The sequence below is a fragment of the Pezoporus wallicus genome, unplaced genomic scaffold, assembly GCF_028554395.1.
Source record: "Pezoporus wallicus isolate ANWC-B61680 ecotype Strahan unplaced genomic scaffold, APGP_CSIRO_Pwel_v1 contig_5552, whole genome shotgun sequence".
Lineage (NCBI taxonomy): Eukaryota > Metazoa > Chordata > Aves > Psittaciformes > Psittacidae > Pezoporus > Pezoporus wallicus.
Genome location: NW_026640754.1, coordinates 495,286 through 567,374, shown reverse-complemented (window position 1 = coordinate 567,374; position 72,089 = coordinate 495,286).

The following is a 72,089-nucleotide window of genomic DNA, read 5'->3' as shown; positions in this document are numbered from 1 at the left end:
CATTCTCTAAAAAAACTGCTTGAAGAGGATATTAAAATCTCCTTCTACTAAGAGATCATATTGTCTTATGTTAGAAAGAGAACCTATTCAAATGGAGAAACGTTTTGTGTCTCTTGCCTGCTGTTTAAGGCCAGAAGATATTGAAGAGCATTCTTGTGAAGTTTAAAAATGCAGCCTCATTCTCAGGTTAAGCTTTATACATATGTATCTGTCTATCTGTCTGTTCTGTTTGGTAGATTGTCATAAGGGTGGGACTGAGAAATTCAGTTATCTGCACTTTTATGATTTTGTTTCAGTCATCTCGAGATCTAGGTTACTGCTTTGGTTCAGTTCAACTCCAGTAACTTCAGAGGGAAGGGGGCCTGTAAGTGTATGAATCATTTAAACCATTTGTGGTAGTGTTGACCATGCCTCTTCTTTATTTGATCTTTGTGGACAGGGTTCAGGTTTTAATTCTTCACAAGGTAATCCTGCTGTTTGCCTTTGGATTCTTTGTGATTTTGGGGTGGGTTGTTTTGGGTTTTTTTGTCAGTACTGATGTGCAGTAACCTTTTATGGTGCTCAGTACTTACTCGTGAGAGTAAATACTGGGAGGCGGCACTCTCAAAATATTTGTCCTTCACTCCTTGACTGGAAATTGCTTTTAGATGAGTTTATCAGGCATATCTGGCATGGCCTGGGCAGCAGGGCTGCAAGATGCCCAATGTGAGAAGAGGCTGCGTCTTACCTGCGACTGGTCATAGCTCTAAATGGAGCCTGGGAAGTGCCAGGTCAGGGACACCCTTGGGACTGCATGTGAACCCAGGTGGGGCAAGGACATTGCAAATCATGGTGCAGTGGAGGAAAAGCAGCAAGAAACATGGTGGAGAAGCAGAAAGAAACCAATGCACACACAACCCCAACCTCCTGCACCACCACTCACCTCACTGGAGGGACTAGGCAAAGCAGAGATAGCACTTAAAATATGCTTGACCTAAGCCTGGAGAAGAGGGAGGAAGTAGGCTTACTTATGTGTTTGTTTAATTACTTATGTTCTCTTTTTGCCAATACCTGAATCAGTGCTTAAAGGTGTTTGTGTTGTTTGGTTGTCTTTGTTTACCTGGGGGAGGTTTTTTGTTGGGGTTTGTTTTTTTCTTCCTTTTTTTTGTTTGTTTGATGTTGGGATGTTGGTTGTTTTGTTTTGGTTTTCTGTGGGTTCATCTGGCAGGAGGGGAGGTTGTGGTTTTTGTTTTTTGTTGTTTTTAATTGGCAATAATTAAATATATTCCAGGTAAGGCCAATTTTTCCTGTGATAATAAGTGAAGAACTTTTTATTTCACATTAGTGTACATTGCTGAGACATCCGTGTCACTTTTTTCCTCATCTTGTTTCTTTCAACAGATTCTTACTTGAATCCATATAGATGTAAGCTTTCCCTCAGTTTGTTTTCAGATGTTTCCCCTTTTTCAGGGGACATGCTCTATGTAAAAATGCTCAGTGTGCAATTTTATTAGCTGCTGCTTATGTGGAGATAAATTATCAAGCCAGTAGTTTTATGATTAAAATTATAATACAAAAATAGATATGTTATAAATTTGAGTATGCTATCTGAAATTATTTACACAGAAAAAGACTGTTCATAGGTTAGAGATTTTAAATATAAGTTACTTCAAGTAGCAAATCTGACAGTAGTTTTCTAAATTCTGTTACATTTTCTTCTGAGCCATTTCCAATAGCGCTGTGGATTGTGATACTAAAATGTAAAAAAAACAGTTAAGCCAGAAATCTCACAAGCACTTCGGCTGTCTTCTCTTATAATATTAAACTATAGCAGCTGAAGAAACTTTAACTGTCTAAGTATTAGGAAATTCCGTATTTTTAATAAAGAAATCCCCTCATATGGAAAACCTGCAGCTTTATTTCCTTATCAAGTCCTTTTCTATTTCAGCAAAAGGGTTTCTCGCTGTCGTGGTTTAAACCCAGTCAGGTAACTTGACTTGTTCACTCACTTCCCCCCCCCCCCCCTTCTTTCTCTCCCCCTACTCCCGGAGGGATGGAGAGGAGAATCAAAAGAATGCAACTCCCACGGGTTGAGATAAGAACAGTTTAGTAACTAAGGTATAACACAAATCACTACTGCTACTATCAATAATAACAATGATAAAGGAAATAACAAGGGAAGAGAATACATCACCTCACCACCAGCTGACCGATAACTCCCCCCCCCCCCCCGACCAAGCACCGACCCATACCTCCTCCAACCCTCCTGTCTCCCAGCCCTTCCGGATAACTCTCAGTTACATCCTGGGCATGACGTGCTGTGGTATGGAATACCTCTTTGGTCCGTTTGGGTCAGGTGTCCTGTCTGCTTCCTCCCGGATTCCCCTCCTCCGTGGCAGAGCAGGAGCCTCACAAAGTCCTTGGTCAAACCAAAACATCACTATCAGCTCTGTTCCCAGGCTGAAAGTCAAAACACTGCACTGCACCAGCTACCAAGAAGGAGAGACATGACTGCTACTGCTGAACCCAGGACATTACCCACCCCTTATTCCATACCATTCACGTCATGCTCAGATCCCACATTTTCAATATACCATCACTCTTATCTAAGTGCATGGACCAGTAGCTATAAAGCTGCTGCGTCCATCTGGTCCATGATGCCAGGCTCCATCTCTTGTAAGGGTCTTTCAGAGCAGGAGAGACTGTGTGCAGTGTTCACACTTGTGAATAACCTGGGCAATAGTGTCCATTGCTAAGTCCACCCCTCGATCATGAGTCCATCTCTATGTTGCATCTCTGCTCTGATGGCCTGAAGTGCCATGGGCCCACCAGGCTCAAAATAATTCACTGTCCCCTTCAGCAGTTTCTGCAGCTTGTTGCTGGGGACTCCATACAGCTGCCTTCCATCTCCGACACTTCCAAAGCACTGGAGGGGCCCAGTGGACTAGATACTTGCCCATACTGTCCCACACACCCTGCCACTCATGACTCTCCAGCCTTGGGGAAAATCTCTTGGTCCCCCTGCATCGTCGTCTAACCCCAGACAAGACCCAAACCTGACTCTGCTTAACTTTTGAGATCAGACAAAATGGTGGTGGGTAAAACACAGTCTGTGTGTGTGCCAACATGCTGATCCTCATCACAATCAGCAGGCAGGTCCCAAGGATACCCAAAGGCCATTCAAAACCTCCAGAACTCTCAGTTGATGCTGCTGTACTTGTCACTGGGGCTGGTGTAGCTGCTGTGCTTGCCGGCTCTCCCACCGCCAGCTTCTCTTTTCCGGAGTCCAGCTCTTCCTCCTCTGCCTTTCTGGGAAATGCTGCGTGGTCTCCTGCATCCTCCTGGGGCTCGGCGGGCGGCTTCCGGGGAATGCTCTCGGCCGTCGCGGGGCTGGGCTCAGCCGCGGGGCTGGGCTCCTCCACGGGGCTCGGCTCTTCCGCGGGGCTCGGCTCCTCCGCCGCCTTCTCCCGCTGCTCGGCAGCCGCTTCCTTCCTCTCCTCGACCGCCCCGGCCTCCTCCACCGGCAGCCGTCCCCTCGCGGCTTCTGGCCCCTCTCCCGCCGCCGCTTGGTCCTCGGGGCCGCTCTCCCGGGCCGCTTCAGCAGCCGCCGGCTCCCGGGGCCGCTCCCCCTCGGCTCCCCGCGGCCTCACCAAGGCGGAGGCGAGGGCGAGGGCCAGGACGGCGAAGAGCAGCCGGACGGCCAGGTACAAGTCCACGGCCACGTCCGTCCCGCCCTGCTGCTGGAGCCCACGAGCATTACAAGTCATTGACATAAAGTACAGTGAGACAAGAACCTTAGCCCAAGCCCCACACTTGATAAACACCAACACAGCAAATACCGGCTGTAAGTAAGTTACAACATTCTGAAACTGTAAGATCAAGAGGAACAACTCTGAGAGGCAATAAATCAGCATTGTGAGGAGTGACTGTTAATACGGTCAGATCTGTCGTTATCTCAACCCTTCATGCCCCACATTGGGTGCCAAAAAGACTCGTTAACATACTTCCTCCCCCCCTTTCTTTCCCTCCCCCTACTCCCGAAGGGATGGAGAGGATAACCGAAAAGAATGCAACTCCCAGGGGTTGAGATAAGAACAGTTTAGTAATTAAGGTATAACACAAATCACTACTGCTACCATCAATGATAATAATGATAAAGGAAATAACAAGGGAAGAGAATACAACACCTCACCACCAGCCAACTGATAACTCACCCCCCCCCCAGCCCGACCAAGCACCGACCCATACCTCCTCCAACCCCGCAGTCTCCCAGCCCTCCCAGATAACTCTCAGTTACATCCTGGGCATGACGTGCTGTGGTATGGAATACCTCTTTGGCTAGCTTGGGTCAGGTGTCCTGTCTCTGCTTCCTCCTGGCTTCCCCTCCTCCCTGGCAGAGCATGAGGCTCACAAAGTCCTTGGCCAAACCAAAACATCACTGTTATCAGCTCTGTTCCCGAGCTGAAAGTCAAAACACTGCACTGCACCAGCTACCAAGAAGGAGAAAAATGACTGCTACTGCTGAACCCAGGATACTCGCTCAGTTCATAGTTTCACAGGATCCTACTTTAGGGATTTGCATTTAATTATTATGAGAGCAAGTTTTGTTCTTGAAAATAATAGACCACGTTGCTTTTTAGAACTTCTTTTACGATTTTTTTCCAAAGGACTTTCTTTTTTCTAGCTGTTAAGGTTTTTTTGTGGTGAACTTCTAACACTTGATTATACTGTGAGCAAGGTCTGAACACTTCTTACCTAATGAAGGACTCAGGCTGGCATCTATGTCATGAGAAGCATAAAAAGTACATCTGATTTGCATGAAATAGCTGATTGTTTCTGCCCTAATATTTAATACTGAGGTATTATTCATATAAATTACAAGTGGGAACATATACTGGTTTGATGTCAGTGCCAATCTATTTAAATCAATCAGAAGCCTCTTTTTGCTAGAACTTCTTGTTTTAAACCGTTACAGATTAAGTAGGGCATGCAGTGAAATGATAGACATAAAGGAGGATTGACCTGGAAGAATGCAACTTCATTGATTTTGTGGAGATAAAAGGGCTCTATTTACTTAATATTTCTCACATACAAGAGTGAAGAAGGCTCGATGTTGCTTTACAGCCTCCCACTACATAATCAGTACCCTGGGCAAGCTTCCCTTTAGTCTAATCCCCAGAGCTTTCTCTGGGGAAGTTCTCGTGAACTTGTTTTCCATCCTCACTGTGGGGAGGGCAGCATGCTGTCAGAAGCAAGCTGAGCAAGTGAAGCACTACCAGCTGCATCACCAAGGCAATTACCTTGCAGGGATGGCACACTTATCTCCACTGCGCTTCAGCTAAAAGCTGCCAGGAGTTTGCAACTTCTTCCTAGCACTGAGATTCCTGATTTTACTACTTTTATCTATGCCTCAGCAGTAATATGAGAAAATGAACATCTGACCTTACTCCAACACGCATTCTAAATAGCTGAAATTATTTGACAGTGAGTTGCAGTACTGCTGTTTCTGGAGATGTGCATGTGATATTTATCACATGAAAAATCTAAACATCCTGATTTTGTAATTGCTATATAAGCGGGATGAATTTGTTTAAAAATTGAATATGTTAGAGCAAGTAGTAAAACCTAGGTATGACAGAGAAATAACATAGTCCCTTAGATTACAGCACATATGAGTTAGAGTGTGTCTGAGCACTGCTAAACTAACCATAGCACCTAATACTGATTGAGGATATGGGTAGATGATAATTTGAACAAGAATCTTTACCCTAATATTAATGCAGTGGACACAGAAGAGCTCCTTGGGGCTGTACCAGTCAGTAGCAGAGCTGATGACCTCTCCTTAGGAAGCACCCATTTCTTCCCTCCTCTTCCTCCATCTCTGATTCCTAATATATGCATGATCTGACAAGTGGACCTCAGTCCTGTCCCTCTCATCCTCAGACGCAGCCATGCATCCCAACTCATATGAAGGTAACTTTTTTTTCAGGAGCTAAATTCCAATCTATGATCAATAAAATGTATCTTCTCTCAATGTTACCATTTTTCTTCATGCTTTCTGTTTCATCAATTAAAATCTAGAGTACCCTGTGTACTGTAAGTCTGTACCGCATGATTGTCCCTCACAGACTGTCATTTTGGGGACTAAGATCCTTCCAGTTAGCTGTTACACATTAAGTTTTCTGGATTAATTTTTCTGGGCCTGGGGAAGGAGACTTTATTCTATGTTGCCTTACTAGAGAAGAGGTAACATGCTCATTATCATATATCAGCTATGTGTTAGATTTTCTGTCTTAAAATATAGAAATAAGGTAATTTAAAGTCTGCTTAAAAGGAAATGGTTGCATGACTTGGAAAACTACCAACTTCTTTGATTGGTCTGACTTCTGACAGAGCTTGTATAGTCTTCTGGGGATGGTAATTTACAGTCAGGAACTGTTCATTCACAGGTATTAAAATTAATTTTAATTACAGGAGTTTTCTGTCCAATTCCACTCCTTTCATTTTTTTAAAAAAGGTCTTCTCCTTGCCCTTGTTATCCTTCACCAGCTAGATATTTCTTTTTGTCACACAAATTTTGTTATGTAGAAAACTCTGTGAAAGTCCCTGTTGTTATGCACATACCAAAGCCTGACAAAATGTAAGGCAGTAAAATATTAAATAAGCGTAAAAGATACCTTTATCTTAGTCCCAATTATTTTGCACCAATAACATGCTTCAATTTTAATACTTCCCTGGAGAAGTAAGCCTGCACTATCCCTTGTAATCAAGTCCAAATTCATTAGACATTTTCAATAAATGTTTTGTGTGGGATCCCTTGCATACAAATGGTTGCTGTGGCAACAACCATAGTTTGCCCATTCAGGTTATTTTCCCAAAGCACATAACAAAATTCTCTCTTTTGCCTCCAAAATTCCACAATATGTTCAGCTGTGTTCTAGCACGGTCCATTAATCCCCCTACCACTCCAGGGCTAGGGACCCTTTCCTGTATGGGATTCCCCAGAGCTTTTCCGACAGAGCTGGCAGGAGAGGACAACTCTCTCTATCCTCTTGTCACTTCCAATTGCACATAGCTGCACGCTGCCTTTCTCTTCAGCTTCTCCTGCTTGCTCCCCTCACAGCTTCCTTTCTCTTGGATCTATATGAGCAGAATACCTGTGACAGCTGTTTGGTGTAATCTGGATTGGCTTGGGTTTAGTTCAGTGTTGTCCCTTAAGTCTAGTTCAAGAGTAGCATTATTAGCAGGGGGCTGGATGAGTCCGCTGAGGTAGAAATAAATGAACAGATGCTACTGAAAGTAGGACCATTTCAAACAAAGTGCCAATCCTTACACAGCTGTACAGAGAAAGCCTCGTATAAAACACTTCTCATGTTGTTTTTATTCTTGCCTTTGAGCAATCCAAAGGCGTGCCATGCAGAAATTATTTTTATATTGCATAATAAATATCTTAACTTTGATATTTCCAGATTGATATGACTTATTTTGAAAGGTCATCTTTATAAAATAATGTCAAATGATTATAAACCTTCTGCTAATGTTCTGTATATAGACTGCAGTAACAAAACTTTTTTCTAAAAACTTTACCACCTTTGTGCATGTGCAATCATCCCTTCTTGTTGGCGTGGAAATGCATTTTTTTTCCTCTGAATGTGATTCAGAGCTTTTGATGTAAAACCTCTCTTAATAGTCATCTATATATTTTCATGTGCTTTAGAAATGCGGCCTCCTTATTTGCGGTTGCGCTAGGTGATCTTTAAAGGACCCTTCCAACCCAAAGCATTGTACAGTTTATTCTTATTACTTCATTTATTTTCACATTAGATAAGCTACTAAGAGTTTCTGTTTGCTTCTAACATCAGGTCTCTATCCTGGAACATCTTTATCCTTATTAGAAAGTTATTTTGCATTCTTCCATCACCTTGTACCTCACAATAGTCTTTCATTTTCTTTCTAGTTAGTAAAAGTCAGCTGTTAACTACTACAACGTGTCTGACTTCTCTGCTCTAATACCTAGAAGACCTTCCATCTAAACGTAACCCTTTTCCTATTTCCTATTTTCTCAAGGTTCATTTTTTTATCTTTATGAATTACAACATTTAACATATTTTCTCGCTGAATTAGAGGTATTACACTGTAAAGCTCCCAGTCTGGCAATTGTTAGAGATTTTGCATCAAATCCTGCTGTAGTTACTAGGGCTGCAATACTACTATTGTGTATCTCTTGCTCTTAGGAGGTATGTTGAGAAAACATGGTCAAGGGTTTTCAGCATTTGTTAATAAATAGATAAAAAGCATTTTTCAAACATGCAAGCTTATCCAGATACATATGAGGTACAGTATGTATTAGAATTCACATGTATGCTGTATATTGTAAATTGCACACATCGGGAGCTATGGTTTAAGCTCATTGTCACATAAGAAAACAAAATTGAAAAAAATCAGCTGACAAACAGCTATTTGCTAATTGCTATATAGTTAAACTACAAAGAGCTGGAGTCCCTTGCTGGAGCTCTTTTCAAAAGTGGGCATTCTGCTAGTTTGAAACCACTCAACTATCCCCTAATGAGCAATCCCTTGCAGATGAGTTCTTCCCCAGCTGGATTCCCAAATAATCAGAGTTATGTTTTGTTGCCCCAGACTTCTGCTTTCTGTTTCTTTCTTCTCACTCTATTGACAAATAAGTTGAAAGGACTCCCAGAATATTTTGATCTTTTAGATCTTTTAGATTTTCAGGTTGGTAAAATTTGTCATTCATTTTTAAATGATAATGTATCATTCAGCTTTTTTGCTTACATGTGCCACACATGCTTCTCCAGAAACCAGGAACTTTGCAAAGGGAACAGATGAAACAGCTCTTTCTTCAAGAAGCTGACGTCTTGAAACAAGAGATAGTAGAAAACATGAATGTGTATTCTAAATATAATAAATGCAAAATGTAGTTAGTTATCTTGATGCATTAGCCATATTATCGTGCAATCATGTCCCCAACTTTTATTGGTTACAGGCTATACTCACTTCAAAGTCCAAGACAAGAAGAAGAGATTAGTAGACAAGTTAGGCACATAGTATGGGAAGCCTACTCTGGAATCCCAAAATTATGTCCTAGAAAATGAAATGGCTAAACCTGTCAAACTTTTTGAAACCTACAGGACCCTCTTAAGTCAGCATCAATAAGTGAATTCAACCTTGAATTTATTTCTGCTGCAGTGTGTGTGACTGGACTAGCTTAAGGCTAGACTCTTCCAAATTTAAGGCTAGGCTCTTCCAAATACCCTACTTATCAAATTATTTTCTTCTAATTTTTCGCTGCTGCACACTTCAATTGAAATGACTGATTAACCTCCCCAGTACTCAGCTGTCAGGTCACAAATCATAATAATTAAAAACCAGTTTCTCTACAGAATTCAATTATATAGTTTATAAGTGCTTGAAAATTAGCCTACTTGTAGCTGTGCAAACACCACAAACCACTTTTCGCTAGATTTGCAATATTATACAGCTAATAGTTGATAATTTTTTTTAAATAAATGCAATGTATTTTATAAATACCGTTAGCATTCTCTGAATTTAGAGAGCCTGAACGTCTAGTTATATCTTAGATAAAATTACTATAAGGCTGTAGTTCTGACCCTGATCGGACATGTTATATGATAGTATTCTAAATAGTGAAGCTATTAATGTACTCAAATATGTGCATTAATGGATCTGTTTAGTTGATCATACAATGTTTTTCAGTTGATATTTAGTCTAATTTATGTAGATGTCATCTGAAGGGATTGTGATGTTCCCTAGAAATTTATTTTTTTTTTTTGCCTTTCTGTGCATGTAGACAGACATATTCTAATTCCTACTTCATTTCCAAGACCATTGTTTTTGCTATAGATTTGGAATTTCATTCCATACGGTGTGGTAATTATTTATATATAAGGTTGATTGATTGATTCTTCCCCCCCAAAGCAAAATCTTAATGAAAGGTACCAACTTTCTAGAGAAACTTTAAACCTGTCCTTTTTCAGTCAAAAAGCAAAACCTTGAAATACTAGGAGTTACTGGCATGTTATCTTACAAAAATTATAGTCACACTAACCTGAGATAAAAGAAGGCATTTATTTATTTTTTTTCAAATGACAGGCAACCCATTCCTTTTTCTAATGTAAGAAAATAATTATAAATACAGTAACACATTTTTAGGAAGAAGCAATTTCCAGTATAAAATTGAGGATGTAGGTGGCATATATTGACATGGTTTTATATACTTTTGTTCTTTTAAAACAAAACCAACAAACCAACCAAAGTTATGCGTCTGACCAGTTAACATGTCTGTATTCAGGATGCAGGTATCTGTTTATCAACAATGTATGCACACAAAACCCCAACTCTATACTGACTAAAGTCCAGAGTGAGTTTCCATTGTCATGGGTTTCATGGTTCAGATCTGGGAGACTAGTTTCTTTTTATAGATATTCATGTCATTCCAAGTGGTGGGACAGAGTTAAGCTTAAACAAATGCAATTGATGTACAACTATGGTGCAGTTTGACTAATTATGAAGTCCCTTGAACATATTTTAAAGTAAGCTGAAAGACAATAACTTGACCAATATTACTGTATTGCAAAATTTTATGTAGTTCTGACCAGTGTCTGATGGGTGAAAAATAGAGTTAGAGCATAGGGGAATTACACTGATCAAGGGTGGATTTTATATATATAGTCTTACTTCAATTTATACTAAACAGATGGATGAAGGACGTGTACATATTAGACGGGACACAGTAATTCTGGAGAAGACCGGTATCTGGGGACAGGATAGGTATGGTCTTTTGTCCCTGACCATCAGACTCTCCCAAGCATGAGTTAGAAACCTAAAACAGAGTGCTGTGTCTTGCCTGGGATGGTAAACACTAGTTTGTATATGGTAACATGAAAAGTTTTACTGGAGTATAGATCAACAAGTGGAACTTTCACACTGATTTCAGGAGTTATGTGATTGACAATTGCACCTGTGTTTTTCTGGTGAAAGTCTGCCAGATTTTCTTGTAAATTCTCAGCTTCTTTCCTTTAGGTTATTTTTAAAATCTAGTCTTGAAATATTCTTGCTTATTGTATAAACAATCTGACCGACCATGATCACATTAAGTACACAGTTTTAACCTCTTTTTGTAGCATTTAAATATTTGCCAAAAATATTTTGAATTATAGGAGATTCTACTGACCAGATTTCTCAGGAACTAAAAAATTAGTATGAAATGTCACACTTCCCTGGCTATTGTTGGCTCTGCAATGTAATTTGACAGGAAAGGCAAGTGAATGGTCTCCTCTGAGATTTGTGCCACTACATAAGGCAGCCTAGCTGAAAAGAAATGTGAAAAAAAAAAAAAAAAGATAACGAAACCGATTGTTTTTAAGACTATTAAAGTTGTGTGAAACTTGGTGAGTTGGTTTAAAAGTGAGTAAATAGAAACTTTTTGTTTCTGTTTAGAACACTTCAGGCTACTATCAAGGTTTAGGAAAATCCCATAATTAAGGGACGTAGTTATTCTCCATAGAATCACCTGGAACATTTAAAAAACAAAATAAACAAACAAAATGCAGTGACTTCCACAGACCTACAAGAGGGAAAAGGATTACATCAAGAATTTTCAGCTATGGTATAGTAGTGAAATTACAGGATCAAGACAACCTGAAGGAGTTTAGATAGTTTCCAGTCTCCCTAGAGGATTTTGCAGCCACTCAGTTGCTGTAAATAATGAACTGTGCTTTTTGGGAGGTTGATCTTTATGGGAGGCCACTCAGAGAATTCATTAAATATTTGATTCCTTTTCCTGCTGTTCAGATCCTCTTCCTTCCTGGCCAAGTAAATTACCCTTTGCTACAGCATTGAATCTCTTGTGAGCAGTTTGCTAAGGAAGGAATTGTGACTGCTTTTGTTTGCCAATTAGAGAACAGATAAGAGTACACATAGAAACTGGAATGGTCCAGAACCAAATCTGTTCCACTGATCTAACTTAATTTGCCTGTAAAAAATAAAATATAGACTCATAAAATCATAGAATGGGTCGGGTTGGAAAAGACCTTAAGATCACCTAGTTCCAACCCCCCTGCCACGGGCAGGGATGACTCACATTAGACAATGTCACCCAAGGCTCTATCCAACTGGCTTGAAATTTGGGAAGAATATATCTTTAAGCTAGGTTACTGAATTGTTTTCCCAGTGTATTTTGTCACACTTTAAATGTCTAGATATGAAAGTAAAAATTAGTTAATTAGCTTATATTAAGAAACATTTATTTTTGGTAATGTTAAAAAGGCAGAATGGTAAATTTAAGAACTACAAACTCCACGAACTCTTCAAATTTTGGAAAGATACTTATATTTGTATCAATTTTCCTATGCAACTGTTTATATGGCTTTGCCAATGGACATTTTATCCTTGTTTAAAAAAAAAAAACCGAGATCTTTTAAATGAAAATGTTAGAAACTATTAAAAACTAATGGCTGCAAATCACTTGAAATGGAAACATTTAGCATTTCAGAAAAGTCATGTGCGTGTATGTCAGGCAGATATTTCTCTTGTCTGTCTACCAACCTACCTGCCAATCTATTTTAAGCCATCAATGAAATGACAATTCTTTATTTAATGCAATGATTACCTTGTAGAGATATTTGACTAAAAGGAAGCTTTCAGTTACAGGAGGTAACTGAATATATAGAAGACCAGATCTGGATTTAAAATTAAAACCCACAAACATTTCCTGAAGTACTGTCTACCTGAGGAAACAAGCTCAAAAGAAACTTCAAATTTGAAATAAATCATAAAGTCTCCCTATTCTTATGCAACATACCCTATATGATTCTACCTGCAGTTGGAGTCAAGTTAGGATAGTGTCTTTGTGATGAAAGAAGATGTAATTTTGGGGCAAATTTCAAGACAAGGGTATTTTTTCAGGCCCTTTGATTCAGAATTTGAGATGAGAAAAACTAAATTGGATTTCACAAATTCCTTCTTTGTAGCCTATCAAGGTCAAAGAAGTTAGGTGAAAAAAAAATTCAAAGGATTACAGTGAGGCTTCAAACCATAGCTCTTGTATTTTAGAGCATGAGTGACTCTTGGCACAACCTCACTGCATCCTTCAGGGCTGACTTGTGCCTCGGAAAAAAAAAAATAAAAAAAAACAACAAAAAAAATAATATGTAGTACATGAGCTATGACCAACCCACAGGTCTCTTCATGGCAAAGTTACCTGCACAGTACAGTCATGAGGAGCTGGGATTTTTGACCTCTGATTCTTGGAAACTTACAATTTAAGACAGTGAAGGAGAAAACCTCTGCTATTCAAATATATATGTGCCATATGGGAAGAACTGCAATATATAGCTATATTACCTTCTCTCTCAAAGGCAAAATCCATTTGGCTTCATTTTTATCTAAACCCAGACCAAAAAATATCTCAGGCTACTAATCATAGAATCATGGAATAGTTAGGGTTGGAACTGACCTTAAGTTCATCAAGTTCCAACCCCCCTTCAACTGTGTATTTTTTTTTTTTTTTTAAAAAGGCGCAGTACTTTCATAGGAATAGAAAAATATTTATACATACAACAAATATAAAAATCAGAATAGCACTGGTTTACCTATACAGAAAATCTTGCCCCCCTCGCTCTTTTTCCCTTTCTCGTTATCTGGCAATATCATTTCTGCAAGAGTTTCCATAAAATGTGTAATTCACACACAAATTTCCAAGCAAACTTTTCATGTCTTATGTATTGTTAGAGTAGAATTTCTTTTTCCTCAAAAAGGAAATAAATAATAGATAAATGGTACCACACAGGGAGAAAACCATAGCATAAACCAGATCTACAGCAGCAGCTTCTGTCTGGTATCAACCTGCTAACAAGCTGGAAAATGAAGAAGAGGCCTAGAGGTCACATCTATGTTCAGCTTTTAACTCATCAGCGAATGGTCCTGTGAGAACCCACTGGATCTCAAAGGACAGCTAATGGTTCAGGGTGTCAGGTTAAAAATTACTAGAAATATGAAAACTGGAGAAAAGGTCTCAGATTCTGCCAGAGATGTTGCAGTTGCACAGACATGATACCGGAAAAAAGACAAGTCTTTGAGATTCCAAATACAAAGTAAACCTGAGACCAAACAGAACTGGAGAAATTCAAGGTAGTCACTAATTTTACCTGTAACAATGATATTTTTCACCAAAAAATAATATTGTTTATACTATGGAACTGCATTTTGTGCAGTAATTTTTCCAGTGTAAGGCTGCATACTCTATGGGATAAATTATCTAGATTTATAGATATTTTGTGATGAGTGAATTGAGGCAGGCATTTCTAAGACCTGAGGGGGGGCAGGGAGAGTGGAAGGAAGGTGTGCTTTAAATAGAAATTTTCAAAACTGTCTGTTTTACAGAGCAGAGAGATTCGAAAAGGCTTTGCCAGGAAGCAACATCTTGGGAACAAGCTTTCGCACTTCAGTTACCAGACCTCTTTCTTCTTAGTGAGAAATGGAGGATAGGCTGCAGAAGTTGTTGAAAACTGTGATAATGTTTTTGAAAGGATTTTCTACTTGATAAGTCAGTGAAATTTGAATTCATCTGACAAATGGCAGCAGGTGATGCAGCTGTGATCAAACCAAGGACTATATTGTGTAACCTGCACCAGCAAGAGCTAAAAGCACAGTATTCTGGGGTTACACCTGCATCAATTATAATCTACATTGCATCTCAGATAAGTCCTGAAGAAAATTCGTAGGCACCCTAGCAGCACTGAAATACTGCAATCATTTATTTTTATGAGTCCATAACAATTTTGTTTTCTGTTTTGGGACAACTAGTTGCAAATAGTTTATCCTTTCGAAGACACAAGTGGTACTCATGCTGAACACAGGCTGGAACACAACTTATGCCTTCACAATTTCTTGCCCATGCTAGTGATATCACCTTTCAAGAAAAGCATCTGAAACAACCAATCTGAGTAAAAAATAAAGACAAAAAAAATAGCCTTCTTAGAAATGTTCAAGAAAGGTGTGATGATCAAAATCAGTTGGGAGAATAAAATATTATTTTTAAGACAGTAAGGTTTTCAGTAGTTCAGAGGTACTGCACTACAAACAGCAGCAGGAGCACAGAGCTGTTTGCTGCAGAGTGAAAGAATTTTGACTACATATTTGCATAAAATATTTTCGAATTCCATATGGATTCTGCATATCGCTTTTTCATTACAGTGATTTTCTCCCTTCTGAAGGTGGGTTGTTTTTTTTTTCAACTTCTTCCTCCACAACATACAGCAAAATACAAAGTGCTAATATTTATACAGAAGCATTATTTATGTAAGCTGCATGTATGCTGTATACAGTTAGAAACCAGACCTTTTTTGTGTCCTTGGTATTCATGTAAAATTTTCTGGTCCAAAGTAGAATAAAAATTGATATTTTGGTTTGATCTGCTATAGCTGATTTGTCTTTCTAGTTGGTGGTCAAGTGGCTAGTGCCTCAGCTACATCAAGTGTGCTATGGTTACGTTTTATGCAGGTAACAGGGTCAGACACCACCCCTGCAAAAACAAATCTGTGTTGCATAAGGAAGTCACATTGCTGATTTGGTAGATGCAGTTAAGCCTGTTAGGAGAGCTCCAATACATTAATGTGAATGTGTTAAGACAAAGATTTTACTGTGATTGTAAGATGGGACATAAATAAGCATTTTGTTGCTGGAGTAGAAGTGTGTCTTGGTCATATTTTAACTTAAAATTTCTCTGATGAGCTTCAGTTACTAATTTTTCATTCTTTTTGATGATCTATGACCCTGTTTTAGCACTATGCATTTCTCTTTTCTGTGCCACTCATCATTGTACCATAAAGATCAGTAGAAAGATGAGTGTATTTGGTCTGAATATCCTCAAGGTTTGCTCTGAAGAAACCCAGCACATAAACATTACAACAAAGAGTGGCCATGACTTTTATCCTCACAGGTACTGTTTTTTGGAGGTGAGCTGTTTCTCTATTACTTCCTCAGTATAGCTATAAATTTAAGCTTCAGTGGTTGATGCAAGAGTGCAGATTCACCTTATTAATTTATGTGTGTTCAATTCCAGTCATCTCTGCTATAACCTGCCTTATTAGACTGTCACAGAAATGAGAAAAAATATCCCTCCCTCCTCAACCCATGAGATTAGCAGCACCTAAAAAGAAAAAAATATATCTGTATATAATTGATCTGAGAAGGAAAGATGGAAAAAGTGTCAGCATTTTCTTTGTTCTTTTCTTTTTTTTTTCCTTTCCCACAACATTTTTCAGTGTCTCCTTTCCTCCAGAAGTAGCAGCAGTTGGCAAGTAAAGGGGGAAAACGCCAGGAGCAATTCCAGCAACAACAGTGTTAGGTCTAAAAAGTCTTCCTGTCACTGACTAGAACAAGAGACTTAGCTTCTCATCATGAGTAATCAGAGAGAGATGAGGAGCCCAAGTTTAGTCTGCCTTGTGGCTAGATTTCTGGATAAGGCAAGCAGAGTTATATGAAATTTACTGATCTCAAATTAAAATGGTAGATAAGGAAATAAAAAAATACTGAATGTTTTGTTTTCTAGGGAGATGGTCTCCAAACAGGTATGCAGGGGTATTTAGGTTTTCAAGTATTTTTCTTTCTGTTGTTTCATTGCTTTGAGCTTTTTTTACTTTTATTTTTTTAATTCCCCCTTGCCAGGTTACTTCCATTGCCTCCAAATACATTCTCCAGTGAATCAGTATTGTGCTAGATTTATATATCATGTAAAGTTATGCAGGTGCTCTATTTAACAGAGCCCAATAGAACAAATTATGAGCCTTTCTTTTGGTGTCTGCAAATGGCATTGAAAAATCCTGCTCAGATAAATAAAGATACGGTTCCATATATTTTGGGAACAGTTACTCTAGAGATTTTATTTAGTCTAAGTGATAAAAATCTGGTGTTTTGTTTTGTTTTCTGTTTTTGGTTTTGGGTGTTGGTTTTGTTGTTTCTTTTTCCCCAGGATATTAGAGAACCTTTGATCCTCATGTAGTAGACCTTAATCAAATTGAGACAAGATAGCTGTGGTAGACAGAGTTATTTATTTAGTTCCAGGTTTGGAAAATATAGTGGTAACTGATCGGCATCACAGACTGCTCTGGGATAGTGCTCTCACAGGCTGGGGATGTGCAGCACAGCTTTGCTAGAGAACAGCTACAACCTGTACCACAGACTGACTTATTAAACTTCCATTTAGTGCTCTAACCAAAATACTTGTTCCTTGATCTTTTCATACGATAGCTTTATCCTTTTCTGTTAGTTTTTAGAATGGATCTGTTATTCATTAAGACAAATAGGCTTCGTAGCATTATGAAGTAAACATACTCTGAAGCCAGGGCAGGCATAGCAACCACAGCAATACCAATAGCACTAGCTTTCATACAATTGTCCAGTGTTTGAAAGTTGAGAATGAATCTCAACTTAAGCTACAGTAACTGAACAGAGATTCAGGACATCTCTTTCTCTAGGAAGTGATTACAAAGTTAGTGGATTCTTGACATCTATCAAACAGAATAAAGTCATTTGTGGCAGATGAAAAAAAAACAAGTATTGAACCTACTGATGCTATATAAATAAAAAATTTAGTTAACACTCTTTCCAGAATTAACTGAAACATCTCTAGCAGTCACTAAGAGCATCTAACTCAGTTTTAAGCATTTTTTTGATTTTTAATCTTTGTTGCCTGTCTGACAAAACCCTGTGTAGGTCAGAGCTTTGAAGAGTGCACCATCTTCTTTAAAAGTGAGCACACAAAAGACTTTCCAGTTTTCAAGCTAGGCTTTACTAGAAAACAAACAAAAATAAAGTAGCTCTGAAAGCAGAGAAGAAAAAACAGATCTGCTAAAAGCTGCAATTCTAGATGGTGTTTAAGCAAGTTTTCTCTCTGCTCAGTGTCCCTGGGGGGTTCAGAGCATTCCTGGATCTGAACTCTGGTTTCATTTCCTCTGGGTCCTCAGGAAAATTTCCTCACTACTGTTGCTGGGTTGGGGATCTGTTCTCTGCCATAGGCAAGCTGCCTTCTCCCTCCTGTTCACCCTCTGCCTCGCACTCATCCTTTCACCTCTGACCAGCTTCTAAAGAGGCTTTCTCTGACCTTTTGTGTGGACTCCATCTTTTCCTGTGTCATGGTAGTCAAGTCTGCAAGCAGGAACCTTTCATCTCCACTGCTCAGAAACATTCTTTTTAAACATAATAACTCGTGAACAAAACAAACAATTACAACACCTCAGACTCTGGGAAGTACTAATGTAGGATCCCAGTTTATTGAACTATCGCATTTTGTGGATGCCTGTGTACATTTTATTTTGGATGCACTGAATATCCTTGCTAAACTATAACAAGCACAGTGCAAAAAAAAAATGATTTGGGGAGTAAAAGTCCCACATACAAATATTTATGTCACTTAAAATGGTGTTCTGTATTTCAACTTCATCTAGTTATCCCATTCCCAAACTTCAGTTTCTTTAAGGATATTTTATAGGGTTGACAGAATTAGAGGTTTGTGTTTAGTTACATAATAGAACTAAAATAGCTCTTTTGTCACAATTAAGAACTACACTGTATATATATGTTCTTACAAAACCACTGCTAAAACAGTATCTACAGAAGCTGTTCTGTAGGATTTTTATATTACCACTTCCAACTGATTACAGCAGAGCATTTTGTAGAACTTTTTTTTCCCCAATCAAAAAATAAAATCAATCTTGTACTTGCTCTCTGCTTTTCTCACTAAGCTGACCCTGTTTAACTTCCCTGATATTGACTAGGAGATTAAATTGAGATATAAATATAAAGGAACATGAGAGATAATATTGCATTATCTCAGTTTAAAAGTCCCCTGTTGTCAATGTCTGGTCCTAGAACGTGGATTATGTGCACATTGAAATCCTTTAGATTTATAAGACCTCAGGTTACTACAACTATATTACCATGACCTGTGAGCTCCTGAGCACAGAGGAATGAAGTAATAGTTGACTATTTTTGGTATTTAAATGGGAGACATTCATGGAAAACTTCTGTTAAAGTGTTAGAGTGTCTCTCAGCAGAATGCTGAGTCACATGAGTTTATTGGGATGAAGCTGGCAGCAGGTAAATTTAGATCATAGTTATGAAGTCTGTTTACTATAGAAGAACTTTCATTTTCTTAACTATCAAAGCAATTGAACAGTTCTAACTGATGAACATAAAGCAACCCTTATCCCCACTTTGACATAGGAATAGTCTATACTTGTCATATGCTACAGAGCTGATGAACAGGGTTCAGTGAAATCACATAGTTATTATATGTGTTAACTCTGAGGCTGTGGACAAGATCTCAGGGGATCTCAGATAGCTTTTGTAACTCGTGTGAATAGATGCAGACTCTAAACGCCTCATGGTACCACATGTGGTTATATAAATATATAACCACTGGGTTATATTTATAGCCAATACCATAATGTGCGTGTAGAAGTCAGCAAGAAAAGCCATATGCTCCAGAACATTTATGCTATATATTTCTATTAATGTAAATGGAGAAGTTTGGCAAGAAAATGGCTGTTGCAGTGGACACTGTAACTGTGCTTACACAAGCTAGTGCAGGCCAGAAATATTTTAATAGACCAGAGACAAGATGGAACTATTTTGTCACAACCATCTTACCCAATTCTCTCTCCTTCCAAAAGTGATCATTGAGAAGGATCACCCTGGACCATTCTAATTCCTAAACTGTGGCCAGAAATAGGCTGAAAAAGCAGTAGTTAGCCTAGGAGAAAAACACCTTTTCAGTTCTGTGCATGGAGTTATGGGTCATTTCTAATTTTTCATGATCATCTTCCTTATATTTTAATCAATTTCACCTTCTCACCCAGGTATTACCCAATTTGTGAGTTAGTGTAGGCAGCGATCAAGATGGAAAAGTTCTTTCATGGGAGTCTGATGCTAGTCCCTCTCCAGAAATATGTGTTGGAAAGATATGCAAGACAGCTGGTCAGTTGCCAGCTGTGGAACCAAAAGCAAGACAGGTTCACCAATGTGGCAATGCACAGGCAGCCCCTGCAAGTCAGGGTACATCTCCTTACCAGTGTTTTAGGGAGTATGCTGATAGTATCTCTGCATGTTGTTGTGCTTGATATGTATGTATTACAAGCTATTTAGAATCATCTTCCCGTCCATCTGGAGACTACCAAAAATCTCAATTCTTCAAACCAAGTTTTGGCTACTTGACAGTATGAGATTTTGCAGGTGGCATCATTCAGATTCAGGGCATATATAAGCAATAATAATAATTTCAGCCCTGTCTTGTCAAGTAGATAATAACTGAATTAACTAGAATGTATTATTTAATGGCTGGCACTCTGGTCTGCTACAGAAATAAATTCAAATATGGATTATGAATAAGCTATAAGACAACAAAAATAAGAAGGGTATTTTTTACATGATTGCTCGATTTTTTTTTTCTGAAAAGTGTTGAACACATTTTCTCCAAACACCTGACTTGAGAAACGAATGAGTCAAACATGTAAATGTAAATTAGCACATGCTCACCCATCAGTGGACTCTAGTGTGAGGTATTCTTTTACTGGATCACATTTTTCAGGCAAGCTTCCAAAAGCAGAACATTGATAATAATGCCCTTTGAAGTCTGGGTTACTTGAGAAGAAACTTCTTCTCAGTGAGGGTGACCGAGCACTGGAACAGGCTGCCCAGGGAGGTTGTGGAGTCTCCTTCCCTGGAGACATTCAAAACCCGCCTGGACACATTCCTGTGTAACATTATCTAGGTGTTCCTGCTCCGGCAGGGGGATTGGACTAGATGATCTTTTGAGGTCCCTTCCAATCTCTAACATACTGTGATACTGTGATACTTTTGTGGATTCCAGTGATAATGCATTTTTGAGTAGCTAATAATTCATCACTATCATTTCATGACTAAAATTTAGAATGGTGACTGACCTTCTGCTCTACTACTTACTGTCATTACTAACACACTAGCTTTATTTGGCGAGGGCATAGTTGTGTGCATTTAGCAGCTTGTCAGTGGAAACCAGGCAATGAAAGAATTAAATGTCAGACTTCTGAGAACTACAAGAAAGGGTTTCTTGCTGCAGGTCAGAGACTACAATAAGGTGTCAGTCAGACTGAAAGCTTCTTACAAGGTAAAAAATCTATTTTATACTAAGGGTTGTAAGGAAAGAAAGGGTTCACAAAGCTTAGATGCGACTTCCAGTGAGTCTGAACAACCTAAACAAAAGAACGAGAATATTTGTCAGAAAGCCCTTTCTATAAATCACAAGTCATTTAAAAAATGACAAAACTGAAGAATTTGGGGTAAGGTCAGCCTGATCAATGCAAGGTGAAAAAGAAAAAGGTAGTTTTATACTTTCAAGGACAAGCTCTTTTTTGACATTCAAACACTGAGGAAAAAAACCTGCCAGTATGTTTTATTCTGCTAAATTTTGATATTGAAGCACAGCACAAAGTTGATTTGCTCATATAGCATAAGTTGTGATTGAGTTGGAAAGCTGATCTGTTATGCATTAAGGCTGTTGGGAAGTTATCTTGCTTATAAAGTGTCACCATCTAACTGAGGCAGGCATGCAAAATGATGAGTCAGGATTTAAGGAGGTAGGAGGTGTAAACAGCAATTTATCGACATATGCAAAAAAATAAACATGGTTTATGGTTTCATAAAGCTCAGATGCACTCAGTTTGGTACAAATTCATTACTGGAGAAACCAAACATGACTATGAAGTCAGTGAGGGTGCACCTGATTAAGCAGCAAAATCCTGTAGACCTGTGACTTCAATGACTGAGACTTTAATCATATGTCCACCATTTACAGCAGCAGTTCCTGCTTTTGTGGACTCATGTCTCCTTAAATTAGCTACAGCTGGCCTAGCTTGGGGCCCAATAGCTTCCAATTTGCAGGAAACAGCTGGCACATTTAGTCTCTTTTTGTAAATCAAGCTGGCAAAAGGAATAGTTTTTTGTTCTTTGCCTCTATCAGATGTGAGGGTCCTTACCAGCAAAAGCTGGTAAAAAAGGGAGGGGGAAAATTAAGCAGAGGCGTGGGAGATACTAGCTGTTTCTTGCTGTGTTCTTAATTTTGGCAACCTACAACCTTACTGTAACTATCCAGTTCTGTTCTGAAACAGGTAAATAAAACATAAAAATTAGTTTTATTTTTCCTGTGAAGGAAACTTAACAAAAAAGTGGGACTTTGCAAAGGTCATACAGCAAATGAGTAATTTGGAGTATATGATAGTATGATTTAAAGCCCGCCACTTAAATGAGGTATGATTTGCAAGGCCAATTTGAACAATTTTAAACGTTGTGAGGAAATATTAAATGGTTTGGTAAAAGCAAACTGAATTTAACCTAGGTACATTGAATTCCAACTTAATGCTGCATCTGCTAGTTTACACAAGTGTTCAATTAACATCTATATCACTTGCTTAGAGTAAGGGAACTGTAAGTTTTACTGGGAAACTAGCAATCTGATTTGACTAGGCTGGAAAGGAAAGATACAGTACTTCTATTAGTCTCTCTGTTCAGTATATCACATACAAAGTTAATGTTGCAATAGTAACTTGGTTGTGTTAATATCGTAAGTGCTCCTATACCTTTGATAAAACTATAAGCAAGTGACTGTGTATATGGAAAGATAATGTATTTGGGATTTTGAGGAATATTTAATTTTGTTTTGTTGATACCAGGTCATCATGCTAGCAAAATTTTGTGGACAAAATTGTGAGAGTAAAGCCACATAAAAAGTGCCTTGCAGGAACAGTAATTCCTCTTCATCTAAAATGACACAAATTTTAATCTGTGTCTGGCACAGGATAGCACTAAGAAACAGTGAAAGTGCTAGTTTTCTTCGGAGCTTGAAATATTCCATATCACTAGTTTATTATTGTCTTTTACTCAAGTAAAAGCTAGCCATTGCGCTATTTTAGCTGTAACTGATCTCTGGGTGTTTCTTTCACTTCCAGGCTTTGACAGATAGAGCCATAGGCTAATAAAAAAAAATGGTAAAGGAACATTTTTTTCAAACATGTTAGGGGGGTCCTAATGGATGAGGATGGGTGATCTAACCACAGAACTCAAACCTAGCAGTTTAGACCCCTAATTTCATGCTGTGCTGTATAGCCCACATCTCTACTGTGGTAGAATTGATTTAATTTTCTTCATTTTTGTTAACATCGCACTGAGCCATAGATACAAATATAGGGAATAAAAATATCTGCTTATTACTTTAAGTATCACAGATTCTGTCTTAATATCAGAATATTGTAGGTTTGTTTGCAGCTTGATTCTTTAATTGTACAGTCATTATTAACATAAGAAGTAAGACCCTATCTACTTAAAAATAAATTAAAAAAAAAAATTACTTCCTTATTGAGTTGCTCAAGCTTCTCTATTGGAATAAAAACATGCTATTTAAATGTAGAAAATCTTTTTATAAAGTATCAGTAGAAAAAGTAAAGATATTAGCATCCTCAAATTTCAAATTCCATTAAACAAAATGATGATGCTTACTGCTCCAATTTTACTAGTTATAGTAAACGAACAAGACAATATTCAAAATTGTCATGCAGTAGCTCAAGAAAAGCTTTGTTACCAGACTTCATTAGCACTTCCCTGGAGAGATACTTGCTATGAGAAGCAGCATAAAACTTTCTTTTAAACTGGTATAATCTCAGAGGGAGCTATCAAAAAATAGAATTCAGTTTTGTTCTCTGTTAAAATTTACAGGAAACTATTACTTTGTAAAATAAATCCGTATCACTTCTGATTTCCTATTTTCTTGCTAAACCCATTAATTCCTGTATTATTAGGGTTACTTTGTCATTAGAGACTCTCACCTGAAAAATAAACTGTTGCCTGTCTTCAAAGCTAAAATCTATCCTGTAGATCTATAGCTTTTATTTTAAAAAAAAAAAAAATATCCTAACCCTTCAGTGTAATACCTACCCCATTTAAAACTGGTGGAACACAAATTACTGCAAACCTTGTTTCCACTTAATGAGGAAGGGGTGTATCTAAGTACAAATTATTTTACATTAATCCACCTGTTTTAATAAAAAGTAACCCAGGAAGGTTAATAACACCCAGACAGACGTTTCTGTGTCAGTAAGTTTTCCTCAGGCCTCATTATCATCATTCTGGAAACTTGAAAATTATTGGTTTGGGTTTTTTTTTCATCAACAAAACCTCAAAACCTTACTGTCTCCTGAAATAAACCTGTCAGGGAAAGCTTGGTTTCTGGGGACAGGATAGGTGCATAAAACCTGCAGACCTTAACTGTGAATAGTTTCATATCTCTTCTTAAAATGTTTCTCAAATATATTTATTTGCTGTAGTATGTGGCAGGATAAAGGCACCAAGAGTCCATTATATTTCTTTACAATTCAAGTGTATGATTCCTCAAAGATGTGAAGATTTGCATAAGTCATTACAAATGAACATTTTATGTGAGGTCATGTTGTAAGATCATCCTGTCCATTTTTGAAACATACATATTGGAGATGCAGATGCAGAAAAGCTTAATAGGGAAAGAAGGACAAAAATAGCAACTCATACAAACCCCCTTATGTTGTGAATTTCAGTAGCTGTTTTAATGTCTTAAGCTTCCAATATCCCCATATCAAAATGAGTTCAGTTTCTGAAACACTTACCATTAAACATCTCAGCTAAACATAACCTCCATAAATTACTCATGAAATGCTTTACTTATTTAAATTCAGATTAGTGCATTAAATCTTTATCTACATTATCATAATGACTTTCACTCCTGATAAAGCTACATAAGCTCTTTATTATGATGGTAAAAGCGCAGTTGTTGTTTCATCAAATAAAAAAGTAACAAGATCATATCTTTAAAATTGCTGAAATGATTGCTGTTTCTAAAATATGCATTAAAATCTGCATTGTAAGTACCAGTAATTTTCAGAGTAATGCAATTCGGTATAAACTGTGGGACTCGGCTGTACTTTATAGGATGGGGTTTTTTATAGTTCTTGCAGAACATACTAATAGCTGGCTATCGAGTATAAAATTCTCCTTTAACATTATGTTCCATGAACTGATTGGTTTATATCGGAAAAAAAGAAAGATTAAAAAGACAAAACAAAATATACACATGTATGCCAGATCTTACTTTTTAAATTTTATTTTGCTTAGAAATGGGATCAAACTATAATAATTTAAAAATGAGTGGAATACACGGTAAAGTAATTTACAATTAATATTTCTCAGTAAATTAAGGCTTAATTTTTTACCTTGTCTTTTACTGATATTCTAGCTTTGTTATTAATGGCCTGGTTAATCGTTAACTGCATCTGAAAGAATACTCTAAAGTGAGTTATAGCTTTATAAAGACTTATAGCCTATTCAGCAAAATGATACTAAAGGCTACCACCTAATTCCTTACCGTCATTGCTAATATTTCTGATGAAAGATTCTCAAAAGAAGTACCCAGAAACTGAGCTTTTAAAAGTAAACTGTAAATGATTTTAAAATAATTATAAATTTTACTGCGAAATGTTATCTCTGTATTGTTTGACATCTAAAATTTACTGCAGAATATGCATTCCCATACAGCACTTAATTGGAAGGTGGAAAATACCAGTTCTGACACCAAGATGCACAGAAGTAAACCAACATGTTGAATTATTTTAACTCTACTCTTGGAATCCATTTTCGAAAGCTGGCAAGGGGTCATAAGTCTCCTTTTGTCTCAGCAGGGCACCAGACAATAGTTGCCCAAAACATAAAGCTTACCCAGCAGCTGATAATACAACTGTTTATATATGTATGTATTTCCAAAAGCAGATTCCCTGCTACTTATTCAGTTAATTAACTGAGTTTATTCCTGAGAAAAAAAATAGCCGGTTAGGTGTGTTTGATAAGTACCTTCAGAGAAAAATTAAGAAGTGAAGGACTCTTCTTGATAGATGTTGAAGCAAGTGTTTGTGAAGCAAGCAAAACAGACAGTCATGGTGTTCTAACAGAGCCAGGATTATTCAGTTTGAATTTGCCCTTTAATTCCTAGCAATATTCCCTAGCTGTTTTACAATGGGAACTCCCTCTTGATGTCATACATTAGTTAAATAATATTTGGTGAAGAAAAATAACTTCTGAGTCAACAAATTATTATAAGATCTAGCTGTCTCTTATTTCTCTGCAGCATTTTTTTATCTTATGTGTCAAAGTCCCTCAAAGCTGTCAAAGTTCAGATATGTTTCAGGTTGCCCTGTGCTTGTCAGAGTTCTCCTAGCTATCCCAAGTCACCAAAACAGGATTTTTCTCTCTGCAAGTCCTTGTGATGCAAGCTCAGAATCTAGAAATGCACAGCTGCCACAAAGCTGCTGGAACTTCTGGCCACTTCAACAAGGTTTATAGATCTGCCTTAACTTTGGGTAAGAAGTCTCACTGCTGATCACTGTGAAATCATGCTTAGGTCAAGTCTTGTTAAGAATAAATACCATCTTTAATTTTTTTAATAACAGAGTGGGAAAACCCAGTTGCAAATCTTCAAAGCAGTTAAAAAAGAAAGATAACTATGCTTACCTTCCTTTCCCCAAGAGCAGATCCCAAAAGTCTTTTGTGCTGTATCCATCTGACTTGCTGTGGATATTTGGATCATTCATTTCACCAAAGCTTCTAATGTCTGAATGTATCTCTTGTTGTAGTCATAAGGCAGATTCCACTCCTACTAAAACACACTAATATTTGTAGCAAAATAATTTCCTGGAGTCCCAGAGTTTCCACTTAAATTGATTTATTTTTCATACTATCCCATCTTATTAATACATTACTTAGCAAATGCCTCTGACAATTCTCCTGTCAAAAACTGCTGTCTTCTAGAGCTTCAGGTTTTAGCAGTCATTAGCATGCAACAGCAGACAAACTCTGCCTAATATTTGATTAGCCTAGACATGGCTCCTGCATTCAAGGAAACAGTTACTTCCATCTCTTATCTGTGCTTTGGTGAGTGAAATTCAGTCTCATCTTTTGCATCGTGCCTTATTTAAACATGTCTTTGATATATTAGCTAGTAATCTAAATGGAATTAATACATTTATCTCTTTATCCAGTCAAGACTGATTTAAAAAATCACACTTTTTGGACAGATAGACATTTCCTATCCGTTTCTCTTACGCTATTTCTGTACCTTTGCTTGTCTGCAAGATCCAATGAGCAGTCTGATTCCTGCAAGATACTTATGGTAAAAGATATTTTGCTTGTCCTCTAGTTCTCTGTGTGCTGTGGTTTAAACACCGTTATGGGGAGCATAATATGAAGGGTTTTCTAATGGATTTCCAATTATGCTGTCGAAAGCCTTAATAATTTTGCAGTAATATTGTACTCCAACAAAAAGAATTAAACCTCGGCACAACAAATGTAGTTATTGTCAACACAAATAGAAATTAATTAATTTTGATAGACTTGTGTTTACTTACAGCAGGATTGAACTTGCATCTAGAACATTAAAACTGTATCACCTACCCTGAAACTTGACTTTGTTCCTGCTCAACTTAGCCATGGGGGACTGAGAAACTGTTGGAAATTGAAAAGGTTTCATATGGCTTTCAGAAAATGAAATTTTTAATTTCATTTAAATAATGAATAATTGCTTTATGATAACATGTCACAATACATAGTGTGATTTATTGTAAAACTGTACATCACATGCAGTGAAAGACTTTAGAATAAATTCTGCCTTCAGGAAGGGAAGTACTACAAAAAAATACAATTTTTATAATTAACATCAAGAAAAGCCACATTATGGAAGCCAGTGTATAATTATCTTTTTAAGCAGAACTCATGCATTGCCATCAATTTTTATCTGTAGGAAAAAAAAATTGACATTTTTGTAACAAAAAGAAAACTTTAGTAGCAATCTCATTTTATAGAAGAACCTAAATTCATACTCGGAAGTAAAGACAGATGGAAGAAAGGCAAGTATTAGAAACCAAGAACATCTGTGCTATGTGAAAGCTTAAGGTGGAAAAATAATAAGAATTCTTGATTTCTGGCATTATTCATAGATTTATTTTTTTACAGCCTCTCTGAGGATCACTGGAATAAAAATTTCAGTTATAAATATTTTATAGCATCTAGCAATTACATAAATCTGTATCAGTTACTAAAGCAGTAATATATCTATTTATTTATTTTGCCTAGCACTTCAGTATTGAATTGGCAATACAATACATGAATAGCCAACATGAAAGACTGTCTCAGTCAAAGATGTCCCAAACTTGATTCATTTTTTTCAATAACTGGAAAGTTCATAATGGACACTAAAAGGTAATGTCACAATAGAAGCAAAGTAAAATGATGTTATACAAAGAGTTGTTTGAAGTCAGACAGTTGACAGCCTGACAGGCTTGTTGTGAGAAGTCTATCTCCATAAATGGTTTTATTTCTCTTATCAGCATGATGCTATAGCTGTTGGCAGTCTCGATTTACTTGCAGTTGTGACCTTTCAGACTGAGGAATGTTTTTTTACTGAGAAATAGGTCTGAAACATGAGGGTTTTTTTTATTTTTTTTTAAGGTAGCACTTCACTGTCCATTTCAAATATTGAAGAAAATGTTGTGAAATTTGTTTCTTCTAACATTACTAGGGACTGGAAAAAACATTTTCTTACATAGGCACTAGAAATATACATTCTTCATCCAGATCCTGTCACTTACCTAGGTCTTGATTTTAAGTTTCTTTGTGGACATGACTAGTTTAGACATTAATATAATAGGCATTAATTATACACAAAGTTAGTATAAATCTGAAGTTACCCAAATGAAATCCTTACTTGTTACTCTTTTGATGACAAGAATGTCTCTTCCTTTCTTTGTCATTAAGAAAGTTGTTTTTGTTTGGGTTTTGGTGTTCGGGGATTGTTTTGGATTTTCTTTTGTTGTGGGGTTTTGTTTTATTTTGATTTTTTGACAGCTAGTAAGCTGTCTGTATAGTAATTCTTTTATTAGCTTTACAGATAATACGTTCCTTAGCAAACATTTTGTCTAATAGTGATTTTTTATGCTACCCCTAAGCTCAATTATAGAATACATTAACAATGAAATAACATTGAAATTAAGTTTATCTGACAATATATAGTCATTAACCATATACAACTGTGATCTCTGTTGACCACAATATGGTTTTTTATTCATGTGAGATTTCTATATACAGTTCAGATGTATTTTATGTTATCAAGAAGACAAATGTGATATATTCATGCAATTGTATGCACAGATTTTGAGAATGGGTGAAACACTGTGTGCAAAAGAGGTACTTGGCTACAGAATTATTATTCCAATAGAGATTCATTGCGTGTCTTCACTGGTGTGAGACAGTGTTTTTCAGGTATTCCTATTAAAAGCATCAAAACACAACAAAATCCTAAAACAAAATCTTTATCTGGCTTTTAGGTCTTTCAGTGCTGCTTCTGAGTCATAGTTGTGTTTGAGAGAAGTTTTTTGTCCCTCAGAAAAAAACACAATAGGAATTAGAAACCCCTGGGATTGCACAGCCTCGAAGCTACAAACAACTATGGAATATGGGGCATTTTCCCAAATATACATCAGTATTCTGGGCAGAAGACAAGGGTTAATCTAAAGGATGACAGTAAGTGTAGGTACTCATGCAGGTGCTGGATATCTCAACCAACAGGCCAGTTAATCATAATTTATGAAAGCTGGAGGTTTAAGCAGAAATGTTAAAATTCCTTTTTCTTATTCAGTTTCTGACCTGCCAAAATAACACAACCCACTAATGTAACCCATCACAGTGTTTAGGTTTGCTATCTGCTTTAAAAATATGGAGGCTGGATGAGTGACATTTAATGACTGAGCAATTGGACAGACTCAAGTTTCTAATAAAGGGTAGTAGGGGCTAGGAAAAGTTATTGTAAATTGGAAGTACATACTGGTCCTCAAACTTTATACACATCACCTAGCAACGTAGATGTTTTAATGAGCTGAGTGGTTTGGTAAGGAAAAAAAACATACCTATGTGTATATAGTTGATACCTGTATAGCAGTGTTGCTTTTTTGCAAGTTTTTTCCTTTAGTAGATTTCCAAGTGCTTTGGAAGGATATACATGCTTCATTTCACTTAATATCTAAGGTAGCAAGACTGCGGCAGTGGCAGTTTCAGTAACCAGCAAAGCTGCTTTATTTTTTTATTTCATGCAAAAAGCAGACATTCAAGACACATTTTTTTCCTCAGGTGAATTTAATGCCAAAATACTGTAAAGATCTTAAAGCATCTCATGATTTAGAGAGGGGGAAAAAATAAAAACTCCATTTTGGTGGAGTCAGCATCATAGGAATGTGGTTACTTTAAATCAGCACAATATCCAGCTTTTTTTTTTGTACTTTTGGTTTGTTCTTTCAGTCACACAGTTTTGCTGTTGGATTGTTTCTACCTCTTATAGTTTGCAGAAACAATAAACAATCAGAAACAATTTTTGTGTGATACACTTCATAAGATTAAAGCTATACTTATATTCATCAAAATCAAAATATCAAATAAAAACTTTACATAACATCAGATAGACTTCATAATACCTATCGCTGGGTTTTAATCAGTTTTTTGTATCCTTAAGAAGTGATAAATTTAAAATATAATTGAATATGATTCTCTGTAACTAGACGTACCAGAATAAAGAGATTCTGGTTTTAGTACCATTAAATTGAAAGGATTAAATAGATCCTTCCACAACTGAGAAATAGAATTTAGCTCTGTTTCTCTGGAAAACTTATTTTTAAAGATGATAAAAAAACCCAAACCTAAACAAAAACCCTAAATAAACAAAGACCAATAAAAAAGTTAACTTCCAACACTCGTTTGGTTTCTGTCCATTTTGTTTTTCCTGAAATAAAATGCCATTATTTTAGAATTTGGTTTTGTAAAATGTGATCTGGTATTTTGTTTTAAAACAGATTGGATTGAATAATATTGGATTTTAAGAACTTTTTTCTGAAATTTGTCTCAAAATCCATATGAAGACCAGATAAGGTAATAAAATAGCAGATGAAGTACATATGGTGAAAAAAAGCAAAACAACCAAAACAACCAAAAAACCCCTCCAATCAGTGGGCATATTGAGACAAAATGGAGAAAGTAATCAGAGCTGTTGCAAGCTATATTAAACAACCTTTTTTGCTGTTTTACCACAGTCTAGTAAAAAGTGAAAATAATCAAAGTTCTTCTATTTTAGACTCCCTGAGTGAAGACTGAATGAATTGAAAATCCTGGGAATCTATATAAAGTAAAAAGGAAGGGGAAGTATGTAGGCCTCAAAAGAGTTCAGAAGTATGTTAGCACTTCTGAACTTGGTCTCTCTGTTCTGAACGGATGTCTTGTGCCAATGCACTTTATGAAAAAAATAGAAAAATAAAGTAGGATTTCTTATGTTATAGAAATTCTCTTCATGAGGAAAAAAAAAAAAAAAAAGATAAAAGCTGACCTATTCAGGTGGAAGGGGAAGAAGGGGACAGGCTATTTTGTGGATTCTGTTTGCATTGATGTGGATTTATTATCAGCAATATCTGTTGCATTATATATCTTTCTGATAGGCCAGAGCTAGGCTGCACAAATGTGTGGAAGAAATTTCATCTGCACTGCACACAGTTTGAGTTTATTCCATCACTTGGCTGTATATGCTATAAGGACTGGGGTCCATAAACTCTCTCATAGCTGCATCTCTATAGCATACCATTGTTTTCCAATATTGTATTTGTGATCATCTCCTTTTAGCTATACTGTGTTCTAATCTTGATCCTATGTAAGATGTACAGTCCAACTCAAAAAATAACTTCATTCAAAATAGGACCATTAATAATTGTATTGCTGAGTAGTATCAAACTTGAGAATTAGAAGATTAAGTTAATCTAGCAGAATAATTTAGCTTTCTCTTTACTTCTGACAGCTCAGGCTCTCTGAGGAGGTGTGTCCTTAGTTTATACCTCTTACCTTCAAGTTCTGTTCTCAGTAAAGCATGTAAAAACCTATTAACTTCCCAGAGTTTGCTTCATCATTCCCTCCATCCAATTTAAATTAATGCTGTGTTCGGGTCATCAGTCCTTCATCAAGCTCATAAAGGGGAGAGACTAGACATTTAAAATGATTATGAGCCAGACTATTCATAGTTCTAACATCTTTTAAGTCCTCTTGTATAATTACATGGGAAGTATGGACAGTTAGGAGAAGCCGGATTATTTAATGTGACACAGGCTATCCATTGCATGTTGGTTTTATAGTATATAGAAGTTTGCTTTATATCATTTGTGTTTAATATCTATTTTAGTAAATATGTTTTTAAAATACTGATGTTTAGATGCATAACTTGATATATTAAAGAATTTTGTCTGCCAATATTTTCATATGAAATACCATCAAAATCCCATCTTCTAGAGTGCTTCTGAGTTTTGTGATGAAAAATAAAAAGAACTTTACATGCATCCTTTTTTTTTGCATACAAGACTTTTAAATTTAAGTTCACTCATAAACTGACAAATATAACTGATTCAGCAAAATTTTAATTCCAGATTTTTATGATGTGTTTGTTTGCTGAAGTACATGCTGTTAGAGAAAATACCTGAGCAGTGATCAGTGGGTATATATAAATAGGATAATAAAAAAAAGGTAATAGGTTAGTGTGTAGGTAACATTTTTGACAGCAGATTGCTGTATTGTAATTTTAGCTCCATTATAACGAGGAATTAATAAAAAAGATACTGTAACTAATATAACTATGATTTTCCTCATATAAATATTGTCAATGCAGGTAAGACTCTAACAGTGGTATTCCACATAAGAATTTGAGTCAGTTTTACTCATTCATGCATTAATCTACTAAAACTTTCAAAATATCAGTGAATACCACTTATCTCTGTTGTCCATGTGCTAGCCTAACCAACATTTTGGGTTCTGTAGCAACAAAGCCTTTGATCAAATTCTGAGATGTTATTTACCTCAATGCAGTTGGTCAGTCAGGTCAATGTCATTCATTACCTTACAAATAAAGCAAAAGGAGGAGTCATTAATTTCTCTTGAGGATGTATCTAGTCTCCTCGCAAATTGCCCATATCAACAAAACTTCTTCAGATGAAGGGAATTTATGAGTCATGCATGACCAACATGATAGCTCTTTACTCTGAGAAGATTGGTCTGGAGAATGCTGTGAAAACCTTTTGAAAATGAGTAAAGATCCCAATTTAATTTTTAAAAAGGATATGGTAAATACTTGATTAGGAAATTATACATTAAAGAGAAGACCATAAACATTTTCTTTGTGACATCTCTTTGCCCTTAAAGTCTCTAAGTATCTGTAGTGCCTGATGGAGCTGGCTGGGGATAATCCCAGAAGAAAGTCGAAATGAAGATCTTCAGCATTCTCTCTCCTAGAACCTGTCAAATTTTCTTATGTAGTTATTGCTGTTGAATTTAAATGGGGGGGGGGGGGATGGAACAGACACATCAAGCCAACAACAATTGAATTCAACTAAAATAATTCTGACTGGATTTCTGTGAAGTATCATTAAATCAATTGTTTGTATTTTCCTGATAGAAGTTTTACAAGTTGCTGCAAATTTGTCAGGTCCCTCCAAAATTTGCAGGAACTGCAAATCCCATGGGGAGAAAACTACTTCAGGAGACACTTGGCTTACAATAAAAATGTACATAAGCCTACAGTTTGTTAAACTCTTGCTTCACTCCTCTAAATTGAGTTGAAAGAATTAAACATAAGATAGTAGAAAAACTATTGTTAACCATGCAAAAAAAAGAGAATAAAATGTGACTGTGATCCAGCTCGAGGTCTGACAAGTGGCCTAACTATCAGCTTATGAATTTTGAGGTAGATTTCTGCTAAAATGTATATTAAACTAAAGCTATAGGAAGTTAAGTTTACCTGCGCAACCAAAAGGGTCTGATGACAGTCACTTCTGTGGGCTGTGTCTATCATTTTATTTCCTTTATATAACTGTTTTCATACTCCTTGCTGTGAGGATGACTATTCCAGTTTTGAATGTCATAGTAGTTGTCATTGTTACCAAGCTGCCCTGGTTTCAGCTATAACAGTCATTTGGTTGGTTGTTTTTACTCCTTCCTAGTAGCTGGTGCAGTGCTGTTTTTTGGCTGTAGTCTTGAGAACAACACTGATAACACACCAATGTTTTAGTTGTTGCTAAGTAGCACTTACACTGATCAAGGACTTTTCAGTCTCCCATGCTCTGCCAGTGAGGAGGAGCACAAACCATGAGGCAGCAGGGACAGGACACCTGACCCAAACTAGCCAAAGGGGTATTCCGTACCACAGCACGTCATGCCCAGTATATAAACTGGGGGGAGTCACACAGAAGGGCAGATTGTTGCTCAGGTAGGGCAGGGTATCAGTCAGCAGATGGTATTGTGTATCACTTGTGTTTATTGGGGTTTTTTCCCTTTTAGTTTTATATTCTCTCCCCTTGTTATTTCACTTATCATTATTATCAGTAGTAGTAGCAGTATATTGTACTTTAGTTATTAAACTGTTCTTATCTCAACACATGGGATTTACATTCTTTAGATTCTCCTCCCCATCAAGCTGGGAGGGGGAAAGCAGTGGGTGTGAGCGACAGCTGTGTGGTGCTGAGTTATCGCCTGGGCTTAAACCATGACACAAGCCTTAGCTCTTGTCTACTAGACTTATTTCTGTTTTGTCACTGTTTTACAGGGATACTGGAATATGTCACTTATCATCAAATGCAGATTGGTGTTTGAGTAGATAAACTTCTTTTTTCATAGGTATACAAATTTCTGTGAAAAGTTAGAAGTAGCTGGAAAATACTATTCATTTATGCACCAAACTATAGCTGTCAGGTTGGAACATACACTGCTGGTGCTGTGTCAGCAGACATGATGCTTCCTAGAAAAGAAATGAAACCGCTATACTGTCAGAGCAAGGACTGCTGGCATGGCTTGTTTGACAAAAGCCCTAAGGATGGAGGAGCACATGCCATAACCTGTTTTTGCTCTTGCATTCCTTCTAAAGAAACTATGGAGCTGTATGAAGGGATCATTTGGACCCATAGGGCTCAGAAGGAAAACTAAGGATACTTAAGTATTTTTTATAATTTCACATCAGAATAAAGACCAAGACTTTTGCATTGATTCTCTGAATAAAACCAGAAACAAATGCCTCCATTGAATGTAATTACTACCACTAACTTACATCTGGAATATGACTAGTCCTCAAATGAAGTTTGTTCTGTCTGCTTTAAACAAAACTCTGTAATTTATGTCTCTATTTCCCAGATGAGGATTTGCATTTCTAGGTTAGCAGATGATGGCCTATGCATAATTCTTTTGAAGCTCCTATTTTGACTGTATTTAAATACATAAGTTATCTTACTGACACTGATGGAAAGAAGCTTTCTACAGACTAGAAAATCCTCATCCTGAAAAAGAGAATTTCATTGAAGTCCGTGCTGTTCTGTGGAAAACTTTGCTACAATCATGCCCATGCAAACATTACTAAATGAAAGCAAGAAGATAAATATTTCAAGCAAAAAAGCACTAAAGATGAAAGGTTATTAACACCCTAACAGTAAAAATTTCAGACAACTCAATATTTCACTTAATTTACAACTTTCATCTTGCACCTTGATTTACATCAGGAGCTGTCGTAGTTCTGGATGCATTTGTTGCTGAGACTTATTTGTATTTGAAATTATGTAAGTATAACAAAGAATAGTCAACGTCTGTAATTGCCAAATTCTAAAATGGGTCTTTCTTAAATCAATGTAACAAACTATGTGTCTATCCACAAAAAAAGGATGGGGATATATATATGGTAATCAATATATATGTTTAAAGCAAAACAGTGAAAGATTATTCATCTTTAACATATTGTAGAGCTCATAGCTGATTTATGGAACACATGAGAAACGTGTTATAATAATTTTATATACAGCAATGAATTTTTTTATTCTCCAACGTAGCTGTAAGAATTTTTACAATTTAATAAAAAATAAATGAGGTAGGAACTGTATTTTACTCACCCCCTTCTCCTCCTCTATCAAAGCTCTATTTGCAAAAAAAGGCTTTGTTTTGTGGATGCTGAGATGAACAGTTTCTTTCTCTCTTCCAGAATTTTCATATTATATTAGTTTGGGATATAAAAGTCTACTTACAACCAAGATTATATATTTTCAAAAATTAAGATCTCTTCATATCTCTCATTTTTTTTCTCTCATCCACCCCCCAAAAAAATCAAGTTTCCCTATTCCTGGTAAGACAGAGGAGAGACAAATATTAATTCTATAGAGATTAGTGGGTTTACTCAAAAGAGAAAATTCAGAATGCCTTTTATCTGCATGTTCTGAATATTTGTAAATATTCAGAAAAATGATGTTATCAGTGTGATGTTTTGGTTTAGACTAAGATTTTGTCTTCAGAGGTTTGTTTTTATTTGATTGTTTTTAATGAATATGCTGCTGCTGAGGTGTCATACTATTTCAGTTCTTTACATACATTCAGAGCGCATTTACTAGAATGACGTCTTGGGCATCCTAAATGGTAGCTTGCTGAAAATTTAAAGTACTTCAGCCCTAAACACAGGTGTCACATCATCTCCCTGGACAGCAATAGACCCTCATGAAGGTTCTGTTGTTTTCATTACCAAAAAGATAAAAGACTAGTCTGGGCTGACTATCTCAGGTAGTTAAGTCTTACCATAATTTTTTCTTTTTTTTTTTTTTCGCAATACCTAAACCTAATAGTTTTCTCTTGGATGCTTTATATTTAGTTTTATTAATGAAATCATATTCAGCAAACATTCAGTACAATAAAGAGCTGTGTAGTAGCTAGGCACAAAGTTCTTAAAAAAAAAAACAACAAAAAACAACCCAAACCCAACCAAAAAAAAAACCAACCCAAAAATTTAAAAAAAAAAAAAAAACACACACACAAAAAAAACACAAAAGGAACACACACCCCACAAATAAAACCACAAAAAAAAACCCACAAAAAATCAGCCCCTCCCCCCCCCAACCTTCTGTCCTTTTGTTAATGAAAGCGTGAAATGCAAATACACTATGATGCAGTAGAAAACTTCTGCTTGGTAGACGTGATATGATGTCTCACAAGGGCACCGAAATATTGCATCATTAAATGGTGCTTTGGTGCATTAGTTTTCTTCTCTATGTTCCAGAACATGTCTTGTTGTCGTGGTTTAAACCCAGTCAGGCAATTCGTTCACTCACTCCCCCCCACTTCTTGCCCTCCCCCTGGAAGCAAACAGCATCCCCCTCCCCACAGCAGTTATGGGAATAATTGGTACACATTGAAAAATAAATCCAAAGGTAACAGGCATGACACAACAAATTGATATGCTACTATGGAATCGTGAGAACTAAGTCATGAAGTGGCATTACTGGTCTGCATCCTTGCCTGGACAGATTCTAAATTTTATGAAGTTGCCCATATATTTTGAAGAATAATGCTAGTAGTTGGTCTCTACTTGAGGCTTAAATTTTAAACCAGCCGTGAGGATAAAAAACTATTTTTTGCTACTCCATTTTCTTTTTTTTTCTTAACATCAGTCTGGTCAAGAAGATTGAAAACAAGGCTGGACAGGAGAGTAAAGCAATTGATTAAACATCTCGGTATTTGACTAACATTAGCAAAGAATATGAATGATTTTAAAATGGAACTTTGATATTTTTTGAGTCATATTAAAAATGCTATCGCTAATGAGCTGGGAATTACCTTCCAGACCTACGTTTCAAATAGCACCATCATCCACCCAAAATAGATTTAATGTGTTTCTGTGAAATTTGTGAAATTACTAGATTATACAGATAGATAATTTATCTGGAAAAGGAACAAGTATACTTCTTAGAAGAAAACCAAGTATGAAGTCTCTCAGTGGTATTAAATATAATGCGTTACAGAATCACAGAATCCTAAGGGTTGTAAGGGACCTCAAAAGATCATCTAGTCCAACCCCCCTGAAAGAGCAGGGTAACCTAGAGTACATCACACAGGAACTTGTCCAGGCGGGCCTTGAATATCTCCAACGTAGCAGACTCCACAACCCCCCTGGGCAACCTGTTCCAGTGATCTGTCACTCTCACAGTAAAGAAATTTTTCCTGATGTTCACATGGAACCTCCTATGCTCCAGTTTACACCCATTGCCCCTTGTCCTATCACTGGACATCACTGAAAAAAACCTACCTCCATCATCTTGACACTCACCCTTTACATATTTGTAAACATTGATGAGGTCACCCCTCAGTCTCCTCTTTTCCAAGCTAAAGAGACCCAGCTCCCTCAGCCTCTCCTCATAAGGGAGATGTTCCACTCCCTTAATCATCTTTGTAGCTCTGCGCTGGACTCTTTCAAGCAATTCCCTGTCCTCCTTGAACTGTGGGGCCCAGAACTGGACACAATATTCCAGATGTGTCCTCACCAAGGCAGAGTAGAGGGGGAGGAGGACCTCTCTTGACCTACTAACCACACCCTTTCTAATGCACCATAGGATGCCATTGGTCTTCTTGGCCACAAGGGCACATTGCTGGCTCATGGTCATCCTCCTATCCACCAGGACCCCCAGGTCCCTTTCCCCTTCACTACTGTCCAGCAGGTCAGCCCCCAACCTGTACTGGTACCTGGGGTTGTTCTTCCCCAGATGCAAGACTCGACACTTGCCTTTGTTGAATTTCATCAAGTTTCTCCCTGCCCAACTCTCCAGCTGAATGGCAACACAGCCCTCTGGTGTGTCAGCCACTCCTCCCAGTTTAGTATCATCAGCAAACTTGCTGAGGGTACACTCAGTTCCCTCATCCAGGTCGTTGATGAAAATATTCAACAGCACTGGTCCCAGCACCGACCCCTGAGGGACTCCACTAGCCACAGACCTCCAGTTAGATTCTGCCCCATTGACCACAACTCCCTGCCTTCTTCCTTCCAACCAGTTCTTGATCCACCTCACTACCTGATCATCAAGCCCACACTTCCTTAGCTTGTCTATGAGGATGCTGTGGGAGACAGTATCAAATGCCTTACTGAAATCAAGAAAAACCACATCTACCGCTCTACCATCATCCATCCACCTAGTTACTTCCTCATAGAAGGCTATAAGGTTGGTCAAATATGACTTCCCCTTGGTAAAGCCATGTTGGCTGCTCTTAATGACCCCCTCATCCTTGATATGCCTAGAGATGGTGTCAAGGATAAGTTGTTCCATCACCTTTCCAAGGATGGAGGTAAGGCTGACCGGTCTATAATTACCCATTATCAGATACATTTTTCTTGATGAACAATCTGAAACTTGAAAGCTGCAGATGATAATCTCAGACTTGACACAGTACAGAAGATTGACACAGCAGTCTTGAATTAGTACTACAGAAAAATTGCTGGAGCTGTATCTCCTCTGAAACAGCACTAATCATCAAAACCTTTCTGTAGGTAACAAATATTCCTTTGTACTTTACTGTCACAACATTGAAACTGTCTGTTCTTTGACTGCACAGGGTTGCTTTGTAGTGAAACCAAACCCAAAGACCGAATAAATGTCACAGCTGAAACTGAGTCACAGAAATAATGTACATATCTCTTTCTCCTTTGCCATCTTCAGCTGATGAGACAGTGTCTGCTGACAGAATTACTTCGCATGTAGTCCTTAACCATGTGCTGCAGCCATATTTTAAATTAATTTTTTATTTATTTATATGGATCATAAGTTTTTAACTGATATGTAGGACACTCTTGTTCATATATTTCCTTTGAATTTCCATCCCAGTTGCTTTATGTTTAAAACTTCATTTCATGACAATGCTGTTAAATAATCAACTACCCAAGACCATACCATTATGTTCTGCAGCGGAGGTCCTCTAGTGTTAATATTCAGAGCTGTCTGCTTATCACCACATTGCATTCAAACCATATCAATATATAGTATTACTTCCCACCCCCACCCCGAGAAAGCAATTGCTGCAGTTGGCACAGAAATAGTATAGCACTAGTATAACAAACAGTGGACAACACAACTTATGTGACTGGAAAGAATGGGTAATCTCACTGCTCATCAAGGAACTTATTCAGAACTTGGTGTTTCATCTGAAAAAGTCTGGAGATTCAGTATATGCTATTATAAAACGAAAAGATTAAGCTCTCTACTGCATCAAGATAAGATTATATCTTTAACGCGTAAAATTCAGAAATAAATTTGTGAATACAAGATCGAATCTTAGGTTATAGGAACAGAACTGGAAAGGCCAATTTGGTGACAGAATCCAATCTGCTAGGTATACATGTTACATTATCCCTTTCACTAAAAGAAAAATCAAGGTTAGCTTAAACCTTTGTTTAAAAATGACATTATTTTGAGCTAGTTTCCTCACTAACTGTTGAACAGCCAAATCAGAAATGAACGAACTTTTCCATTTTCCAGTGTCTTTTACTCATTTTTATTTTATATCCATTTGCTTTTGTGCTCATGTTGTTGGCTAAGTGTGAATGTTTCTTCTTCCTTCTTTAATTCCCCTCTTATTTGGAGTTTTACTAGATTAAACAAGACAGTTTTATAAGCCCTGCTTTTATTTAGTTTCCAGTATTGTGTAACTAACCCTGTTCCATATACCTGCATATACCATTTCTCTCAGATGGATAACAGGTATTATACATGATTGTACATATATATGCATGTTTTTATTGAGAGTTAGCATAACTTTATGCATTGGCAGTTCCAATTGAAATAAATTTCATGTAGCGATTGCTACAAGTGCACTTAGGCAAGTTCATAGTTGAATCAACTTGTTTTGTTTGTTTGGAGTTTTTTGTTTTGTTTTGTTTTCTAAAGAAAAGTAAATTTAGGTTCAAAGTAATAAAATATTTTCAATAAAGTTGATTTTCTCAGAGTTGTGTTAAGGTAGCAATAGTAATATTTTATGAATTACCTTCAAACACTGAGTTTTATTTAAGCTGATAACATGGTGTTACGTAGTTTCTAATACGTAGGACTTGTTCTGTCTGGAAATGACAGGATGAAGAAATAGCAATTTTTTTTAATTATTTTTTTTTTATCAGTAGGAAACACAGTGTTGGTCCATATTATCCTTACAAAAGTAAGAGAGCAAACTTACTTTGTTAGTTGTAGTACAGTAATTGCATGTCAAGAATATAATTCTTCACATGTAAATTGACTTGAGATTTGAAAGGCAATAATATGAAAAATTCAAAAAGCAGACTAGCACAAATGAAGCTGTGTTCTGGTTTTCAAAGTAGGTAATGTTAAATTAAACACTTGCCTACAGTGCCTAATGGAACTCTAAGTTCCATATGTGAGAAATTTATACTTTTGAGCATCTGGCTTTATACCTGTTGCTTCATTGCTTATGTACTAGATAATCTGTCAGAGTTTTCCAGATCTTCTTTACAGTGAAAGATAAGTAGCTTTTATTACTGAGGTTATTGAAATATTGTGGTACCTACAAAGGCATACAGGAATGGAAAACCAGCTCAAATTCAGTAATTTACTACCTCTTTCTAAAAGAAAGAAGTAAAAAAAAAATCAGTCAATTTTTAACATTAGATAGAAATTCTTTATTAAAAAAAAAAGTTAGTTCCAAACCCAGGAAAGAGCTTGCTTGCATTCTTTTCCTTTTTCTCAAAAACAACTGGTTTATATGTTTCAAACACATAAAATATCTAAAAGCTTATGCTCTAATAGTGAATATAAAGCTCTCCTGGGCCTTTCATGAAAATACTGTTAATATCACAGATAATTGAATCACTCTTGTGAGTTACATCAGAGTGATTTGTGTCAGCAGCTCAGGGGTCCTAGTAATCATGGCACTTTGTGTGGAGATGGAGTCCCTTGTGATCATTGTGCTATGTGCAAAGGGTATGATAAGTGTCCCTGTCAATACCACAGTGAGGAGGAAGAAGAAACAAGGGAATAATTCCCCTGGGCCAACTGCAATATTGTGCAAAAAAATGTTTTGTTCATTGTTTAAATTGAATGAATGTTCTTAGAAAAGGAGGGGGTAGGTAACTTAGAGATATGTCCTGTTACAGAACATTGTGAAATCTGTGTGCTGAACAAATAAACACATAAGGAGTGGAATTTATGGGGGCTAAGATGGCAGTCAGACTTGTGATAGAAATGGTATTTTTTCACTCAGAGACAAGACCCCAACAACAGGTGGAGAAGCCCAGAAAAAGAAGACAACAGGATTGGCTGAAACCCAAGAAGCCCAGGAAACCAAAAAGTATAAGAGACTATCCCCAGAAGTTCCCAGTGTGCATCTCGGGCAGAGCGGAGACTCCCCAGCGCACCCAGCGCTGCTTGCTTATTGTCTCTTGATATTAATTATAATTAAAATCAATTAAAACAGATTGGCTAGGTTTTTATAACACTCTGATTTAATGGTTGATACATGGATGGTGTTTCCAGTTGCCCAGTAGATATATTGACAATATTCTTTCACTGATATCTCTTTGCAGGGGTTAAGGGTGATGACATCTCTACTCAAGGAAGGAAATGCTTCCACGCTAGCCACTGCAGGTGCTCAGAGATGCTCAGCTCTTGGAGAGGACAAGATTTCATGGACCAGGCAGGTTCAGTGTTTTCTCAGTAAATTGACATTTAACTTCCTCACTTGTGCCCAGGCTAACACACGGTCTGACATTCCTTTATGGCACGTGTGGAGACTACACACGTAAGAGACCTCTTTTCTAGAGTGCGGATGCCAAAATCTCTTTTACCATTTCTAAGAGGTTTCGTTTCTGCAGTTTCTGTCTTTCTCCTGAGTCCTTTATCCTGTGTGGGGTTGCAGGTATCTCAGAAAGCATCTTAATTAGAATTATAATCATATAATGGTTTAGATTGAAAGGGACCTTGAAGATCATCTAGTTCCAACCCCCCTGACCTTGAATATAGATTATTTAAATTATCAGTGATAAGATGTAAATCATTACAGGAGGATCATTTATGGATGATATAAATTATAGTACAGCATTATTTTGAAAGGAAAAGGGGAAAAAAAAAAGTTTTCTTATATCTTTTTCTCCTTGTCTGTTCCCCTGGCTTCCACTAGCTTTTTCACTTTATTTCATTTTTTGCTGCATGACTGCATCCAAGGTCAGACTGAATGAAAGACAATCTTAAAGCAGATAAGAGATGATAGAGAATGCATTCCAAACCAAATAAAGCAATAATCTGATAGAGGCAGTAAAGTAGGTGTTACCAAACCAGAAATTATGCCTCAAATAATAGCTTTTTTCTCTGTAATTTCAACTTCTACTAAATATCTAATAAATATTAAGAGGATATGAATTGGAAGAAAAGATTAAAAATAAAAATAATTCTAGTGTTCGAAAAATTGTTTAAGTTGAAATGATGTGCCAATCCATCAGTTAGCTCCATGTTTTAATTCACTGGCTAAACTGTTCTATTATAAGAGATATCACTAAATTGAATATTGCATTCATGGCCATATGCGTGCTTACTTTTAATGAAGAAATTTTTTGTAAAAAACAAAATGTAATCCTAAGTCAAAAAAAAACATAATAACATATTCAGAAATTTGATTGGAAAGAATAAAACACTTTCTTGATATAACTCCTATTTATTCCTCTCCCAAAACCTTAAAAATAATAAAAAAAAAAAAATAATAGAGTTGCATAACAGATTGATAGATTGTGAGGGGTTGTTAGGAAATTCTTTGTGAAAAAATTATTTGCTAAAAATATATATAAATATAAAAAAAATATTCTATGTGAAATAATGCTAATAAAAATTAGCATTATTTCAACATGGTGTCATTGACATAATCCGTTTGACTTCAGTGCATGGAACAGACATGCGTTAAGGCAGAGCTGCAGTGGATATGGGTATCGTAATACTGATATTTTCTAAATTATAAATATTTGCTTTTGCTGCCTAATGTTCCTCTTTAATTTGAATATTTAGTTCATAATTTTGTGTAGGCAAGGCATAAATAGAAGCTGAGCATGAAGTCTGACAGTGTAAAGCTTTCTTAAAACTGCAGATAGATGGAACAAGGTCATCTGAAAGGTATTCTTTCCCAGGAGATCCACACCTACAGCCTTAAAGATCTATGCTGACTTACCTTGGGGGCTTTTTAACAGATAACCATTATGTACATTCAGCATTTGAATTCCAGCAACTATAATTCACCATAAACTGATTATAAAGTCTTCCTTTGATTCCAGTCTGTTGTAAACAGAATTTGGATGTGGCTTTCTTTTTTCATTTTTGTATTTTTTGTGGGTTTGTTTTCCTTCTTAATGACTATTATAAAATAAAGCTTTTCTTAAACAGATGAAACAATTATCTGTGAATTTTATTGAAGATATTCTATATTTTGGCAAGGAAATATTATGCATTCCTTATTATTTGCTTTAATTATTCAGTAGTAACTGACAACCAGACACACCAGTCATTGTGTTGAGTGAAGGTTAAAGTCTGTACCTTGTGAACACTGTGGCATCCTGTCTTTCTTGGATTTTATACAGCCATAACTTCATTGAAAATAAAAGTAGTGGTGTTGCATGGGTGTAATACAAGTGTAATAAGATAGTAAAATCATCATGTAAGTATTTGATATTCCCAGAAAGCTTTTTAACAGATGTTGTGATGTTGCTTTTAAAGAGGTTCCTGATGTAATGTACAGAACATCATTATTTATAATGCTTCTTAAATACAGTTTGGTGGTCCCCTCAGAGGTGCATCTTAACTAGCGAAGTGTAACAAGATAGGTTGCAGCAGGTACTTCTAAACATCATGCCTGACAGCTTAACAATAAAACAAGCACAATATTTATGCGTTTCATATTCCAGAGGGATGGGATAAGCTGCTTTCAAAACTCAACGTTCGTGTTCCATTGCAAAATATGTACATGCATCCATGCATAAGCAAAGGCAGACAATAGGTATTTAGTCTCAACTGAGTGCTATTATCGTAAAAATATTTCTCTTCCAATTTTCTCTTTCTCTTCCAGACTAGGATTATGGCCCTTTGCAGAGGCTTGCATTTTTTGAAGTTTACTATGTACCTCCATGGTCTTTGGAGACTGACCTGTGCTTGCTCCACCTGGACTTCACAGTAAATGGATGAATGCCAGCATTGATTTGAAGGCGGTGTGCCTGAGCTAATACCATAATCTTTGCTGGGAGACCAGTAGGTTTGGATTGGGGTTTATAGGTGCCCAGCCAGCTGGAAGGGAAAAATGGAGCAGGGCAGGTCTGTCTGCTGAAGAAGGTGATGGTAAACCTGTAGGCTAAGCATTGGTTGATCCAGATAAATACCTCAGGATTTAAAAATGTCTGAGTGCATTTGGAGCCCAAAATTAGGACTGCAGCCCTTGCTCAAGCAATATTTAAGTGCAAGCTTTAGGTCTGCCATCAGCCTAAAGTATGTAAACTTTATAGACTGATGTTAGGCAAGAAAACTTGATAATTTAATCAGTGTTATTTGGGGAAGTTTACATTTTCTAATCTAACTTGATAAGATTTTTTTATATATCCCCAAGAAGAGAGAACAGCTTTATAGTGACTTTTTCATTGTCCAAAATGAAAAGCAATTAATGATATCTGCTTTGCATTAGGTTTGATGACTACATAGGAGGTACACCAAAGTGAAATTGAATTGCTCTATTTTGTTATCTGATTTTTAAAAAGAGAAAAAAAAAGCAATCTTTTCAGATCAAGTCAAGGTTACCCAGGAAGTAGAACCTTAGTAACACAGGTGTTATTCTGAGTGGGTTATTAAAAAAGAAAAAAAAAAGTGGGGACATATCAGTGGAGGTAGGAAGCAGAAATATTGTCTTGACTTAGGAACATGACTAGGGATGGGTAAATTGAGAGGATCTCTAAAGCAGATGAACAACTGTTATCCAACACAGAATAAAAAATTAAATATACTTCTGTTTAATTTGCTATGATACCTTGAACCATCCCTTGCTAGATTATGAAGACAATTTAACACACCTGTTTGCATAAAATGGCGAAGCGAAAAGTGTGTGTAAAAATATTTTAAAGATTCTAACAGTAAAGAATCTGAAGATTCTTCATTAGGCTGCTGCAAATTAAGAATATTCAAATCAATAGTGATATATTTCTATTTTTCCTTCACTGGAAACAAGTTGCTGTATTTTAATAAAATATCTGGAAATGAGAGGAATCAAATCTAGCGTTACACATCATCTGGGTTTACAACTGAGTGAAACTATCTATTCAATATAATAGGTGCAGCTCTAAGAAAAATACTATTTTTAGATGTACAGAACATTTTAAAATTGTATCTTAAAGATTTTTCTTAAAATTACTCTGTCTTTAGTGTATGCTTTTGTTTGTGTTCTAAAGAACCTCGTACCTGTTCGTACACACATGCACACACTCACTTGCATGCAATTGTGTTTCTTCAAAAACTTTTCTCCCAAGTCAGTCAATGATAGCAGACAGAATACTGACAGGTAGTGACAGGGGATACAGTACATTGACTTTTCTGTCAGTACAGTAGAGATCTATGCTATAGACCGATTGCAGCAATGTAACTGATTAGTTTGTGATGTATATTGGTGCAGGTTTGCAATGTCAAACAGTATTCAGTAGAAGTTAATAATCTGTGCAATAAACACAAGTAGTATATATGGAAGGAAGAAAAAAAAATACTAAAATTCCCCATATGAAGATAAATATAATTTCAGAAAAACTCAAAATGAGTGGAATAAGCTGTCAAAAAAAATCTGGGGACAGGAGTAAATGCTGTTTTTAGATAAATCAGGCTGAAATACTGTCCTGGGTTCAGCAGCAGCAGTCATTTTTCTCCTTCTTGGTAGCTGGTGCAGTGCAGTGTTTTGACTTTCAGCTCGGGAACAGAGCTGATAACACTGATGTGTTGGTTTGGCCAACGACTTTGTGAGCCTCATGCTCTGCCAGGGAGGAGGGGAAGCCGGGAGGAAGCAGAGACAGGACACCTGACCCAAGCTAGCCAAAGAGGTATTCCATACCACAGCACGTCATGCCCAGGATGTAACTGGGAGTTATCCGGAAGGGCTGGGAGACTGCAGGGTTGGAGGAGGTATGGGTCGGTGCTTGGTCGGGCTGGGGGGGGGGGGGGGGGGGGGGGGGAGTTATCGGTCGGCTGGTGGTGAGGTGTTGTATTCTCTTCCCTTGTTATTTCCTTTATCATTGTTATTATTGATGGTAGCAGTAGTGATTTGTGTTATACCTTAGTTACTAAACTGTTCTTATCTCAACCCGGGGGAGTTGCATTCTTTTCGATTCTCCTCTCTGTCCCTCCAGGAGTAGGGGGAGGGCAAGAAGGGGGGGAGTGAGTGAACAAGCTGTCTGGCTGGGTTTAAACCACGACAAATACTATAAAGCTTTTCTAGCTTGGATGCATCTTTAATGTCTCAATTGCCAAGATCTTGGCTTTAAGGGAAAGGAATATTTTACAGAAGGAATGTGACATAAAAAAATTAAATAAAGATGGTCAAATGTTTTCTTACAATCAATAACAGATCAAGGATCAAGAACAGATTTTTAATGAAGCTTATCTTACCTTGTAGTATTCAGACTACTGCATCAAATATGCTATTACGTAATGACAGTATAATGACAGTAGTATATCTCACGGGTACATTTAAATGACGTACTACTGTTTAGGCTTTAGTCCGTGAATTTGAGTCATTTCATATAAATCAGAAAAACATATTCAAGTTACTATAATTTCAGTCACAGAATATCAAAATAAACTGCATATTTTATACAAAAAGGATTTCCTAAAACCTTTTCTCACATCCTATTTATAATAAAATGAAAGATTTAGATGACTTTTCAACCTTGGGCTAAAATGATACAGGTCTGAAAGCAGCATTCTGATTTTCATGTTATAGGAGTAATTATAACAAATAAAATTTGTAAATATCTGATAATTTTAAATGTAAAGCTTAGCTTTTTTTTCTGCAGCAAGGGTGGAATCTGTACCTTTTTTTTAGAGTTACAGAATTTCAAATTGTCGGACTGCATTAAAGACATGTACCAGTATATATAGTTATGATGAGGTGTAAATTTTGTGGATTGTTTTTACTGTTCATGTTAGCTTATATCTTACTTAACATGCTCCTTAAAGATCTGGAAGAAAAGCAGAAATAACCATTATATTTCATTCTTAGATCTTAAAGAAAAAAAAAAACAACAAAAAAAAAAACACAAAAAAAATCCTCAGTTATACAGACATACCAAATTAATGTGTAAGTTTTGGAATGGTTCTTTTTTATTCACAAATTGTGACTATTATTTTATTACTGTGGGCACATCCTTAAAGAAATAATAATATCTTCTTTGTATTTAGGAAATAAAAAAGATTTCTGTGGTGCGTTTAAAACTCATCTATAACTTTAAACAGTGGAGAGTGGTCCCCATGAATGGGATCTAAAGTGGGGACAGTCACGCTTAGTATCCATTTGTTGTAGGAAATAGCTTGTCAAAGAATAGTTTAAATTAACGTCAATGCTCAAATGAGATGGGAGCTTGTAAGAGGACATAGAACGTGATATAGGGAGAAAGCATGACTGGGTGAGTAAGGAAATGTATAGGGGGAGAACAGCCCTTCTCTGGGACATGCCACACAGATATAGCACATGGTTTTGCACTTCTTTACTATATTTAAAGTGCTGCTACATGTTTGAAACAGCAGAAGTTCACTCAGCACTAAAATCACGGTTCTATCATAAAACCATGCAGATCTGAATATTCCCTAGTCAGATCAGCAGCGTTTAACACTTCTGCAGGTATTGTACTTATAGTGCTGGAGTCCTAGAGAAAATGTAACATAAATTTAGCAGAAGATCTGACAAGCTGAGGGTACAAGGAAAATTAAAGTGATTTAAAGTTGTATTTCACAAATTGTGGTTTCTCCTTGTTTAAAGGCAGGAAAATGTTGGAAACTTCATATTTTGAGATTTTGGAAACTAGGATTTCAGTTTTCAGAGGAGATGAGAAGTCATTGCTTCAGCCTGTCTGCATCATCTGTGGGGCTTTTGTAAGTCAGTCCAAAATTGAAACACCCATCCAGAAACTGAGTGGAAATGAAAACAATTCAATTTACAATTCGATTCACATGTTAAATCAAACCTTAAATCTTAAACTGAGAGGCAACTTGACAATGGTCTTATATATTTCAAAAGACTAATAAGAGGGAACAAGAAGTTTTAAGTATTTATCAACACTTTAAGTATCAATCAACAGTTTATTACTGATGGTACTTAATCCCACTACCATACCTGGGTGATTCAGTATATGACCACTGCTATGAAATAAGACAGGTAAGTATTCCTCTTTCTTTCAAGTTGTGTTAATCATACGTATCAGTTGATGATTAAATCAAATGTTTTGAATAAAGTGAACACCTTTTGATCTAGAGATCCACATTGAAACAGCCAACAACTCATACAAGAGTTGAGTATAAGTATCCATATCCATCTGCAAACCAAACCAAAAATTTGGAAGCAGACTGAATTTGTACATAAAGCAATGAAGTCAGTTTAATGATTTATTCTCTACAGTGGATTCTCTGTATTATAGAAATACTTCAGTCTGTAGAATCATTTTCCCTTTATAAAGACTGTAAATGCTGCATGGCAATATTTGGAACAGAATATTAAAAACAGAGTTACATATTGCAGCATGACAAAGAGTGCATGCTTGCAAGGTTACATGACTAATCCCATCACAACAGGCTTTTGTGTATTTCCACAGAACATCTGTGACAACTTCTGTGCTACATTTGAGAGTACCTTCCAAGAAGATGTTTTACAAAGATTTTTGTGGAAGCTTTGCATCCTTCTATTGTCTTGCTCTGTAAGACAGGTCTCATTTGTACTGAGAGATGGAATTTTCTCAAACGGACAAAACCACTGAGGCCAGAGCAATCTCACTGTGTGGCTTCTTCCTCTCGTTCTTTTATTTTCTTACCATTCTTTCTTTTCATGTACGTATGAGACAGTCTGATTTTGATTCAAAGATAAACTCTTCAGTAAACTTGTGTCATACTAAGCATAATCTGAGATAAACGAATATTGATATTATTGACATTAAGAAATATAGGCATTTTAAATGTTATAGATTACAAGGATTTACAAACTGTCTAACCTCAGGTGCAGGCAACAAACAGTTTCCCAGGGAGATTAAATAATCAATATGGAAATAGATTTTATGGTATGTAAAAATGGTATGTAAAAAGGATCAAATAATTTCTTTGAAATTCTGTTATGCAGAGGGAATTGAAAAGGGGAAGGACCCTAACTCTAAAAGCTATTCTATGCTAAATGTTTGGTAAAATTAATGCACGAACAAGAGGAATATATTTTAAGCTAAAAGATGTGATTCACCTTGTCATATGAAAAACAAACCTCATGTCTAAAATGATAATTAAGAGACCACAACTTTCATGGTTGCTAAATTTCTTCTGAAACTTCTGGCAATGGCTTTTGAATGTTACTACAAAGAGGTTATCTGATTGAAACAAGAAAGAGCAAGAATCAGTTCAAAAGGCTTTCAGCAATAGCAAAATTGTTTCGACATGGTAAAACAGCATACAAAGACAGAGTCATGACTTAGTCTTTGAGTTGGTGCTATCAGAGAACATTGTCTCATATTTAGGGAGATGGACTCAGAATGGAGTATATCTATTTTTGTTTCAAATGCACTCAGAGTCTGTTTCCTCAGTTTGTATTAGAGCACCTACTTTAGATTGGGTAGAATAGAGCTAGGTTAATATGCATCACAACCTTTATGAATGGAATAGCTCCTAAAAGTTACTTTTGTGCTGAGAGGCAATTTTAAGTTCACATTTGTAAGTTTTATTATTTAAAATAATAGTGCTGGATCCCATATAATTTAAACTAAAGCACTTATTTCTACTGCAACCAGATGAGTGCCAAGGTGGTTGCAGTTTTCACATGCTCTCATGCTCTTTGTCATGTGTCACACAGCTCTGTGCCAAAAGAGGTTTAATCCCACATGCAGGAAGAGGAAGAAAGAAAAGGGAAGAGAAACTGATTTGCTGGGAATGAGAGGAAAGAAATTTTGTTTCATCTTGACTTGTCAAGCAGGGCAGGCTTGGCAAAGGAAGGACAAAGTCGTTAAGTCAAGGAAGCCTTGCTTGAAATGTAAGCAGCTCTAAAATTCATCAGGGAAACAAAGCAATTATACTAGAAAGCAGAATGTCAACCCCAAAACTAGGAATCCAGTGCCAGGAGGTGAGAAGCAGATGAGGTGCTGTGTAATTGAGAAAGGAAGTATGAGCAAGACTTTCCAAAAGCTCCTTTGTGCCAAATCATTTCTCTTTCATGGTGTGCCCATGACCATGCCTTGACAATGCTCTGAGTCCAGGGCATAAAAGAAGCCAGCAGGATTTTCCCCATGGCTAAGCTTTGAGGCTAGCTAAGTAGGAAGATATGTTGTTTTGCATTTTCCCTCTCTTCTGCCACATTCTAGTTCCAGTGCTACAATCACAGGTACAGTGAGATTAAGACTGGAAATGTTCATTAGATCAACCAATCTGGATTTGTGTATCTTAGACAGCTTACATTTAACAAGTTATTTTAAAGCTCAAGAATTTGTTTCTACTTGACAGAAATGATCTTTCAGAAGAGCAGCCAAATTGAAGAGATGAAGAAACCAAATTTATTGGCAGATTGTTCTAACAGTAGAAGCATTCCTACTTTATTTGGAAAAAAAAAAAAAAATGCTGAATTTCTCCAGTTTCAAGTTTCATTAGTTTGTTCTTGTTCCTTAGAAAGAAAAGCCAGGTACTTGCTTAGATTGTTCCTTCTTCCTCCGAAGTGATATGCTGTAGGTAGATCTTTCAGTCCTCTCTTCAGAAGTAAAGCACATTCTTCTCTTTAAACATTTGTCTTTGAGCCATGAACATATTTGAATGCCAATTCTCTGTACTTCATAACGCCTAAATTCTATATCTTACTTCCAGTTAAAACTGTTTTTTTTTCATTTTTTCTAAACTCTAAGTGATATATGCCTTCCTCTACTGCACTAGGATAGGCCTTGAGGTCAAAGTATTCCCCTTCATTGAATGTGAAAACTATGGTTTAGGCAAATAAAACCATTCTTCAAATATTTTTAATTTTCCATTTCCAGTATCACTTGACTGATTACAGAATGAAAGGTAAAAAAATAATGAAAATACAGAGCAAACCCCTGCCCTTTTCCAAATAAAAAGAAGCAAAGTTAAAAAATCAGATTATTTAAATGCATGTAGCATTAAACGGAGAAAGTAGACCAGTATTTTAAGAATTACATAGTTTGAGTATGGATTGTAAATTGTCTGTCAGCAGGTTTGCATAAGTTCATGTGTCTTCCACAGGAAAAAAAAAAAAAATATGTTCCAGATTTTAGGTCAGGTTAAAAATGGATTAAAATTGAAAATTTGTAACAATTAAAAATTGATTCTAAAATGGTTGCAATATGAAAAGAATTCTGATGGGGGAAAAAAATGTAGCAGTTAATATACTAAGTCTTGTGGTACTCCAACAAGTGCTGATATTTTCAGTTAATTTCCAAGTTATTAATACAAGCCTCAATCCCAGAATATCCCACAATTTTTTGTGCTCCTATCTTATTTACCACCTACGAGTTGTCCCATGTGAGGAAAACAGCCTCATGACCTAAGAGCAGAAGTGATAGCTGAGGTGGGATCTCAATCAAAGGCAGATTTAAGAAGGAGGCCCCATAGATGTCACCATTTAGAGGCAGGAGAGGGCTGTGAGAACAGGGAATGGCAGAAAATGAGAGATTTCCTTAAAAATAAACTGTTAGAGGTTTTCACCAAGAAAAACAAGTAATGAAGAAAGGGATGACCACAACCTGATCTCATCAAAGAGGAAACTATTGTCTTTCCAGATGTAAAGGCAGGAAGGGAGGAATAAGACACTGAATCAAAAAGATGACAGTATGGACAGAGCAGAGCTAAAAGATATTCTGTATGACTTCGAAAGAAATGCCATGTCTTAAGAAACATGCTAGGTTTTTTTTTCTTTAAAGGAACTGAAAATAGAGCTGATGAGAGTAAATTTATAATACCCAGGTTCTGAGTGTGAATACATCACAGTGTCAAAGATGAATCCACAGGTTCAGCAGTAAGGTGTCATCCAAGGGAGTTCAACCAAAGACAAATGGCACTTCTAAAAGAAAACCTTTTGAGAGAGAAAGAGAGGACAAGCACTATGCAACAAGCCTCAGTATTATGACCAGCTTGTTCACTGAAGCAGGGACATGAAGTATGATAAAGACAATGGCATGTTGTCAGAAAACATGCATATAAAGTTGAAATAAGATTATAAAAGGAAGTATTAAATTAATAATGATAGTAAAATATTTGGCTGCAGTTGAAATTTACTTCCTGATGGAAATCCTCAAAAAATACTTTTGTGTTCCAGAATAAAAGAGTACATTCTGATTTTTTCCATGAAAGAAAATGCCAGATATTTATCTTTTGGGTCAAGGTGATCACAGAAAAAAATGCACCAAGAATATTTTCCTCTGCAAGTGTTTCAGTTGCATTTCCCTTTGGAACCAGGGACCACTGAACCTTGGCCTATGCTGATGTATTCTACTTTGCATTGAGATGAGCACAGCTTCATTTGATCTGCATTTTCATGTGATTACTACATCATGAACTTCTCAAATGGATGAAAATAAATTATCTGATAACAACCCATGTGACTGTTTAAATTTCTCTTGCCCTCTATGCTCGTCATTTGCTCATGGTAGCAAAACCTAGGAAAATTCCAATACTGAAATTTATTTTTTATGAGGTATTATTGAATGATTTATCTAAAGTTGAAGTGACAGATTATGAATTGTAGAACAGATTACGGAATTTCCTGACACAATGAAAAATTAGAAATCACCAGGAACATATAGAACTCATGCAGTAAAAGAACTGAGGGATGAAATAGGTAAGTTACCCTAACATTTGTAACACCTTCAAAAAGCTTTCTGGTAACTAAAAATTGAAAGATGGTATGAAAGTCACAAATGTAAGAGTTTCAAGGGGGAACTGTGGACCTACAAAGCTGAAGGCCTTTCCATCCATGACAGGCTAAAGTGTAAAAGTTATCTTTAAAAGATAGACTGGAGACAGTTTCCTTACAATGACTTCTAAGAAATTAAGAAGTTGTACTATAAACGGGAAGGGCGTTGTTTATATGCTAGTCATACTTTTATTCATTTTATTCATGTAGCATTTATATGTAACTGCTGTTGGTGACGTGATCCTGGGCTGTGTGTAGAAGTGACTGTGTCCTTATTATCATATGTTTTTCTGCCACTAGTTGCTTTGTTAACTTCATCATGTCTCTTAACCTCCTTGTCCTGCCCTGCTAAGTTGCATAACATATATAAATGAGTTAGTTGTTGTTTCTGTTGATCTAAAAGGAACAGCAGGTTCTTAAATATGGTGAACTATCTGGGCCATATTAAGATTTTCTTCCACACTATCCCAGTTTACAAACCTGAGCATGGCTGTCTGAAGAGTAAAACTTGCAAAACTTTATTTTTTAGTCAGAAATGTAAATAACTTCTCACTAAAACTGGATATGGTACAGGGAGGTTTAAAAATATAAGACTACTCTTGGGAAAATTCTTCTGAAAAATTCTGCCATTATGTGATTTTTCAAGGTAGAGACAAACTTCTAAATTATCTTTACAACTTGTAGATACAACAGGTTGAGTAAAGGTGAGTTTTGCCCTCCAGTCACCTATTCATATTCATTCAGTGTACATAATAATGAGCTCCAGAAGTAAAAAAAAACCAAACAAAAAAAAAACCACAATCTGTTTCACATACTAATTGCGAATCAGGGGTTTTTCACTAAATTAAATTACATGGGATTTTTTTGTTCTTGTAGTTACTTTCATATACTTTAAGGAATGTGTTTTTTCTGTTTACCTTGTAGCTCATTATTTCATGTTCCAGTTTATTTTCCTACCCATGTCAGATGTCTTGATAGTTTTCTATCACACACTTTTTCAACCTCCTTTTGATACCATTCATTCCTGTCTCTTCAGTCTTCCAGGTGGAGCCCACCTTACGTGTCCTGTCAGTGAAGTCTCTGTGTGGGAAAAGAGACCACTGGCTGCCAGGAAAGTCCAGGGAGCCCGAGCCTGATCACAACTTGAAGGATCTCACAACATTTAGAGAAGCAGCTGTTGCTCTTTGTAGGTTCCTTCACACTTGTCCTACAAATCTGAGTGGTTCAGTATGTCAATCCAACCAGAAGGGTAACAAATGGCAAGGTACCATTCCCTCCTCAAACCCAAACAAAAAGGTCTGTTTCCTACTGGTTGTCATAATGAATGTATCTGCTGCTGCAGCATCTGGAGGCATCCGCGTTTATTATACTTGAATGGGAAAGATACCATAAAAGCTTGAGTGCTCTAGGGTATGTACATGTGGAGAGTGAGGGTGCTCCATAAATGATGTTGTGAACATGGAAACCTCTCACAAAACAGCAATATCCAGCTGGGTACACACTGCCAGGTTTCTGTTGGTAAATAGTAAAAAAAGCGTTAAATTACAGCCAGGAATCTTTTCATGAACTTTAAATGAATAACTTATCACCATATGTATATAAATATATATTTCTATATTTACAATTTCTATATATTTATAGTTAATAGTTTACATAGTTGATGAAAATTCATTTGCACTTTAATATATTTTATATTGGTATAGCTTATATACATTATGTTGTGTGAAATATATTTTTATATTTATATGCTTGTAAATTATACACTTATAAGAAATGAACATTAAGTCAAATTTTTTTCCATATACTTTGATCTTTGAGCAGAGTATCAAAATTCAGCTGTTTCCCCAGAATTTTTCCTTGCTATTTTTGTCTCTTACTCCCTATTTCTGACATTAACCGCTACAATTTGACTGTCTCACACAGCAAACATTCCCAACAGTTCTCCATCTCCTTCTCTGTTTGCATTTCTCTCTCTTTTTGTTTGCACGGTTCTCATTTTCAGAGTTTCTTCGTTCAGTTCAGTCTCTCAAAATTTGCCACATGGCCCTCTCCTTTTGTAAGTGTAAACTTCTCCATACCACAGCCAGGTGCTTTATTAGGCTCATTATGATGTAATCAAGAAGTATGAATCCCAGGCGCAGCTACAGGTTGGGCAGAGAAGAGATACAGAACAACCTTGTGGAGAAGGACTTGGGGGTGTTGGTTGATGAGAAAATGAACATGAGCCGGCTTCAGTGTGCAGGCATCCTCAGTTACTGTGCACTGGCTCTATTGATAGAATGGTGTTGGTATCCACCAGCTGTTAGGCTCCTTTCTGAGGAAACTAGAACTTAGGTGCACAACAGGCATACACCATATCTGATCCCCAAGGGCCTACATGGAGTGTTGAACTGGTGACTAGTCAGCATCGCAGCATGTCTATGGGGAGGATATTTAGCTCAGAGGACCCAACTAAATCTAATCCCAAGTCCCAAAACTACATAGAGATTGGCTGCAAGTCTTCCAACTGCAGCTGCCCCAATGTAGTGATCTTCTCCAGGTGTGCTAAATTGCATGCTAGTATGGATGTAGACATATTTTTTCAACAACACTAAGTTGTTGTCCATTTTGTCTTGGCCTGCTGAAGAGTGAAAGTGTTACAGAAACAGGATATTGAGGAAAGTGTTCTGCTTGAAGGTGCCTGAAAAATTCATAGCAGTTATGAGTGAGTTCCACATTTCATAAAGATGTAATAATGCTCCTAATACAATAGCATGCAAAAGTTCCTTAATAGCTTCAAAAACATATAATCTATATTATTTCAGTGAATGTTTTAGTTCTTTCAATAAAGTGAAGAATGATATCTCCAAAATAATGTCTGGAAAGAGGTGAGTGACTGATTCTTTGTGTTTCAATAACTGAGCTTGGAAGCCTCAGGACAAAATTCAGGTTGTAGTGTTCACAAAAGCAGAGTTGTCAAATGCTATCGCTTTATTGTTTCTTTGAATTACTTTAGGTAGTTCATTATTAAGACCATACTGACGGTTGAACCTCTTCAGATACCGCATAAGAGAGCTGTGATATTTAACCCCAGGCTATGGAGACTGCTGTGACAGGAGACAGGACATCTTATGCTTCATACTGCTACACTGAAGTTATTTTCTGGTGGTGCTTTTTCAGAAAATTGCAACTCCATACACAATGCAGTGTGGCTAATCTTTCTGAAGGAAGCAGACTCCAAAAAGAACATTTGAAAAGTGAGAACATGGGGCTAGGGTTAAAAAAACAATGGATGGAGTGAGCCATGCCATATAGCCCACGCCACACACCCCTTTGTTGTCAACACGAAATGTAGATATAGCAGGGAAAGAAGTATAAATTTTCCACCTATGATTCCACAAACAAGAATTTATAGACTACCCAGTGTACACCACATGTCAAATTCATACTCCATTCTAACAAGGTGCATAGGAAAGCCTTTCAGCAGCTGTTCTCCAAAGGTGCTATTAAGTCTGTACTCCAGCATGGTCAGGAACATTCAGAGAGAAAAACTCTGTGGGGATTATTACAACCACACAGATGTAACTTGGCAGATAGATAAAGGTTACTCAGAGAAGGTAAATCATTTCCTGGTTCACTGTAGAACTAAATCACAAAAGTACCATTGCTGATTCCTAAGATAAAAACACGGGTTTTCTTAGGTATAGTACCATGGGACCACTTGAAAAATCGTTGCTGGAAATCACAGGAAAAGCACATGCACGTTTTATGAACTAAATTTGAAGATAGGGGTAGTATTGCCCAAAACAAATTTGTTATTTTTGTTCTTTTCTGTTTTGTTTTATTTTGTTGGGTTGGATTTATTTTTTTTTTCATTTCCAAATTTCTCAATCTTCTTAAAACTGATAATAAAATAAAGGCATAGTTACTAGGTGCAACCAATTCTGGCATTCCAAAAAGACAGAAATCTGTAATTTAGTAGTTATTATTATAATCAAATTATAACCAAAATGTAGTTTTAATAAAGACCATAATATTCGTAGTTTGATTTACGTATTCATAATCAACAGCTTTTAAGAAACCCTAGTTCTCTGCTATTAAGTCTCTTATCTAGAATATTTTTTCTTTCCTTCCTCTGCTTTGTAGAAGTCGACATTTTCTTTTCACTCTTCCCTGCTCTATCATTTCTGACTTTAACCCCTTGCCATATAATTTGGCTCTATCATTTAGCCTCTTTCCAAAGCCTAGAATAAGCAAGGTATAATCTTTTATAAACTCTTTTCCTATGTGGCTGCATTAGTGGAATCTATGTTCTGATTCGATAATCTGTTTAATATAAATCTGTTCATGTTGTACAATTAAAGTCTGAACTGGAATTTGAGGGAAAGGAATAAGTGAAAGAACATTTCATTGTGCCTATGAATGAATAAAAGAGAAAAGGATAACATAGTAAGAATTTACTGTAGGCATCTTGTTATAAAGAGAATATAGATGAGGATATTTGAAAGCAAATAAAACTACCAGAGGGTTTCACATGTTAATAATAGTTGTTTGTTCTTAAAGTTATGCAGGGAAATAGGATAGAACCATCCAAAACTTCTTGAAATAGTCCTGACACACTGGAAAGGAATCAGAAATTTAGTTTTAATGAATATCGAAGAAGAAGGTGATATTTTGAAGTCAGTAAGCAGTCTTTGTGAATTATTAAGAGACAAGTTTTACAGAAATAGAAGCATTATGAGAAAAACAGACTTCAAAAAACAGTTCAACAGACTCAGGTACCTGGTGGCTCCTAAAGGAGACATTACATATGAGATGCTAAAATGCACAATATGCAGGAAAAATTAAGAAATAGACAAACACATCTGTATTATAAGGCCTTTAATGACCTCCAAGTAGAGAATGCAACAACAGGATTTGCACAAAAATATCACAGAGAGAAAAGTCAAAGAGGTGAAGCTGCAAGATGACTTACCATTAGCAAAGAACATAGAAACAAGAAATTTTACCTGTGTTTAGACACACAGATGTACGTAACTACATTGGAGGAGAATGAAAAGAAATGCAACAATCTTATGCTTAGAAAGACAGAACTGTAAATGATGGATTTAAGAAATAGAGTAAAATAGTCAAAGTCTTTTCCTCTTTTCACAAAAATTCTTAATCATTAAAATGATAGATTTTAAAAATAGGCGTTTGGACCAAATGAAGGGAAATAGAAGTTTGGAGGATATTTAGATGATCAGAAGACCTGATGAATTCATTTCATACTACCAGGGAAACTAGTTACATCTGTTTAGCTATGCTGTGCTAAGACATTTATTATTAGCAGTACAGGAAGGAAGAGGTAGGTAAATACAGCAGCTTTCTCTGAAGAGTAACAAGGGTGAGAGGAGGACATTCTGGAAAAATCTGTTCCAGCCACCCCAGTTTGATTTTTGAAAGAGCACAAGATCATAAAACAACCCATTTGTAAGTATCTAGCAAACAGTGAGACAATGTTAAACAAGTGGTGTGGATCTGTCAAGAACAAATCATGTCAAATGACTCTAATTTCTTTCACGGACAAGGCAACAAACCTAGCGGGTAAAAGGGGCTCCAAGGTTATGTTATACCTTGACATCAATAATGCTTTTGACACTGTTCCACAGGACACATTCATAAGATTAGTGTTAACAACCTGGATCACAGAATACAGAGTACACATAAAATTTAATGATGCTATCATGCTAGGAATATTTGCAAGCTCTTTGGAGGACAATAAGAAACCAAAATGATTTTGACAAAGTGAACAAACTGTGTAAAAATGGTAAAGATCAAAGTCAGTAGCACCAAGAAGAGCATTCTCTCAATTGGTTGTTTTAAATACAAAAGAGAATCCTAAGAAAGGACACTGGGTATCAAGACTTCCAATGCATAAAATTATATGAAAAATTGCTCTCCTTGGTCCTAAGTCATAATTGCAAGGGGAGGAAAAAATTAACTTACTTTAAAGTATCAAAAATATATACCAAATAATAGTTTAGGTTTTTAAGGAAAGCTTTGCAACTGCAACAGTCCCCATTTTCTGACACAAGATTCCCTTCAGTGGTGTTTTTGAGAATTACAACAGATAACTATACAGTGGGGATTATGTAGATACATTTTATGATGCACCAAAGAATGAGTATGAACTGAATATTTTGGGGAGATTCTTCCCTGTTGTTCTATCATTCCTACTGTAAAATATTAAGTGATTTGCTAGACAACTGCTGAAAAAAACCTGAGTGGAAATAAAAAAAATAAAATCACTATTGCATTTTGTTCTTGTTAAGGTGGAAATACCATGACAGCATCTTTGCTTGCAATTTTTTTCATATTTGACCTTTAGACCAGAACCTTTGAACACAGAAAAGAACAGTGTTAAAACAAGGGGTTTTAAAATATGCCTTTGACAGTTTTGAAACTTTCCCTTTTATTTCTGTTTTGGGTTATTTACTTTTTATCGGCATTACTTCTTCCTACTGATAACAACTTCTTGTTTGAATAGGTTCTCTCATGTCCTTCGTAATATACTACATCACAGTAGAGATTATATCACTGAAAAAAACAAGACTGCAAGATTTGTATCTGGGAATGCATCCAGGTACTTTGGAGAAGATTTTCCAGCACATAATTAAGCTGTCTGTATGTTTTTGTGCTACACTACCTCATTTTGTCATGAATAGAAATGAGAGAGATGGGGAGAATTAAGGTAGAGTTTGGAAGAAAATGATTCAGACATGTTAAACAATTTTTTCTTGTGGAATATAGAACAAACACAACTAGAAAAGCACAGGAAAGTCATTTCCTTTGGGGATTTTTGAATACGCAGGCTTCTTTCTGATTTTATCCCAATTGTTTTGTAAAACCAAGCAATCCTTCTGAACCCCTAGGAAAGCTAAGATTAAAATTGATAAGAGCAAAATAATTTTCTAAAGAAAAAAAGTACAAGATTTGTTTGGGGAAAAAAAGGATTCATAATGAACCAAATCTGTTTGTTGCCTTGACAGGACTAGTTCACTATTCTCCCTACTGGACTACATTGAGTGATTTAGATGTGTCCTCAATAAAAGATACTGGGTAATCTGTGATTGTCAACATAGCACAACTGGACACTGGAGGAATTATTTTGGGCCTTGCTACAAATGAGAAGAAATTAGGAGCTGACATTTACATTATCTAAGGTAGGAACAAGTATGTCTGTGATTAAATTCCGTGTATATAACTGATTCAGGATGATTTCTTGCTAAATTAGAAAAACTCTGAAGTGAATGCAGTATTTTATAAAAACTTTGCTGGCTCTTGTAAAGAAGAGAAATTGCACTATCCAAGCAGGTTTAGCTCCAGAGACTGCAATTCTGCAGCTAGATTTCTTGGGGCATAGCTCTCTTTTGGTGGATTTCATAACATCTATATCCTGAAAACACAGGACTGATTGCAGAGAAGCTCCTCCCAGCCACTTACACCTGCACTGCCACCTGAAAAAGTAGCCAGGTCTCTTGCCATTCGCAGACTCATATTCCCACCTCTACGGCCTTTTGCAGGTGTGTGTTTCCTGATTTGGAAATATGAATACCATGAGCAGTATTTTAATGATATCAATGTTTCCATTGATATCAATTATATATTTTCAAAAAACTCTGAATGCACACTGTGACTTCTCTGAACATTTCTAGTTCAACTGACTTCCTAAGGGCTGTGATCTCAACAATTTGGAAAACTATTTTATGTATTTAGAGTGATCACTGTTTTAAAAGTCAATAGTTACCCAAAAGTAGTATCTGCAATACTGAGGATTTTTTTTTCCTTGTAGGAAGCAAAGCCAAACCCAAGATAACATCTGAAAAATTAACATATAATTATAATGTAATGTTTTGTATGTCAAAATACTTCCTAGATTTTGAAAATTTAAATCAGTGACTATTCCTTTTATATAATTTCATACAGTGATTACAAAGGAGGAAACTGACTTGGAGAGTTTCAGTGCCCTAAATCATAGGAAAATAACTGTTTTGTTATTCAAAGGGAAAAAAGGAAAAGCAAACTGATTCAGCTATATTACAGAAAAATTGTACACCATGAAGCTTCACAGGTACAGAGAGGCAAGCTCATAAATAAAGCTCATGGGACTTTAAATTATTTCAATTAGTTGAAGAGCACCAAAATATTTTGATACTTGTCAGTTTTAAAGGTGAGCTGTAAAGCTGAGAAATGGTACAATCCCAAATCATTTCAAGAACATGAGAAAATCATTAAATGATGCTTGTTTTAAAGGTACAGATAGCTTTTTCCATTCTCACAACTAGGTGCAGTAGTCTGCTCAGGAATGTCATCTTATGCTGTAGTGTTGGCAACTATTACCAAATGAAAAAAAAAACAAAAAAAAAACAAATGAAAATAATTTTTAACTAGTTCTTGGCAAATAAAAAAGTGAGCAACATTAAAAATGTTGCATATTAAGTCATCTGTAATTGCTAACACAAATTTCACTTTTTTCATATTTAAATTTTTTAAGTAATTTGAGTAATTTTTAAGCATTCATGTAAGAAAGCCTGGTGCCTTATCAGGAGAGGACACAGTTCAGATTCCTTGCTCTTTATTCTTACTGTGTTGCCTTAAGATCTTGTGACATTTTAAGTAGGAGTATGAAAAAGCAGGGCACGTTGAGCAAAGCAGATTGTAATTGTTGTGGCATAAATTCCTATCCGAGTTCAGGTGAAAAAAAAATAAAAGTCTCCAAAAGCATCTTATGAATAAGTCAGATTTGTATGTCCTAAGAACTGCAGGAAAATATGTAAAGATTTTCAGTTTGGTTGTTCTTATAAAACACATTCAAAAGATCTGGCACAGAACATGTAAGCTACTTGTCACTGATGCTAGCACAGAGATTCAGCAAAACTGCAATGGCTAAAAAGTCTTTAAGTTATGGCAAAATCATTGCATTCTGGAAGACAAAAAGCTAAAAATCCTTTTTCTCTCAAAACAGAAATTCTGGCTGCTCATATGCAAAACCTGAATTGCCCTTCTTTACAAGATGTATAGGTTGTAATGCCACTAAGCTGACAGTAGTTCACACTAACAAAACTGGACACCCACAACCATAGCAGTCTTTCAGCTCCTTCCTTTGCCATCTAGCTTCTTTATTTAATTCTGCTTGCAAACCTGAGATTAGCATGCACCTCTCATGAAAGTCCCCCTTGTGAATAATGTAAAGTGATTCAATTTTGTTTAATATAACAATATTTGTGAATAACTAGAATGGGAATAAAGACCAAAGATTTGGGTATGAATATGCATTGAGGAATCTCCAAACTCTAGAGTTAAGCACTGTAGGGAGTTTGACAACAGCACTAAATACAAAGCACCTTGCTAGCTAAGCAGTGGTGTTCACATCCTGATACAGCAACCTCACCTTAGCTGGAGGGCAAACAGTGAGTCTCCTAAAGAAATCAATTAGAATTTTGCAGTCAGAGCCTGCTCAAGCATATGGGTTTTCACTCATCAAGTATACCCAAATCATGTTCTTGCATAACTGACTGTTATTATAGCCTGTCTTTTGTCTCAGGTTATCCCCAAGTGCTCTGCCTAGCAGGCTGAAGTTGGAAGGACAAGGACAAGAAGTAGGGATGGTTCAAAGCCACATTTTGACCAAACCCAGAAGTAGTCTTTCCAGACTAGGCTGGAAAATATGCTCCTGCCCTGCCACCAGGAATCTCTTTTCTTGCCCATGACAACTACCCTTTAGCTGATAGGCTTAGCTGGGCAATCAGCATCATGTAGGAGGGCACATTTCAAACTTTCTGATAATACAGTGGCTATATCTTGGCCACCAAAAAAGAACTTTTGCTGTCTCTCAATAATGGTTTTACCAAATGGATCTATTTTGACTCAGATTGTCTTTTTATGTAATATAATGCTTGTAAGTTGTAGACTGCTCAGAACGGAAAGAATCAATTTATTTTTTATCCTGTGATAGTCACTGATTTTTTTTTTTTTATAGCAACACAAATAAATTAACAGCAAATCAGACATTACTCATTGCACTAAAGGCTGAGCTGCAAAAAAGCATCTTCCCTTAAACTAAACCTGCTACTAGTGCTCATTCTGATTGCTCATGCTTAAGAACATTTTTTTTCAAAAGTACTTACGTACAGATTACTTTTGGAGATATAGGTAAAATAAGGTTTGATTATTTTAACACTTGTTTGGAAAAATAGGGGGCATTTATGCTCGTATTTGATCAAATACAAGTTTGGTACCTGATCAATACTAACTTGGGGAATATTATTTTGAACTTATAAACATTTTTCAGGGGAAGTATCAGCTATCAGAGATGATAGCTCTCCTGATAATACAACACTATTAAACTGTCATAGGTTAAAATAGTGCATTTTGTCACTTAAAACCAAGGGAAACTGCCACCTCATTTATGAAGAAGAAATAGTAAAAAAAAATAAATTCAGAACCTAAAGGTAGGGCAATAAACGTGTGAAATTGCCTCTTAAAACATTCCTGTTTATTTTTGCATGATCTGTGTTCTAGATCTTTTTATTCATACACTGAAGTGGGCTAATTTAGACATATTTTAGAGTTGGCTGCCACCTGCTGGGGGTCTGCCCTTGTTTCTTTTTTAATGCAGTTTGGAGGAGCTACGGGAGGCTGTGTTTGTGGCTTAACTTTGTAAAGACGGTAATATAAAGTGTGGGTGCCTAAATGTATGAATGTAAGCATAGCTGATTTGAAAATATAACATACATGTCCCTGCCTGGTGAAATACTTCTAAAGGGTAATAAAAGACACCCTTCCTGCTACTTATTGCATGTAGGGTTATTATTCCCTAAATCAGCAAAAAAATAAAAGTTGAAACCACTGAGTAACTTCCCCCTAAGGCAATGCAAAACAGCCCAAACCTCCTTTCCTTTCACCAGCATGAAGAAACTGTATATAAAATCATCTATTATTCAGTACAGTTTAACATCTACAAAAGCTCTGCGTTATAATGACACTGCAAGAAATTTACCCAAGAGAATCTACCAGCAGCTAATGAAGACAGGCTACACTATGTATTATAAACAGCTGCTGCTTTGTGGACAATGATACCCAAAGCATTAGGGAAACTATCACATTCTTGGCCGTTTGCAGAGTCATGGCCATAATTATTGAACAGAAATTCTTGTTGGATTTTTGGGTTTGTTTTTTTTTTTTTTTTTAATTGTATGAAGCCGGTTACCTAATACCCCTGCAGTCTACAATGCCAGTGTGATATCCAACATGTTCCTCCTATGGGACCCATTTTGCAGTCTGCTGTTCAGTAGGAGGAGCAGGAATCTTAAACTATTTCCAAAACTATGTTGTTACTATTGGCTTTTAATTTTAAACCCAGCTATCCCACCCAACTAACCCTATCCCACCACTGTCTGCTTTCAGCCTGTAATATATAATAGACATACTGCTAGTGACACTTTCCAGAAAAGATAAAATTTGCGTATTAAATTTGATTGCAGTCAACAGTTTTAGTCTGAGTAACCCTTCAGAGGATGACAGAACATCATACTCAACAGGGAAGTGAAAATTGGGCTTTAGAACTGTAATCTTAGATTAACCCCAGGACACTGTGAATGTTCTTACTATGTAAAGATAGCCCGAAAAAAAAAAAAAACATAAATAAATCTCAGATAAAGTAATTAATGACCTCCTAGGTGAAAAAAGATGCAGAACCCTGTTAGGGTGGTGAGGCACTGGAATAGGTTGCCCAGGGACGTTGTGAATGCTCCATCCCTGGCAATGTTCAAGACCAGGTTGGACGAGGCCTTGGGTGATAGGGTTTAGTGTGAGGTGTCCCTGCCCATAGCAGGGGGGTTGGAACTTGATGATCTTAAGGTTCTTTCCAACCCCAACTATTCTGTGATTCTATGAATCTAACTTGAGAATTTTCATTAACCAAGAGACATCCAAATCACAAATTTTAAAAGTGCTTTAAATTCTTAGAAGTAAAAATCTGTTTTTCAGGTGCCTAGATTAACTAAGGTAATCTTCCAAGTGTAGCACTTCACGCCAGCAGCAGCTTTGTTCCACTGTAGTGAACACTTCTCTATGTAGGAGCCTCCTTTTCTACGGTGTGATGGGTCTACTTTGCCTGAAAGCCAGGTTCCCACTCTCCTTCCTTAGGTGGACACAGGGAGAAAAATAAGTTTAAAGGCTCGTGGGTCTAGATAAGGACAGGTAGAGCACTCCGCAGCAATTACCGTCATAGGCAAACAGATTCGACTTGGGGAAAAAAATCAATTCCATTTATTACCAATAAAATCAGAGTAGGATAATAAAAATAAATACAAATCTTAACACATACAAACACCCCTCCTTTCTGGGCTCAACTTCATTACAATTATCCTTACCTCTTCCTACCAAGCAGTGCAAGGGGAAGGGAAATGGATAGCAATTACCATGCAACTGTTACAAGCTAGTGCTAGGTATGCTGGCACTAACTGCTATATACTTGTGTTAGGCAAAGATGACATACATTACTACATCTCCCTGGTGCAATGTCACATAATAGGATTATATTATGTTGCCAAGTAATTCCTACTAAAAAAAAAAAAAAAAGAAAAAAAAGGAAGGAAAAAAGGTATCTGTAAGAGTTGTCAGCTGAGTTAGAACTTGTTGTAACTTCTTTCTGCACTCAGAAAGCACAAATGCAGCTTTAATCCGCACATAGATGATGTATAATATTTTATTTTATTGTTGAATTTACAATTGTAATAATATTTAAGCAAATGTCTTCTGTTGCATCCCTGATTTCTTGGTTTTGTTTTTGTTAAATGTGTCTTTATAAAAATTTAAGGTCTATGAAATTGCTGACCTTTTTAAAAAAACTTGGTTAAAGGGAAAATGCTCATTTGTAAAATTGCACCAGCAGTACCATGAGAGCTGCCACTAATTATCTATGTTTTTCACTTAGTGTGTTATTTATGTGTTAAATTTATATTAAAAAGGCTTTGTTGTTGTTGTTGGACATTATTTGCAGATGGTATTTTCCATACTAAAGCATGTCTACACTGTGGTTTAGAGAAATTACACACTAGTTTCAGACACCCTAGCAGCAGCTGTACAGAGTAACTCCTAAGATAATCTAACTTTCAGGGTATTTCTAAAAGAGCCTGATATTTTTCTTTAAAAACCTGTTAGAGAGAGACATGCCTTGTGAGTTGTGATTGTAGTCCCATTCAGGGACATTGTGTGATTGCTTCAAATTAAAGCAGCTAGCAATCTAGGAGTGTAAACAAACTTTAATGCTATGAATTTCTTACTTTATTAGCTCTTTTATTATTTGAGGAAACATTATCTGAAATTATCACAGACCTCCTTTTCCAGTGTGAGTTTGTGGCTCTTCTCTTCTTACCTTTTGTATGCACAGTAAATTCTCTTTTAGTCAACCATCTAACCCATCCGAGAAATTGGGATATTTTTAGTAGAAGTAGGCAGAAAGTAATTGATTATTTTCACTTCTGCAGTCTTTGATTAAAGACAATGTGCTTAGGGGGGAAAGTCAACAATCATTCCTAAACATATACAAGCATTTAATTGTAGTAATTAATTTATCTATACAAAGCAGTGTACTTTTAGAAAGCTTCTTGGCTAACAAAGAATGCCTCATAAGTCTTAAATATTACAACCTGGAAGAACAAGTGAAGTCAATAGAATAACAAACAATACTGCAGAAATCTCAGTCACTTGCAGGAGAAAAAAACATCTTCAACTCTGTGCAGCGCAAAATTATGAAGAATTTGACAAATAAAGGCAGCAGAAGTAACATCAACTGATAGAGACACAAAAATTAAGTACATCGTTGTATACTTTGACATGTAAAAGAAATTAAAAAGCAGAGAAGACTCGAGTTGTAATTATGGAAACAATTTCGTAAGAGAGTTTGAAGAATGCACTAGTTATGGATCCCAATTTTATAAATGTCATATTCCCCATCAGTTTATCTGTTCGCTACAGGCACGTATTGCTGTCAGAATTTGAGTCAAAGGCAGCAGCTAATGAAAAACAAACATCCAGGCAGTAAAGACAGATGAGCAGCAATGTCATATAAACAGCTTCAAAAGAATCAATGTTACAATGGCTGTGCCATTAGCTGAGAATGCTAGAGAAGCCTTTGCTGTCTCCAGGCTTTCAAGGTTTGTCCTTCCTATAGATGACAGCCCAAATACTGGAGGGAAGCAAGCTTAAGGTATATTGGTCTCAGGAAAGAGGAATGATCACATTACAGGTTATCACCAGGTGACTCCAAACTGGAAATGTTACATAAAGAAAGTACTCTAACAGCAAAAAAAGATGATGTGGAAAGAAAATGAGGTATTGATGACAAAGATATTGGAAGGACTCTTTGGGAGAGACTGAGGGAAACAAATCAGTACAGAAAGGACTGTCTCGAGTAGAAACAGATTTCTGCCCATTTAAAAGAGGTATCATTTGACTGATTTTAATCAACAGTCTGATCAGAGCCTTCTTAACACAGACAGTAGATAGGTACAAATATGCCATGAAAGTGGAACAGCACAAAAAGGGGCTACATTTCTGCAGCAGCATTTGAGTTCTTAATCTACAGGGTTTCACCTAGAATTTAATGTAACCACCTATGAAGTATGCCCAGGAGAGACCAAAAGGGTCTAAGACGTAGCTCAGTGATAAACATACTCTCTCACAAGAAACTTTTTTCAGCAGGATTTACTGCACAGCTTACATCTTTTTCCTCGCAGGAAGAAGAAAGAATTATGGAGAACAAAACCACAATGGAAATGTTGTGAAAAATACAAAAGAAGTGCTTTATTACCTAGTTGTATGCTTCCTCTAGTTTCTCAATTGTTGCAGAATGACTCTTAACAGCAGGACCATAGAGTTCTGGAGGACTGTGCAAGCAAGGCAGGGGGTGGCCCCCACAGGTGGCCGGAGACCAGACCTGGGAGGAGAATGTGGAGGAAGCTGTGGGGGGCTAACCAATACTGTTGTGCCAAGAAGGAGTGGCTGAATACCACTCCTATATATGTGTGAACTGCGTCACAAATAAAGTAGAAGTTGCTTATCACCCATATTGGGTTGGCCTGTCTGCTTCTCCTCACCGCTTACACTCAATGACACCAAAATCCTTGATATTCACTTTTACTCAAGTGTGACATGTAATGCCTGTGAGGTTAGTCAGATAACTATTGAATTTCACTTCCTCACATAATCAGAAATACAATGATAGAGAGACAATATATTAGGAAACATGATTTAGATGTCAATCATGTGTGGTTGGCCATTTTTAGCTTTTAAAGTTAAATAAAGTAGTGTGAATTTCTGAGAGAGACAGAAACATTTAGGTTCATCTAGAAGAGAATTACAGGATTCTTTAAGGTTTTTCAAAATAAGAATTTAAGCCAAGTGAATTGTAGGGTATTTTCTTAAAGTTCTTCTATGAAAGAGAATGCCTGAGTGATATTGAGTTTGCAGTGCTGTAGATACTCATGCATATTTGTAGTCTTCCTTTCTCTTGATATAAGAGTTGTTAATATTTATAACATCTGTTGTAAATATCCAGGGAAATTCTTAGGATTCCCTGAGGAGAAAAAGAAAAAAGGAAATACATTTTTTCCCGCAAGAGGCAGAACTGCTGCTGCAGACAGCTGGCTGAAATTATTCCCACAGTCTTCTGAATCCAGTCCCAAGGTGAATCCCATCACCTGATCCAAACATGACTTAGGTCCTGGTTGAGGGCATTACTTCAGATTTCTTTAAAACAATGTGAAAATTCAGGATTCCTGAGTGTGAAGTCTAGACGTCATTGAAGTCCTTCATCAGTCTTTTTTTTTTTTTTTTTATTTTTATTTTTTGGTTCTATAGTCTTTCCCAGTATGGTTAAAAGATTGATATGTTGAGGTTTTCATTATTTTATGTCATCAAAGTTTAAGTACAGACCTAATGATCCCTGTCATTACAGGCTGCATTTGCTGAAACAGTATGCCAGAAGGTAATAAATGTGCTCGACAAGAACAAGGACAGTGTTCCTTCCTTGTGCACAAGTTCATGTTCATGTGAAGCTGCAGAGCTAACACCATTGATGGTAGACCACAGGATAATAATAGCAATGTAGATGTATCACATTAATCTAAGTGAAGAGACGCGTCACAGATCTCTGAATGTACCTTTGAAGATAACCGAGAACTACTATACTCATCTAAGATCAGGTGCAGCAGGACTTTTACAATATGTAACAGGAGGAAAGATGCTGCAGTTAGGAAAAAAATAAATCAATGCAAGAAGCAGCAGCCTTATTTGTTATATTCCAGGCAGGCTGATGGATGATGATGAATGACAGAACAGATTAAATGCTTTCAATTATTTCATTGTGCCTACAGGCAGGTATCTAGAACTTTCATTTTACTTGTTCTACTCAATTTAGGTTGAATATAAACCATAATAATAAAGCTGATACTGAATCAATTAGACATTACTGAAATTGTTAACTAAAAAAAATAAATACAGAAATAATAAAATAAAGACTTATAATTCAGCTTGGCCTGGTACCAAAACTTCATGTGAGTATTGCATTAAAATGGAGTACTGAAAATTCAGCAATGACTAGATAAAATATAGAAATGTAAGCAGAAAAGCCATTCCTTTCCTTGTATCAAGAAAGATGCAGATACAGCAATTGTTAAATTGCCAGTGAGAAAATCAGCCACTGGACAGATGTTTTTCTTCTTTGTGAGTGAGAATAGATGTCTGATCTAATGGGCTGAGAACTAGAAAACAGCAAAAGGCACGTGTAAAACTGGAAGAAAAGAGAATGATTTTGCTCATATTTAGAATAGGGCAAAATAAAATAGCTCTTCTGAAATCTATTATATTGGGTAGCATAAAACAGATTGTAAAGAAGTTGTTACCCATTAGCCAAAGCAAAGAAAAGCAAATATTAACTCAGCAACATATTTCATGTAAATAACTTCCAATTAGTATTTTAATGGTATCTTTAAAAATATTTTCTGAAATAATTTCTGTAATTTGCAATACTTTCCATATATATTATTTATATATATTGATTCATAAATGTTTTCATTATTTGCTTGATTTGAATTCTAAACCATGCTTTAATTTCTGGAGCGCATTTGTATAGATTACGAACTACTCTTTCAACACAGTATTATGACATTGAGGACTTTTTTCCTTCTTTATATTCTGTCCTGAATATTTTCTGTTTTAAGCCTCTGTAATTTCCATGCGAAATTGTCACAAATATACTCTGTGCACAGAAATTGTCATCTACTCATTCTGAAAGCAACACAAGAGAATTTTCTACAAAGCCTTGGGAGAAGAGGATACAAACTTCCCTGACCTTGAAGAGTTAACCAGACCCCAAAACACTTAAACAATTAGTGAGGTCCTTACACATGGAGAGATGCCATGTCCAATTAAAAATGGGTCCCAGCTGTGAGTACCCACTAATAAAGGGCTTTGGGAGTAAGAAAAGCTCTGAGTCTTCTTAAGAGACAGGAGTACTGGGGTAAGGTGAAAGGGTTTGTTATTAAAACAAATGTGTATTTTGTTCCTGAGTTATATACTGGGAAAATTACATAAAGGTCTTTCTGAGGAAACTTAAACAAAGTTATGAAAGTCTGAATCCTAGGCTGAAGACCTGGTGTTAAATTTCAGACTAACTATGTGTGGAAAAGCTGTAGTGTCAGAAGTCAACTATGGCTCGACCAGCTTCAAGGGAAGGAAAACTGTTATTGAAGAGTAGCTGCTACGGGAAATGCTTGGCTTTGTGGTGCCCAGCTGTTTTGCAGTGTACTTTGTGGTGAGTTCTCTTTGCACAAATCTATATGCATTAGCTTATAAAATTGTTGCAAGTTATGTGTTGGGTTTTTTTAAAGGTGTTACAGTTATATTGAAGGCTGAGATGCTTACTTGTACTGTAATGTGCAGAGATTGTGAAACAATGAATCCAAACTATA